The 72,089-nt window shown below is 42.0% G+C and overlaps 1 protein-coding gene across 1 annotated transcript; it reads right to left on the reverse strand.

Moving 5' to 3' along the window:
• Positions 1–17,089: 17,089 nt before the first annotated feature.
• On the reverse strand, positions 17,090–46,713 carry oxtra (oxytocin receptor a). Its single transcript, XM_061932372.1, has 2 exons — positions 45,789–46,713; positions 17,090–17,481 (listed from the first exon to the last, which is right to left on the reverse strand). Exons 1-2 carry the CDS (start codon positions 46,711–46,713, stop codon positions 17,228–17,230), a joined length of 1,179 nt encoding a protein of 392 aa, XP_061788356.1. The 3' UTR covers positions 17,090–17,227.
• Between the last annotated feature and the right edge of the window lie 25,376 nt (positions 46,714–72,089).

A 72,089-nucleotide genomic window follows, 5' to 3' on the forward strand; every position in this document is an offset into this window, starting at 1 on the left:
GTCTTGTCTCTCATAATGATTGTGATTGATAGGCAAAAAATAGTGCAGTTCCCGTTTAAGCTGCGTGACCATCGAGTGAATTAAGCCGCAAAGAAGAAAAACTAATATGACGTCATATGCAACCAGTGTTGGGTTAGTTACTGCAAAGCAGTAACTAGTTACAGTTACTAGTTACTTCATTTCAAAAGTAACTCAGTTACTAACTCAGTTACTTACACCAAACAGTAATGCGTTACTGTGAAAAGTAACTATTTAGTTACTTCTTTTTTTCTTCTTCTTTTTTTTGTTTTAGCTCCCATTAATGCCCTTTTAGCCTTCATTTCAGTACTGTTATTGCACTGGAGAATAATACAATCTGTTGATCAACTTGACATGCATTTGCATCACTGAACTCTGCTAAGCAATGTGCTCTACATACAACACACAAAGACAAAGATATGTTACAAAGGCCAATTTGTTTCTGGCCAGAACAAATTGACAAAACTATTTTAAATAGCTGCAACATAACATACATAAGTAACAAACAGCATAATAACAGCATAGTAAACCAAGAAAGGCACACACTACATACACAAAGCCTAACCAGGCATTTTCTTTACTGAGCAAAACTCTTTATTGTCGGCCATAAACACATCACCAAAACATTAGTAAAAAAAATGATATCTAGCAAAAGTGGTCATTTTCTGCAGTACAAACCAGACCAAAAGCTACTTTGTTATATCAACAGTAGCCACTCGCTCTTTCTCACATGCGCCAACACTTGCACATATGGCACTTAGCCAGTGATGCGTTTACAGCCACACAAAAAGTCGGACAACTCCAACACCACACATAAAGTGTAATTCCAGGTCGTTACACTATGATTTACCAATCAAATGTGTGCTTATTCTAGTGTCATTTATTAGGAATCTTAATTTATAAATATTAATCATTAAATGCTGTTAGTATATTAAATAAATACTAATAAAAATATATTTTTTACAAACAGGAAGTTGCAGGAATGTACACATGATCCCCTGCTTACATCTCATTGTGCAACATGTCAATGTTTTAATGGGAACTAAATGAAAGGGGTACAAACTATTTCCAAAGCAGGACATCGACCCAGACAAACAATACAAGTACACAGTTCATGAAAAACAATATTTGTTGTCATTGTAAGTGGGCCTAAACACTTGTATTAGAAATGGAAATGACTGCTGTCATTTGATTATAATAATAAGAGAATTCTGTCTGTCTATCTGTGTTGGCCCTGTGATGAGGGGGGGACTTGTCCAGGGTGTACCCAGCCTTCCGCCCGAATGCAGCTGAGATAGGCTCCTGCGACCCCGAAAGAGACAAGCGGTACAAAATGGATGGATGGATGGAGATTGAACTTGTTATTTAGTGAGGTTTGGGACAGGTGTGCTGCTGGTGTAGCCACAGTGTGCACGTCTAAAGTTGCTCACATGGGCTCCACTCAATGCTCAGGGAGTTTTTGCGTTTGCTCACACACATCAACAATTAGAGGGAACATTGATTGACAGAGTGTGTGTACCTTCAGCGGTGAATGATGAGAAGAGGCAGACTTAATCCTTAAATGGTGGAGGTGAAGTGGCATCAGAGTCTCTGTCTCTCTTTACTAGCTTCGTCGAAGCATGTTGCTTATGTAGCTTGTTTCAGCAGATTTGAATTGCTGTTTTGGGCAGTAGATGGGATCTTTGATCCAAAGCACAATTTACATTTAACTAAAATGTTCTTTTCTTTGTGCTCGACAAAAGAAAAGTAGTGAAAATATCTCCATGTTAGCAAACTCGACTTCTGGCTCCGCCATGATCAGACACGCCCCCCTCTCCTCCCCCCCACACTCACACCCACACTCACACACAGAGCGCACGTCTCTCTTCTCCGGCTTGTGACACAAGAAGAATCAGAACGATGACACAACAGCGCTCCGATAAAACACACTTTATACTACATAAAAAGTAACGTAAAATAACGCAGTAACGCATCATGTAGTAACGGTAACTGAGTTACTGAATATAAAAAAATAACGCGTTAGATTACTAGTTACCGCCGAAACTAACGGCGTTACAGTAACGCGTTACTTTGTAACGCGTTAGTCCCAACACTGTATGCAACCCAGCTATACTTGACTTTTGGAACTGTTTGCTGGACCCTTACGCTTTCAAATAGACTTTGAGACTCGTAAATGAACATTTGAATTGGACTGTGTCCCCTGGACCTGACCTTACAGAGATAGTGCACATGTATCGAGATGGACCAAGGACAACACTTCCAATTACACTACACACATGGGACAAACAAATGACAACAAATGATGCCTATATACATTTTGATATTTTTTTACTGTCGTGTTTTTCTATTCGCATATTATTTTGCCGTACGTGTAAACACATTTATTAGACTCAATCAGAAAGTACAGATGTGCACATATTGAGACACGCCTTGTTTCTTTTCAAAGTGACGACATCGCCGCCTACTGGCCCAGCATGCATATTGCAGCAGTACTTTTTGCAGGATCGTGTGAACAGGGCTGCCGCTCTCTATTGGCAGATCACACGCAATTTGTAGACCCTGCAATACGCGGGGGGGGGGGGGGCAATTTGCGTGAAGAAGAAAGAAAAGTTGCTTTTGCATGATATTGCGAAACAAAACACCAGATAATATGTACAATCCATCAAGTGATGCGGCTTCATAACTTACCAAAGTCGTACTAAAACAATTTGATTGAATTTTTAGCGCCGTGTGTAATGTTCCATATTTTCAATGGAATTTATAACATTTTGGTGTTGTTTACTTGAGTCATATTGCAGTCTACACGTATCTCTTATGTGTGACTGCCATCTACTGCTCACACTTATCATTTCACCATGTACCAAATAAAATAGCTTTGAGGTCGGTAAGCACGACCACAATTTTTCCGTACATTAGGCGCTCCGGGTTATAAGGCGCACTGTCGGGTTTGCCTGGTACTTGTTTTGGTTAGTTTTGTTCTATTAGTTCCACTACCTCAGTTCTGTTTTCAGCACCCCTGGGTTTTTGTTTTGGTTACCATGGGTGCTGATTTGTTTCACCTGCCTCTGATTAGTGTTCGGCACGCTCACCTTCTGCCGGGCACTAATCAGAGAGCTACTTATTCACATTGTGCACCACACTCGATATGGGTTCCTTGTTTGCTTTATGCAACTCCTCGTTTCTACACTGTAAAAAATTACTGTAAAAATACAAAACAAAATTACAGTTATATACTGTTCTTCTTAAATGCAGTTAAGTACTGTAAATTTTGTTGCATTTTACAAAAAATATCAACCAGCAGTAAGTTACTGTAAAACCTACAGTATAATTCAGTATTTTTCAGACTTGTTTCTTGGGTCCGCCCACAATTCGTCCAACCATCTTCATTTCACCTGGCCGCCGCAGCTAAATCCATCCTACTGCATGGTGTGTTTTTGATAACAAGGTAAGAGTCACTTGTACCTTGATGTGTCATTTTCTGTTTGAATTGCTTTATATATACAGGTAAAAGCCAGTAAATTAGAATATTTTGAAAAACTTGATTTATTTCAGTAATTGTATTCAAAAGGTGTAACTTGTACATTATATTTATTCATTGCACACAGACTGATGCATTTAAATGTTTATTTCATTTAATTTTGATGATTTGAAGTGGCAACAAATGAAAATCCAAAATTCCGTGTGTCACACAATTAGAATATTACTTAAGGCTAATACAAAAAAGGGATTTTTAGAAATGTTGGCCAACTGAAAAGTATGAAAATGAAAAATATGAGCATGTACAATACTCAATACTTGGTTGGAGCTCCTTTTGCCTCAATTACTGCGTTAATGCGGCGTGGCATGGAGTCGATGAGTTTCTGGCACTGCTCAGGTGTTATGAGAGCCCAGGTTGCTCTGATAGTGGCCTTCAACTCTTCTGCGTTTTTGGGTCTGGCATTCTGCATCTTCCTTTTCACAATACCCCACAGATTTTCTATGGGGCTAAGGTCAGGGGAGTTGGCGGGCCAATTTAGAACAGAAATACCATGGTCCGTAAACCAGGCACGGGTAGATTTTGCGCTGTGTGCAGGCGCCAAGTCCTGTTGGAATTTGAAATCTCCATCTCCATAGAGCAGGTCAGCAGCAGGAAGCATGAAGTGCTCTAAAACTTGCTGGTAGACGGCTGCGTTGACCCTGGATCTCAGGAAACAGAGTGGACCGACACCAGCAGATGACATGGCACCCCAAACCATCACTGATGGTGGAAACTTTACACTAGACTTCAGGCAACGTGGATCCTGTGCCTCTCCTGTCTTCCTCCAGACTCTGGGACCTCGATTTCCAAAGGAAATGCAAAATTTGTTTTCGTCAGAAAACATGACTTTGGACCACTCAGCAGCAGTCCAGCTCTTTTTTTCCTTAGCCCAGGTGAGACGCTTTTCGCGCTGTTTCTTGGTCAACAGTGGCTTGACACGAGGTATGCGGCAGTTGAAACCCATGTCTTTCAAGCGTCTCTTGGTGGTGGATCTTGAAGCACTGACTCCAGCAGCTGTCCACTCCTTCTGAATCTCCCCCACATTTTTGAATGGGTTTTTTTTCACAATCTTGACCAGGGCGCGGTGATCCCTATCGCTTGTACACTTTTTCTGACCACAGTTTTTCCTTCCCTTTGCCTCTCCATTAATGTGTTTGGACACAGAGCTCTGAGAACAGCCAGCCTCTTCAGCAATAACCTTTTGTGTCTTTCCCTCCTTGTGTAATGTGTCGATGGTTGCCTTTTGGACAGCTGTCAAATCTGAAGTCTTCCCCATGTTTGTGTAGGCTTCAGAACTGGACTGAGAGACCATTTAAAGCCCTTTGCAGGTGTTTTGAGTTAATCAGCTGATTAGTTTGTGGCACCAGGTGTCTTCAAAATTTAACCCTTACACAATATTCTAATTTTGTGACGGAATTTTGGATTTTCATTTGTTGCCACTTCAAATCATCAAAATTAAATGAAATAAACATTTGAATGCATCAGTCTGTGTGCAATGAATAAATATAATGTACAAGTTACACCTTTTGAATGCAATTACTGAAATAAATCAAGTTTTTCAAAATATTCTAATTTACTGGCTTTTACCTGTATATATATTTATAAAGTCTGAAATGACATAGCGTCACAGTCAGCATCACAGACACTATCATTGACCACATGTACCGCCGCATGCTAGCGAGCTAAGTTTTCTTCATTTTTGTCATAGTGATCTCAAAAAAGATGATAACTTGCAACAAATGTGCTACGACTTGCAGCAATGTATTTGCGTATGTTAGACACATGCGAAGTAATAGTTGTATGCCTAATGCATCGTTTAAGTGTGCTTTCCCTAAATGCACAAGAGTTTTTTCCAACTTCTCAGCCTTCAAAACTCACAGCCGTCGTCATAAATATGGCAAGAGTAGGACTGATCTGTATAGCGCAGAAGGTTTACCTTGTAATATTGTCTCATGTAGCGCGAAGTGCGATGATATACGGGGCCTTCTCCTGCATTTGAAAAGTCATATTACCGAAGGTAGGACAGTTACGTGCCCCTTCAGTCAATGTGAAAAAAAATTTACAGTCAAGTCTACTTTCACATCGCACGTGTCAAGGAAGCACTGCGGCTACACTGAACGAAGTTTGACTTGCTCAATAGCAAATCCAAGTCACAATGCTTTGCTCTGATTACGGGGTACTTGAATTAAAAAAAAATGTTTACAGCACTGAAAAAAGGTTGAGAACCACTGTCCTAAGGCAGTGGTTCTCAACCTTTTTTCAGTGATGTACCCCCTGTGAACATTTTTTTAATTCAAGTACCCCGTAATCCGAGCAAAGCATTTTTGGTTGAAAAAAAGAGATAAAGAAGTAAAATACAGCACTATGTCATCAGTTTCTGATTTATTAAATTGTTTAACAGCGCAAAATATTGCTCATTTGTAGTGGTCTTTCTTGAACTATTTGGAAAAAAAGATATAAAAATAACTAAAAACTTGTTGAAAAATAAACAAGTGATTCAATTATAAATAAAGATTCAACTTAAAGTGCCCTCTTTGGGGATTGTAATAGAGTTCCATCTGGATTCATGAACTTCATTCTCAACATTTCTTCACAAAAAAAGAAATCTTTAACATCAATATTTATGGAACATGTCCACATGTCTCAGCTGCATTACTGCTATGCTTTAACCAAGCCTCCGTTGTTTTCTACATGGATAGTTGATTGACAGTTGGTGCTGTGTGGCACCGCCAGGTAGGGTCAAACCAACTCTGGGTTTATGGTAAAAAATGGAATAGCCTACTTGATTAGATTTTCAGTTTATGAACTTACATTCATATTTTGTCGAAGTATTATTCAATAAATATATTTATAAAGGATTTTTGAATTGTTGCTATTTTTAGAATATTTTTAAAAGATCTAACGTACCCCTTGGCATACCTTCAAGTACCCCCAGGGGTACGCGTACCCCCATTTGAGAACCACTGCCTTAGGAGACTAGATGTAAACAGAGTAAAGATAGAGCGAGTGAGGTGGCCATTCCAAATACCTTTAAAATGCTACCCATATTGGATACTGTTTAGGAACATAAACTGCATTTCTTGACTGTACCAGTTGCTGGTGACAAAGTCACAATAAAACGTTGGATGATCAGCATGGAAGGTGATGTCATCTGCGAAGGCGTCCAACCTAGCTTCATCTCAGGGCTTGCTGCCCTTCTTGCCACCTACTATGTGTTCAACTTGGAATACCAAGGGGAAGGTGCTCGGACATTGGAATTTGTTCAAAGGTAAATCCTCTTGATACTGTTAAATACTGTTACGATATTTTGTCCCTTTTCTCACCTCTGTTCAGGAATTTGACTTGTCATTTCCCCAAGTTTGTGTCTTAAATCAATGACTCTTCTGTTCCTTTGTGAACCTTCTTATTAGGGACCGAAGCACCAGTTTGACTCTAGGATACAGAGAAGGTAGGTAATGTGCAGGTAAAGATATGTTGACTGGGTCAAAGAAGGAAGCACCTGTTTGACCCCAGGATGCAGAAAAAGTAGGTAATTTGCAGGTAAAGATATGTTGACTGGGTGATGGCAGGAAGCACCAGCGTGACCCGAGGATGCAGAGCAAGTAGGTAATGTGCGGGTGAAGATGTGTTGAATCGGTAAAGGCAGGAAGCACCAGCGTGACCCCACTATGTAGAGAAGGTAGGTAATGTGCGGGTGAAGGTATGTTGAATGGGTGAAAGAAGGAAACGCAGGTGTGGTCAAGGCAATACAGACAAGGTAGGTATTGAGCAGGTAACGGAGAAGGTAGGTAATGTGCGAGTGAAGGTATGTTGAATGGGTGAAAGAAGGAAGCGCAGGTGTGGTCGAGGCAATGCAGACAAGGTAGGTAATGTGCACGTGAAGATATGTTGTATGGTGAAAGAAAGAAGCACCAGTGTGACCCCAGGATGCAGGGAAGGTAGGTAATGTGCAGGTAAAGATATGTTGAATGGGTAAAGGCAGGAAACACCAGCTAGACTCCAGGATACAGAGAAGGTAGGTAATGTGCAGGTAAAGATATGTTGAATGGGTAAAGGCAGAAAGCACCAGCGTGACCACACTATGCAGAGAAGGTAGGTAATATGCAGGTAAAGATATGTTGAATGGGTAAAGGCAGGAAGCACCAGTGTGACCCCAGGATGCAGAGAAGATAGGTAATGAGCAGGTAACAATATGTTAAATGGGTGAAAGCAGGAAACATCAGCGTAAATACACGGTCCCGTAGATGGAGAGAAAACACATAAATAGAGAGAGGGATTGGGGAGGCTTTAGCTTTGTCTTCCTCTCTGAATTTGTGTTAATGGGTTTTAGAGCATTCACTCATCTACAGCTGTGGTTATGGTATAGGCTCACATATATCCTAAAATTGATATGAATATTTGTGCAGTGCATATTCATAAATTAACAATGTGAGGGGAGTTCTGTATCTACTGCAAGTAATCTTCAATCACAACAGAATATCTAATATGCCTTCTCTCTTTTTTAGGCGATTCATTGGCGTTAACCCTGAGAGGGGAACAAAGGCTAGCCAGGGAAAGGTGGTGTCCAAGAAGACCGGGAAGCTGGTCCAGAAAAAGGCAGCAACTGTAAATCCTCACGTAGCCACCCTTATAAAACATCTCACAGACTTTGAGTGGGGCTTTATGTAGTCGACAACTAAACACTGGACTCGTGTTCAGTTATTTGTTCCCAGTTTGAAATTAAGTTGACATGTTCTAAATGTTAAAATGCTTTCCTGAAAATAAGAAGAATGCACTAAATGTACATTGAATGTATTTGATGCACTTTAAAATAATTGGTTAATAAAAGCATAAACTTGCAAGGCCATTTCTCCAGTCATTTTAATGCCAGCAGATTGCAGGGGTTTTGATTTTGCAAAATTAAAAGTTCAAGTCATTAACTTCTAGTGGCCTTATACTGTAAAGCTCAGTCTATAGTGCTTATAATTATTTTACTGTGATTAACTGTTCATAGATATTACAGTAGATACACTAAAATAACAGTGTAATGCCGCTAAACAGATGACAATATTATGCTGTGAAGCGTATAATTGATACAGCACAGTACTGTGATACCTTTTACAGTAATAAACTGTAGTGATAAATCACAGTATGTGTGCTGTAGAAAAACAGTATATACTGGAACCATTAGCTGCCAGTAGGTTACTGTATTTAAACGGTGAAAATTCTTACAGTGTATGCTTGTTTATTCTTTTGATTCCTGTGCTAAGTTTTACCTTAGCTCCCCATGCAATCGGCACGCGTCTCTTTTGTTTGTTCCCTGTATTTTGTATGTGGTATGATTTATGAAAAATAAATCATATCCTACCTGCACGCTTTGTCCGGAAAACGACCCCTGCAGTAAGATGGGACCCAATCGTGACAGAAGTATACAGTTTTCTCGCAACGGACTTCGGGGAGTTTGATGAAGGAACGTGGAGGGTGCTAAGAGCGATGGAAGCGAAGACGCTCCGCTATTCGCCCAAGGAGGGGGAGACCATGATGTGGGGTCCCGGAGGTTCGCTGGTCCCCATCAACTCCCTTTGGCCCAGGGACATCGCCACACTGCCATACAGGACGCGTCAGCAAAGACGAAACCGTCCAAAAAGGCTTCCACTTGCTGTCAATCCCGCAATCTCCTCCTCCGGACCGAAGCAAGCCACAAGCAGCCCAGTCGTCCTTGCCGTCGATGTTTGGTAATCCAATCAATTATTTTGCCAAACATTTCACCGACTGGGCTGTGAGCAAAATAGAGACCCGCACCGATGACATAACTGCGCCGCTTTGTTATGACTTCACAGAGCAGGATTCCTTTTTTTCTAATTCATTCTGTCAGCCTCCCGCTAAGGACATACTGTCAACTCTAGCGGAATATCAAAACATTTTTTTACAGACTCGCTCGCCAGGTCCCTGCCCTCCAGGACTCAAGTTCCGCCCCAAATGACTCTGGCTCCGCCCCCAATGACTATTGCTCCGCCCACTGCATATACTTTTTCTTCCTGTTCTCCCACACAATCTCATGTGGGGAGGAGCAATAGACTCTATGGACAATTAAAAAGGGAAAAGTCCACCCACCTCCGAACTTCCCCCTCCCACCTTTAAAGACGGTTCCAGATCGCACAGGTGGCGTATGGTATCCGCTTCCTGAGGGCGGGGGGCTAGGGCTGATAGCTGTGCTAGTGGTGTGGCACAGCTGCGCCCAGCAAAGAGGCAACCTCCTGCTCGACCACCACCACCTGTCCTATGGCATGCCAAGCCGCAACCTTCAGCACCAAGGCCAGCACCTGCTCCAGCACCAAGGCTAGCACCTGGTCCAGCACCAGGGATAGCACCTGGTCCAGCACCAAGGCTAGCACCTGTTCCAGCACTAAATCTAGCTCCTGCTCCAGTATCAAGGCTAACACCTGCTCCAGCACCACGGCTAGCACCTGCTCCAGCACCACAACTGCTTCCGGTCCCTGCACCACGGCTGCTTCCGGTCCCTGCACCACGGCTGCCTCCGGTTCTTGTTCCAAAGCTGCCTCCGGTTCCTGTTCAGAGGCGCCAGCACCTGCTCCAAGGCTGGTTTCCGCGCCAGCACCTGCTCCTAGGCTGGTCCCCGTGCCAGCACCCATGTTGGTCCCCATGCCAGCACCCAGGCTGGCTCCTGCGGCAACACCACGGCTGGCAGCACCGCGGCTAGCAGCACCAAGACAGCCTCTATCGCCTGATGCTCAAGCTCCAGGGTGCCTCCGTCTTCCTCGTCTCCGGGGGGCCTTTCCACGGCGCCGCCTCCGTCCTCCTCGTCTACAGCGGGCCATCCCACGGCGCCGCCCTCATCTCCAGCTTTGTCGCCACTGCGACCTCCAGCTGGCCTGCCGCACAAGCGGCCATCAGGCGCCCGCACGCGGCTTCCTCAGTGGCCAATTATTAGACACCCTTGGGGCAGACAGCAGCGACGCCCAGCACTTGGGCGTAGGACTCAAAGGCTGCTGAGGTTCTGGTGCCACTCGCGTCCACCTTCTCAACGGCCATGGATGTGGCCGTTCCGTAGTCACCCGCCTGCTGCAGCGGCTTTCCACTCGCCGCCGCCACTTGACTTGTCCCCGGTGTCCCTCCGCCCTCCCGTGACTCTTGAACTTGGTCTTTTTTTGGTATTCTGGGGACATCTGTAATCTGTCCTTTGGGGGTTTACTGTCATGATTCGTTGCCCGGACCATGTTTTGGTTAGTTTTGTTCTATTAGTTCCACTACCTCAGTTCTGTTTCAGCACCCCTGGGTTTGTGTTTTGGTTACCATGGGTGCTGATTAGTTTCACCTGCCTCTGATTAGTGTTCGGCACGCTCACCTGCTGCCGGGCACTAATCAGAGAGCTACTTATTCACGGTGTGCGCCACACTCGGTCTGGCTTTTTTGTTTGCTTTATGCAACACGTTACGTTGGATGTTTACCTTGCTTCTCGTTTCTATGCTTGTTTATTCTTTTGATTCCTGTGCAAAGTTTTGCCTTAGCTCCCCGTGCAATCGGCATGCGTCTCTTTTGTTTGTTCCCTATATTTTGTATGTGGTATTATTTGTGAGAAATAAATCATATCCTACCTGCACGCTTCGTCCAGAGTTTTCCATCTGCATCCTGGTAGAACGACCCTCGCAGTAAGATGCGACACAATCGTGACACATATATTCAGAAGTAACATTTTCTAATTGTATAGCTGCTGAATGACTTAAGGGGCTGATTAAAACACATTCAATTGATGCGTTTTGGTGTCTGCTTGTGTTTTTATAACAATGTTAATTTTTTCATATAGGAAATATATTGCTATAATATACTGTAGCTCCGATATGAAACCACGTTTTGTAATATGCATTTACTTGTGCTTGAATCATTGTAGACACATAAATGCACTGTGGTGTTGTGATGGTCGACCGCCTGCAGAGCGCACCGTCAATGCGCTAAACATAGTTTATGTTGTCTATATTGCGATTCTATATTGAAAAGGTGTTCTGGTAGTGCAGCATTGCAAAACCCCATAGGTAGAGCATGATAATATGAATGTGAAGAGAAATTAGTGTTTCCATGGGCATATAATGCTGGTAGTATGTGCACAAACGTCATTTAATGCGGTCTGCACCACTTTAATACTTCAGTATTAATTGTACACACAACAAAGTCTTAGTAGATCAGGCCCTTACAATGCTACTTATAAGACCTGATTTGTCCAATTCACCATTTGTATGATGATTAAACGTGTACATCATGTACATAAGTGAGTGTATCAGGGTGTTTCATTTTCACACTAAGGTGCGTAAAAAAGTTCCCCACTAGAGGCTGCTGTTGCGCATCTTTGGAAAGAGTAATGAGAAAATTATGAAGTTCAATATTTGTGATTTATCGTGTGTTATTCCACTGAGGGAAGTTAAGGAGTACATTTGTGAAGTTGAGTTCATTTGAATAAAAGAGTTGAGTACGTTTTCTAGAAATAAAATACATTATGCTTGCTAAAAAGAGATGACTGCAATCTCATTAAGAACATGTATTTTACTTTTTGTCAAAAATTAATCAATATACGGAAAGTAGTTTATTACGATTGCATCCATCCATTTTCTACTGCGTGTACCTCTCGTGGTCGCAGAGGTGGGACCAAGTCATTGCTTTGCAAGTCACAAGTAAGTCTCAAGTCTTTGCCCTCAAGTCTCGAGTCAAGTCCCGAGTCAAGACAGGCAAGTCCGAGTCAAGTCCAAAGTCAAGACTGGAAAGTCTCAAGTCAAGTCCCAAGTCCTGCATTTTGAGTTTCGAGTCCTTTCAAGTCGTTTTAACCACAGACTAATGTATTTACACAGATTGTGTATGCTTTTAAAACGCTGTATTTATTTATTAAAACAAGTGCATTTGAAATTGCAGGGAAAAAGATAGTGGTGACATTGCACTTCAAAATAGCACTATTAACCAGTCATTTTAAACATGTAACTCATTCCTTTACAGAATAAACACATTTGAAAAAACAAGTGCAACTGTACTTATTTGCACAAAAGTGTTAACATTGTATTTCCATGGCATATTGCATTGTAACTAGTTCCACAGCAGTTTCTATCCTGTTCTGACCTTATCTCATTGATCTCATCTCATACTGTATGTGTGTTGATGTGTGCGTACACATGAAAAACATAACAAATATATGAACATAACAATGAACAGAGTTGTACTTTTTAGATATCAGGGCCCTATGCAATATGTACACATATTCTTAATATAGTATACATTTTAACTGACCTTTATTTGACTATGTTTGTCTTTTTGTAAGTGGCTAAAATACCCGGTGCTGCTGACCACCGTCTAACGTTACGTTACTGTGTGTGATACATTGACTAATGTAATGTTACTGTGTGTGATACATTGACTAACGCTACATTACTGTGTGTGATACATTGACTAACGTAACGTTATGTGTAGTTACCTCATGCAACCCTGCTTAAAAAAAAATCATTTGACAAAATGTATGAATAAGGTTGCGAACTGCAGTGGACGCAACAGATTGCCGTGTTTGCAATGACGTTATAACCATAGACATATTATAAGTACCGGTAGACGCAGCATTGGTTGCTGTGATGTGAGCAATTTGGCCACCATCTTGAGGTGGTGATGAGGAGCCGGCGAGCAGCCTAAACTGACAGTTGACAGGTAGAAAATAAAGATGCTGGTTTTCAGCGTTTTCCTGCTCAAATGAGCGGACTGTTGAAAATAGGAATCGGGGGATTACTTTTCACAAGTAAGATTTAACATTAACGTACTATTGGTTGTATTTTATGAAAATAATATTACCACAGAGTTGAGAAGGAGCAAAGATCTTCAATATTTGTATGTGAAAATCACAAAGAAATCTTCTGGGTGAGGACGACCCCCCTACAGGGGTTTGGTTTACAAACTTTCAGCCCCACCTAAAACAAAATTCACCAGCCGCCACTGATTATGATGCATTCTCATTTTAGGCAAAGTATAAGACAATACTTTCTTAACAGTATAATTGTAACCAGGAATAAGTCTTCAAGTAACAATATTCAAATACTAACATTGTTGGGTAAAACAGAATTTGGTTTTATTCTGAATCCAGTAAAACAGATTGGTGGTTTTAGCTGATATAAAGACTTTCAGGTGTTTTATATATGTTTAAGTATTTGGCAGACACTTTTATCCAAAGCGACTTACATAAAAAAAATACATATAAAATAATCACTGCAAACATTATCATTTAAGGGAAGAATGTAATAGAAAATATCAATACAAAGTGTCAAGACAGAATAAACTCTCTGCTGCTGAAGCAACATAGATACAGTCTATAGGTCCCTAAGATATATAGATATCTAATGTATTCATACATTGTTTATGTAGGATACACGCATGTATATATAACCTAATCATATTGTTTCTTCAATTTAAAAATAGCTTATCGTTTTTCCCCCCCTCTCTGGGATTATACCCAGTTTTGATCTCGGGACGTCTGGTCACTTATAGCGTATAACAATATTATATTACTGTTAAGCAAACTATGAATAATAAAACATGCCAAAACATGTGTCTGTTATCATAGCTACATATATGACAAAAAAGCGCGGGAAAATCAGTGGTATTCAGTGAGGTAAGATGAATTAAATGCGCTGACAGTTCATTGCTCCTGCCAAATGAATTGCACTGAGTGGAGAGGATCACCACTCCAAGATGGCGGCCCCGCGTCTCGTCTGCGCCAGTAGGCAGTAGCGCTCCATGCTGCGTCTACTTATAAGATGTCTATGGTTATAACGTTAGCAGTGAGTTTATAGCCTCACTGATTTAACTACACAGCAAATAAAAGTCACGTTACTTAGCCAATAAACGTTATCTTACATTCAAAACTTACCCTTCTTTGTGCAACTTCAAATGTCGAACGAAGTTGGAAGTTGTTGCGTCTCCGTCTGTAATATTCGAACTGCGTGATTTGCATATGGCAATTCGCTTTTTGTTGACCAAGTCGTAGTTTTTATACCCGAACGAAACCAACTTTGGCATAATTGTTTCTCACTGGCACGTTGATTGACAACTCTTGTTCATTGGTTGTACTGCAATTTGATTGGATGAATGCTGTGTGATGAAAACAACGTAGATCTAATTTGATTGGCTATTACTGAGAGCACACCAGCTGACAGGAACAACACGCTGACCGACACAGACGAAGAAAATTTAAAATACGGAGCGCTCCCAAATAACTTTTTAAGCTTTGGATTTTGGGGAAAGTGGCTCAAGTCCAAGTGAAGTCACAAGTCATTGATGTTAAAGTCTAAGTCAAGTTGCAAGTCTCTTCACATTTTGTCAAGTCGAGTCTAAAGTCATCAAATTCATGACTCGAGTCTGACTCGAGTCCAAGTCATGTGACTCGAGTCCACACCTCTGCGTGGTCGCGGGTCACATTCTGGTCACTGAATGTGACCAGAATCCTAATTTTTTGTGCCATTTGTTTACAACTGAATGGAATGCTAACGTGGGTGAGTCCGACTAGTTTGGACTGGTAGTAGTCGATCCACAGTGATCGTTCTGCCACACAATAGCTCAATGCTAACGAGGGGGAATTACACTTCAAAGACTGTCGTTGGCTTTGACAGTTAGGATTGCTTGTTTTGCATCAAAGCAGTTGTTTTTCACTACAATAGGGCAAAACCATCCATGCCCAGGCATTCCCTCCTGGTTTTGGAATAAATATTAGGGGTTTTGGGTTCCCTCCGGGTACTCCGGCTTCCTCCCACTTCCAAAGACATGCACTTGGGGATAGTGACAACACTAAATTGGCCCTAGTGTGTGAATGTGAGTGTGAATGTTGTCTGTCTATCTGTGTTAGCCCTGCGATGAGGTGGCGACTTGTCCAGGGTGTACACCGCCTTCCGCCCGATTGTAGCTGAGATAGGCTCCAGTGCCCCCCGCGACCCCAAAAGGGATAAGCGGTAGAAAATGGATGGATGGATGGGTTTGGCACCAGCCACTTGACAAGATCTGACCAATTGAAGTCGAAGACTGGAACTGACTAATCTAAGGCCATGTCTACACTATGAGCATGAACTGATGAAGCCTCCTGGGATGAGACATCTTCTAAGACAAAACAAACAGATCGATTGAATGACCTGAATGTATATCTATGTATACAGTATGTTAAAAAAAAAATAAAAAAAAATAAAAAATATTATATATATATATATATATATATATATATATATATATATATATATATATATATATATATATATATATAGTACAGGGCAAACGTTTGGACTGCCTTCAATGGGTTTTCTTTATTTTCATGACTATTATTAGTAAATTGTCACTGAAGGCATCAAAACTATAACACCTGTGAAGTGAAAACCATTTCAGGTGACTACCTCTTGAAGCTCATCAAGAGAATGCCAAGAGTGTGCAAATCAGTAATCAGAGCAAAGGGTGGCTTTTTTGAAGAAACTAGAATATAAAACATGTTTTCAGTTATTTCACCTAAGTACATAACTCCACATGTGTTCATTCATAGTGTTGATGCCTTCAGCGACAATCTACAATGTAAATAGTCATAAAAATAAAGAAAACACATTGAATGAGAAGGTGTGTCCAAACTTTTGGCATGTACTGTACATATATATATATATATATATCGGTATATATATATACACATAAATATATGTGTGTGTGTATATATATACTGAACATATATATACATATATATATATATATATATATATGTATGTGTGGGCAGCACGGTGGAAGAGGGGTTAGTGCGTCTGCCTCACAATACGAAGGTGCTGAGTAGTCTGGGGTTCAATCCCAGGCTCGGGATCTTTCTGTGTGGAGTTTGCATGTTCTCCCCGTGACTGCGTGGGTTCCCTCCGGGTACTCCGGCTTCCTCCCACCTCCAAAGACATGCACCTGGGGATAGGTTGATTGGCAACACTAAATTGGCCCTAGTGTGTGAATGCAAGTGTGAATGTTGTCTGTCTCTCTGTGTTGGCCCTGCGATGAGGTGGCGACTTGTCCAGGGTGTACCCCGCCTTCCGCCCGATTGTAGCTGAGATAGGCTCCAGCGCCACCCGCGACCCCGAAGGGAATAAGCGGTAGAAAATGGATGGATGGATGGATATATGTATGTATATTCTTAAAATAATCTTTTTCCCCCATCATCATTGCAGCGTCCCTTAGATTGCCTGTGTGGCTTATATCTAATAGCTATAGCAGTTATTTGTAGATTGGATGCTTCTGCTCAGCCTTATGTGGTCAAACAACCTGAGATGCACTTTATTGTCTTCATCATATTTTCCATTGCCAGTGACAGACTTCATATGTCTACATATATACAGTACAGTATATGTATGTTTACATGGTTGCAAGAAAGCACATTTAGAAGCGATGATCACACATAACCAATTATCTTACAACGGAATAAGCAATGTGATGAAATTACTAAATTTACCCAAGCATGTTTTATAATGCCAACGTGATGCATCCAATAATTACATCCAATAAGGATAAAAATGGGTGCAGCTGTACCTAATGTTGTGTCTGTATATACATTGTACATCCAAGATCAGGAAAAATCATCAATAGAAATGCTGGCTCGGTCCACAGTTACTTTGAAAATACCTTTTACTGTACATGCCATCATTGTGTCCAATGTGCAACCTGCAGAAGAAATCACGTGCTGGACGTCTGTGTGATGCTCCTCTGGCTGCTCGTGCTCTTGATGACAAAGGTAGACAAGTTGCTCTTGTGACTGGAGTCCAAGTCGTGCTCGCAGCGACACCGCGAGGACTTGAGGTAGCGCGGAGAGCAGCAGAGGAAGTTCTGCTTAAAGTCCTGAAAGAGGTGACCCGCGAAGCACATGTAGATCCAAGGGTTGCAGCAGCTGTTGAGGCTGGCCAGCAGCATGGAGATGATGAACGGCATGGCTGTGGGACGACACAGGCCGGATAAGTTTAACTAAAAGACGCGTTTACAAAAATTGGAGAAGAAAAATTGTCATAAAAAAATACAATTGGGAATAATGGAAGGTGATCTGTTCCAGGTTTAAACTGCGGCTATCATCAAGCACTTTGACTTTTCACATGACACCATTCGTGTATCAAGGACCAAATGGGTAAAAAATTAAACAAACAATTCATCCATCCATCCATTTTCTACCGCTTAATCCCTTCAGGGTCGCGGGGGGCGCTGGAGCCTATCTCAGCTACAATCGGGCGGAAGGCAGGGTACACCCTAGACAAGTCACATAATCATAATCACAGGGCCAACACAGATAGACAGACAACATTCACACTCACATTCACACACTAGGGCCAATTTAGTGTTGCCAATCAACCTATCCCCAGGTGCATGTTTTTGAATATTTGAATAATTTCTAAAATGTATCATTAGTCAATTCAATGGATAATAATGAAATCAATAATTAATTCAATTGTGAAATAATAACATTTTGAAATAATTAATGAAGTAATGCAAAGTGTAATTAATATTATTTAAATTATGACATTTTTAACTCATTTAATGACACATTTAATTACACATTTATGTATTTAATTCCAATTATAATGAATTAATGACAGAAAGTAAATACAATTCTTAAATACCTAAGTAAGTATTGTTTAAATGTATTTTTATTTAATTTTGTCCAGTTTGGCCCTACATATCCGTGATGGTCGTCCATCTTATGAAAGAAGTGCGGCAAAACAATGATAATGATAATAACAAATATAATAATAATAATGATGATAATGATGTATCTGTGTTCTGTCTGTGTATATGCAATGGTTGGAATTCAAAATATTTTAGTATAATGGCGCAACCCATAGAATGTACTTACATTTGTCTTAATCCATACTAGAACCATTTTTGGGGAAACCTGAACAATTCAGAGGTCATCCAGTATCCTGGAATTAGTTACATTCCTTATATTTAATACTGAGCAGTGACAACAATGCTTATTGTTCATAAATAGCCTTCTTGAAAAAAATGCAATGTATTTATTTTCCATATTTTTTTATTAAACAGTTCAAAGGTGAACCAGACTTTTGGCACTGGTCTACTTGATGTTATATTTAATACAGAGCAGGGATTCCAAAGCAAATTTACTGTGTATTAAAACACTTCTCACAAATTGTAATTTTTTATGTTTTATCTCAGTCACACAGGAACTTTTGTTTTAATTCAAACCGTTCAGAGGTCAACCATAACCAGTTTTATTAAACCTAATATATAATACAGAGCAATGTTTCAAATGCACAATAATGTATGAGCACACTTCTTTTTTAATAATTAACTTATTTTTATTTTGTCTATCTTCCTGTTTCTGTCATTTCTAGTTTGTCATTGGTTGAACAGTGTTGTGGGTGGGACCATTTATGCTAATATTTCCTCAGATAAAAACATAATAACAGCAAAGCATAATGACATGTTTATCAAATAAATTTAGTGGACACCATGTAAACAGTGTTGTTAAGTGATTTTTGGGCTTTATTAGGGTTGTCCCAATACCAATATTTTGGTACCGGTACCAAAATATTTTTTCTAAAAAAAGGGGACTACAAAAAATGGCATTATTGGCTTATTTTCACAAAAAATATTAAGGTACATTGAACATACGTTTCTTATTGCATTCAAAGAACAATTGTGTCCTTAAATAAAATAGTGAACATACAAGACAACTTGTCTTTTAGTAGTAAGTAAGCAAACAAAGGCTCCTAATTAGTCTGCTGATGTATGCAGTAATATATGGTGCCATTTCTCAGTCTATTATTTTGTCAAAATTATGAGGGACAAGCTGTAAAAATTGATTATTAATGTACTTGTTCATTTACTGTTAATATCTGCTTATTTTCTGTTTTAACATGTTCTATCTACACTTCTGTTAAAATGTAATAATCACTAATCACACTGTTGTTTGGATACTTTACATTAGTTTTAGATGATACCACAAATTTAGGTATCAATCCGATTCCAAGCAGTTACAGGATCATACATTGGTCATATTCAAAGTCTTCATGTGTCCAGGGACGTATTTACTGAGTTTATAAATATAACATGAATTTTAAAATAAGGAAAGAAGATTTTGGGACAATAAAAAATATCGATGTAATCATAGGAGTATCGACTAGATATGCTACTGTACATTACAGTGGATTTCAGGTGTAGATCCACTCATGGCATTTGTTTACATTGAGGATCGCTAGCTTTTGTTAGCGGTGACGCCGGTGAGCTATTGTATCCTCCGACGAAGCATGTTTAGCAATTCCTCGTCCGGCAGAGATGATACTTGTAAGAAACTTACTTTATTCGTCGCCATGGAGGCGAGGATTAGTGAATTAGAAGTAGGTCAAACACTGCAGACTGCGGATGGACTTTAGCCGCTAGCTAGCTAGCCATGTCTTAAAGCACCTCTTCCTGAGGGCGTTACAGTGGTATAATTTCACCTTTATTGTCAGTTTTTAGGCCAAACTGCGTCCATTCTCACTTTTCTGTCTACACACTGTGTCTGCTTGTAAGTACTCCATAATTATGCGCTGCCGAACATGCTCCTCTGCACTTAAACCCGTCATAACGTGACGGGCGCCATCATGCCCGCAAAAAAAAAGAATAAATAAATAAACTTGGAACCGGTACTTTTCAAACAGAGTATACTACCGTTTTTGATTAATTAGTACCGCGATACTATACTAGTACCGGTATACCGTACAACCCTAATGCCTATTGAACACTGAATGTAAGGCTGAAACGACGCGTCGACGTAGTCGACGTCATCGGTTACGTAAATACGTCGACGTCATTTTTGTGCGTCGACGCGTCGCATATTTACGTCACACCACTGTCATGGCGGAGCGCAGAGCAAACGATGCGAGCGAGGGGAAAAAAACACGCCAAAAGTCGTCAAAAGTGTGGGAGTATTTTAATAAACGGCCTAATAATGTTGTTTTATGCACACTGTGTCGAGCGGAAATGGCGTATCACAGCAGCACAACGGCTATGAATGAGCATCTAAAAAGAAAACATCCGACAGCGTTCTTCCCATCACCATCAACGAGTCAATCATCCGCGTGAGTATACGTTGTCATCATTACACAAAAAACATGAATGTGTCATTTGTATCTGCGTTGTAAATTCATAAACTAAAGCACCGTTTTGCTCTGAGAGGCGCGTTTGGCGTGCCTGTTCAGTGTTTACAAAGACGCGCTCCTCTTTAACGCTAACGTTAATAAGTTGTACAAATACCTTTTACAACATTAACAGTTACATATACTATCTTTAACGCTAACGTTAATAAGTTGTGCAAATACCTTTTACAACATTAACAGTTACATATACTATGTACAAACGAACAATTAACTTCACTTTAATCATACTATCATTGTTGTGTTATTAAACCAATTTAACAAGATAATGTGTGTAGTTTAATTAACCTTTTGTATTAAAGTAAGCTGTATTTGGGTATATTTAAAATGAAAATTAATTGTTGTCTCTTATGTTGCAGCAAACGACAAAGCAGTGTCCAGGATTTTTTTCCAAAGAGGCATGGGACTGAATGCACACCCCAAGTGGCCGCTGACCTGACTGATGGTGTCCTGGAAATGATGGTCATAGACATGAGGCCATTAAATATGGTAGAAGGGGAAGGGTTTCAAAAAATGATCAAACGGTTTCACTCTGGCTACACACTACCATCAAGAACCCACTTCACTAAGCTTATGGAGCAAAAATACACAAAGAAAATGAATGAAGTCAAAGCAATCCTGAAAAATGTGAAAGGAAAACTGACACTCACAACTGATGCATGGACAAGTATGGCCACTGAAGCTTACCTTGGTGTCACCATTCACTTTGTTAATGATGAGTGGGAGCTTACCTCAATTAACTTGACAACAATGCCCCTCAATGAAAAGCACACTGCAGAAAACATTGCCTCTTGGATTGAGGATGTTGTCAATAAGTTTGAAATAAACATAAAACTAGTACCGTATTTTCCGCACTATTAGCCGCACCTAAAAACCACAAATTTACTCAAAAGCTGACAGTGCAGCTTATAACCCGGTGCGCTTTATATATGGATTAATATTAAGATTCATTTTCATAAAGTTTAGGTCTCGCAACTACGGTAAACAGCCGCCATCTTTTTTCCCCGTAGAAGAGGAAGCGCTTCTTCTTCTACGCATACAACCGCCAAGGTAAACACCCGCCCCCATAGAAGAGGAAGCGCTTCTTCTTCTACTGTAAGCAACCACCCGTCCCCGTAGAAGAAGAAGAAGCGCGCGGATATTACGTTTCATTTCCTTTGTGTGTTTACATCTGTAAAGACCACAAAATGGCTCCTACTAAGCGACAGGTTTCCGGTTCATGAAAAGACGCAATCTCTCCATCCGCACACGGACTACTATTTCACAGCAACTGCCTAAAGACTTTCAAGAAAAGTTGGCTACTTTCCGTGCATATTGTAAAAACAAGATAGCTGAAAAAAAGATCCGGCCAGAGAACATTATCAACATGGACGAGGTTCCACTGACTTTTGATATTCCTGTGAACCGCACTGTGGATACACGTACGGTGAATATTCGCACCACAGGGAATGAGAAGTCATCCTTCACTGTGGTTCTAGCTTGCCATGCTAATGGCCAGAAACTTCCACCCATGGTGATATTCAAAAGGAAGACCTTGCCAAAAGAGACCTTTCCAGCCGGCGTCATCATAAAAGCTAACTCGAAGGGATGGATGGATGAAGAAAAGATGAGCGAGTGGTTAAGGGAAGTTTACGCGAAGAGGCCGGGTGGCTTTTTTCACGCAGCTCCGTCCATGTTGATATACGACTCCATGCGCGCCCACATCACGCTGGTTTTTAATATATTATTAAAGTTTGACTGACCTATCTGACTGTTTTTTTTACATTCCCTTTAGCGCAGTTAGATGCGGCTTATAACACGAGGCGGCTTATAGGTGGACAAAGTTTTGAAATATGCTGTTCATTGAAGGCGCGGCTTATAACCCAGGGCGGCTTATGGTGCGGAAAATACGGTACAAGTCATTGTACATGACAATGCTGCAAATGTTGTTGCAGCTTTAAGAGTTCTTGAGGAAAGACATGGTGTTTCATCCCTCAGATGTGTTGGCCATACTCTACAGCTTGTAGTTAACCATGCTCTAAAGGACAACCACATCAGCAGAGCTTTAGGAGCAGCAAGAAGTTTGGTCGAGCACTTCAGAAAAAGTGAGCTATCCAGTACAAAACTAAAGGTTAAGCAAAAACAAATGGGTTCTCCAGACCACAGCCTCATACAAGATGTGTCTGTGAGATGGAACAGTTCCTTTTACACGATTAGTCGCCTGCTTGAGCAGAGGTGGCCAATAACAGCAACTCTGTCAGATCCGGAGGTCACTCAAAGAGGGAAGCATTTTCTGGATCTTAAGGCTGACCAGTGGAGCTTGCTTGAAGAACTTGAACAAGTTCTGAAACCTTTTGAATGTGCAACTGTGTACCTGAGTGGAGAATCTTATGTAACAGTTTCCGCTGTCCCTCTGCTGGTCAAAGGGCTTCGGAAGGCTACACAAACTGCTTTTGAAAATGCATCAATCAAGTGTTCCCAGGTCACTGCTGCACGTGAGATAACATCCAGGTGGGAAGCCGAGACCACATTCAAAGATGATGGACCAAATGTGTGCATATTAGCAGCTGCACTTGACCCATGATTCAGGAAGCTGAAATTCCTGACTGCAGATGAGTGTTTAAAAGTTCAATACAAGCTGCATGCAATAGTTCTGGAGGAGAAAAGAAGGGAAAAGGAGACACACGCTCAACAGGGCACAGCAATGCAAGTGGAAAGACCAGATGCTGACAGGCGGCCTGTATCTTTACTAGACACACTTCTTGGCTCAGATTCAGATGAACTCAGCAACAATGAGGAAGACAACAATGACAGTAATGATGCTGAAATGGTCAGAAACGAGTTAGTGTCTTATTTTGGAGAATCCCCCATTTCCAAGGATGAAAACCCATTAAAATGGTGGAAAGAACATCAGGCAAGGTTTCCAAATCTGGCAATGCTGGCTCGGTCTTACCTCTCAGTTCCAGCCACATCGACCCCTTCTGAGCGCCTATTTTCAGCTGCTGGGAATATTGTAAACAAGAAAAGAACCAGCCTCACCCCAGAGCATGTAGACATGCTAACCTTTCTTCATTACAACTGTTAGTCACTCACTGGAATGAGTAGAATTGGTTATAGTGTACTGTGTTGGACTGGATGTTTATTTTGCACATTTTAAAAGCAATACTTGATGTTTACAGTGCTCCAGAATATTTAGATTGGCACAAATGTTTACAGTGTTACAGAATGTTTTGCCATGTTTTCAATGTTGACTGAGTGGCCATACTTTTTTTTTTTGTAAATAAAAGCCATGCCTTTTGAAAAAAACTGGCCTAAATTTATTTTTTTCATCTTAATTTTAAATAAAAAAAATAATCGGTAAAAGGAAAAATAATCTATAGATTAATCGAAAAAAATAATAATCTATAGATTAACCGATTAATCGAAAAAATAATCTATAGATTAATCGATAGAAAAATAATCGTTAGCTGCAGCTCTAACTGAATGCAGATCAATACCAGCCAGTTTGAGTCACCAGGCTCAGCAGGGGAATGTTTTTTACACCTTGTGTTTCTGAGAGCTTTCACTTTGTAGTCAAAGCGTCTAAATGTGAAATCCACGCCTAATGCGGCGAATTTGCCGTGCAATTACTGCCATTAAAAATAATGATAATGATTTTGAAGACGACGATGATGGTGATGATGATAATGATGATAATGAGGATGATGAAGCCGAGCCAAAGAGCAAATGAGATGTTGCGCCAGAAAAGGGCACAAGGAGGCCATTTTAACACTTGACAATTGGACGGGCTGGAGAAGGAAATTGCAAAATGGAAGTCAAGTGGAGCTGTGTGAAGCATCGCTGAAAAAGAACATCCGCTTTGCCTAAGCTTGCATTTGTCACACTCGGAGTGGACACACGTATTGGGATGCACGGTCGCACAGGAAGTGAAAATGTGGATATTTCTTAAAAGGTGGCTGATGGGGCAAACATGTTTGAATGTCCAAACTAAACTGCATGAGAACAATGCTGCAAGCTGGAACGAAACAACTTTAGCCATTAAGTTAACCAAGCTATCAACATGAGGGATATCATTTTGTAGAGATATGATCGAGCCCACAACATGTTTGGCATGAAAAGTAAATGTTTGCTTCATGCTTTTGGTAAAAACTTGACGAAGAAAATTGCTTGCTAATAATGTAATATTGTATGTCTTACGTATGGGTGTCCCAATACAACTGTTCACTACATCGATACCCATAATTGAGCGTATTGGGTATTAACCAATACCATGATTGATCCGATATCATATTAACACAAATCATGCATCCTTTTATTATTTTGAAGTGGAATGTTAGAAAAGGCTTGAATTAGTCAAACAGAAAACAATGGTAGGTATGAAAAACACTAACCTATGTATAGTAACAAACCTTGGATACTTTGTATTTGTAAGTAATTTGTATGTGTAAGTAATGTGTAGGTGTAAGTAATGTGTAGGTGTAAGTAAATTGTATGTGTAAGTAATGTGTATGTGTAAGTAACTTTTTATGTGTAAATAACTTTGTATGTGTAAGTAAACTGTATGTGTAAGTAATTTGTATGTGTAAGTAATTTGTATGTGTAAATAATTTCTATGTGTAAGTAACTTGTATGTGTAAGTAATTTGTATGTGTAAGTAGTTTTTACATGTAAGTAACTTGTATGCATATGTAATGTGTAGGTGTAAGTAACTTTGTATGTGTAAGTAATTTTTATGTGTAAATAACTTGTATGTGTAAGTAACTTTGTATGTGTAAGTAATTTGTATGTGTAAGTAACTTGTATGTGTAAATAACTTGTATGTGTAAGTAACTTTGTATGTGTAAGTAATTTGTATGTTTAAGTAACTTGTATGTGTAAGTAATGTGGAGGTGTAAGTAACGTGTAGGTGTAAGTAATGTGTACACTGTAAAAAAAAAAAATCCTATTTTTATGGTTAATTTACTCTAAATTTCTACTGTAATTTTTGTATTTTTTTTAAAATAGTTTATAAAACTGTAGAATTGAAGACATCATGTGTAAATAAACAATCTGCCTGTTATTTTGAGTAAAATGCCAGTAATGACAAACTATGTATATTTCAATTTTTTTTACAGAAAAATACCAAATTAATTATACATAGCATTTTCTGTTTTCTTAAATTACTTTCAAATTCATGTAAAATTACAGTAATCTTTCATTAAATATGTAGCTTGTTATATAAAAGTCTATGTCCATACTAACAATCTAACACAGGGGTGTCAAACTCAAATACAGAGTGGGCCAAAATTTAAAACTGAACAAAGTCGCGGGCCAAAGTTGAACAAATTAACCTTTTAATAGGGACCCAAACAAGTTTTGCATTGAATATTGAACAAGCAAGGCTTATATAACTTTATAGTGACATGCAAAATCGAGTTTCAAATAATAATAATAATAATTAAAAAATATCAATGGCATATCAAATACAATTTAAATAAAAATAGAATGCCTCTTTTTTATTTGCAGCCTTCTGAGGTAAATATCAACATTAACTTTTTACACAGGCTAATAAATTTGAAAATAAAATAACAATGACTAAAACAACCATTCAGGACTTTAAACTGCTCAGTTTGCAACACACTGATCTAATATGATGTGTCAAAGCCAGATACCTGGCATCGTTTCTTGGATGCTAGTTCATTAATGTCGGGGCTCAGGTTTTGAGCTGAGGCAACCTTCATTATCGAACGAAGGTGTTCATCAGTCATTGTATCTCGTCCACCCGGACCACAGTCTTAGGGGCGTGCCTTAAATGCACTGCCTTTAACATACTTTACGAGCTATCGTCACGTCCACTTTTCATCCATTCTAGCATCATTCAGACCCAGTCACAAGATATGTGCGGCTTCGGTACGCACACACGAGTGAATGCAACGCATACTTCATCAACAGCGATACAAGTTACACTGAGGGTGCCAGTATAAAAAACTTTAACACTGTTAGAAATATACGCCACACTGTGAATCCACACCAAACAAGAATGACAAACACATTTCGGGAGAACATCCGCACCGTAACACAACATAAACACAACATAAACACAACAGAACACATACCCAGAATCTTTTGCAGCACTAACTCTTCCGGGACGCTACAAAATACACCCCCGCTACCACCAAACCCCCCCCCCACACACACACACACACACACCTTGTAGCGTCCCAGAAGAGTTAGTGTTGCAAAGGGTTCTGGGTATTTGTTGTGTTGTTTTTATGTTGTGTTACGGTGCGGATGTTCTCCCGAAATGTGTTTGTCATTCTTGTTTGGTGTGGATTCACAGTGTGGCGTATATTTCTAACAGTGTTAAAGTTTTTTATTCGGCTACCCTCAGTGCAACCTGTATCGCTGTTGATGAAGTATGCTTTGCATTCAATTGAGTGTGCGTACAGAAGCCGCACATGTTATGTGACTGGGCCAGCACTCGTTGGACTGGCTGAAAAGCAGACCTGACGTTTTGAAGACTCCCGGGAGGGTTGGCAAGAATGAGAATTAGCGGTGAATGCGGTGTTACCGCGGCACCGCAACAATATAAAATCGGCGGGCCAGCTTTAGTGTTCATTTGATATCGTCTCAAGGGCCAAGTGAAATTACATGGCGGGCCAAATTTGACACCCATGTAGAATAAAGGTATCTTTCTGCAGAACTGTTAGCATCGTCACTTTATTAAAGGTGGTTGATCTTAACAATTCAGAAAAAATCTGTAAAATAATGGTATTTTTCTGTGGAACTGCCAGCTTTGTCACTTCATTAAAGGTGTTTGATCGTAATAATTTGGAAAAACTCTGTAGAATAAAGGTATTTTCCTGCAGAACTGTTTGCATTGTGACTTTTTTAAAGGTGGTTGATTTTAATAATTTAGTAAAAATCTGTAAAATTACGATATTTTTCCGCAAAACGTTTCATGAAAATTTCTGTAAATATAATGTTTTTGATCATTATTTGGTGTACAATGTTTTACTTTAATTTTATGGTTTTTGTTTGGCAGCTGTAGCTGCCAGTAGATGACCGTTTTTTTACAGAATTTTTTTTACAGTGTATGTGTAAGTAATGTGTAGGTGTAAGTAATTTGTAAGTAATGTGTATGTGTAAGTAACTTTGTATGTGTAAGTAACTTGTATGTGTAAGTAATTTGTATGTGTAAGTAATTTGTATGTGTTAAAATTTGTATGTGTAAGTAATTTGTATGTGTAAGTAACTAGTATGTGTAAGTAATTTTTACGTGTAAGTAACTTGTATGTTTAAGTAATTTGTATACGTAAGTAACTTGTATGCGTATGTAATGTGCAGGTGTAAGTAACTTGTATGCGTATGTAATGTGTAGGTGTAAGTAACTTTGTATGTGTAAGTAATTTTTATGTGTAAGTAACTTGTATGTGTAAGTAACTTTGTATGTGTAAGTAATTTGTATGTGTAAGTAACTTGTATGTGTAAGTAATGTGGAGGTGTAAGTAATGTGTAGGTGTAAGTAATGTGTATGTGTAAGTAATGTTTAGGTGTAAGTAATTAGGATGAGTAAGTAATGTGTACGTGTAAGTAACTTTGTATGTGTAAGTAACTTTGTATGTGTAAGTAACTTGTATGTGTAAGTAATTTGTATGTGTAAGTAATTTGTATGTGTAAATAATTTATATGTGTAAGTAACTTGTATGTGTAAGTAATTTTTACGTGCACGTAACTTGTATGTTTAAGTAATTTGTATACGCAAGTAACTTGTATGCATATGTAATGTGTAGGTGTAAGTAATTTTGTATGTGTAAGTAATTTGTATGTGTAAGTAACTTGTATGTGTAAGTAACTTTGTATGTGTAAGTAATTTGTATGTGTAAGTAACTTGTATGTGTAAGTAATGTGGAAGTGTAAGTAACTTTGTATGTGTAAGTAATTTGTATGTGTAAGTAACTTGTATGTGTAAATAATTTGTACATGTAAGTAACTTGTATGTGTAAGTAATTTTTACGTGTAAGTAACTTGTATGTGTAAGTAATTTGTATGTGTAAGTAACTTTTATGTGTAAGTAATCTGTATGTGTAAGTAACTTGTATGTGTAAGTAACTTGTACGTGTAAGTAACTTTGTATGTGTAAGTCATTTGTATGTGTCAGTAACTTGTATGTGTTGTAATTTGGATGTGTAAGTAACTTGTATGTGTAAATAACTTGTATGTGTAAGTAGTTTGCATGTGTAAGTAATGTGTATGTGTATGTATAAGTAACTTGTATGTGTAAGTAATTTGCATGTGTAAGTAATTTGTATGTATCTCCAAGTAACTTGTATGTGTAAGGAACTTATATCTGTAAGTATCCTGTATGTGTAAGTACCTTGTATGTGACATGCTCAGTGACCTCGTGGTTGAGTGTCCACCCTGAGATCGGTAGGTCATGAGTTCAAACACCGGCCGAGTCATACCAAAGACTATAAAAATGGGACCCATTACCTACCTGCTTGGCACTCAGCAGCAAGGGTTGGAACTGGGGGTTAAATCCTCCATCTCCCAGGGGGTGAGGGTGATGGGTCAAAGGCAGAGGATAATCTCATCACACCTAGAGTGTGTGTGACAATCATTGGTACTTTAACTTTAACTTTAAGTATGTCTGCAAGCCACAAGGGAACATATTAACCGGGCTCTCAATTGCAACCTGGCAATATCAAATAATTGTTTTAAATATTGTTTCTATACATGTATTTTTGTTTATGTGGCTTTAGGAAACACATGTATAGTACAGATGCATGCCAATAAATAACAATATGGTGTAACATTAATTTGATTTCAGGAGTTTAATTCAGACCACGAGTATGACTCAAAGCACATATTTGCTTATTAGAGCACAAAACAATAATTTGTAACATTAAACTTTTTGACCCTTGTGTTCACATGTTATGAACCACTGAATGTATTTATAAATACATATAAATATATATGTATTTATATTATTAATCTTGAAATATTTCTGGATATTTTGGTGTAGTGAATCTTTCACTTTTCAAATTGAACTACTAACAAAAATGAACTATTCTACTTGACTGAGGTGCACATGTATGAATTATTATGCAGAACAGACAGTTGTGTGCTAACAAAGTATGAGTAACAAACAAACAGAAACAGAGTCAGTGTTGGTCTGCTCTAGTTGACATTAGTGTGCGTCTAATGGATGCTGATCTCCACACACAGGCGGCTCTCTGGTCTATTTATCTACACAAACAGCAGCACGTGTGTCCGACACTTGTGTGCATTTTCTGAGCGTCGTTCACGTGGACAAACTCCTTCCTGCAATCGTGTAGAACAATAGTTAGGGATGTCCGATAATGGCTTTTTGCCGATATCCGATATTCCGATATTGTCCAACTCTTTAATTACCGATACCGATATCAACCTATATATACAGTCGTGCAATTAACACATTATAATGCCTAATTTGGACAACCAGGTATGGTGAAGATAAGGTACTTTTAAAAAGATATAATAAAATAAAATAAGATAAATAAATTAAAAACATTTTCTTGAATAAAAAAGAAAGTAAAACAATATAAAAACAGTTACATATAAACTAGTAATTAATGAAAATTTGTAAAATTAACTGATAAAGGTTAGTACTATTAGTGGACCAGCAGCACGCACAATCATGTGTGCTTACGGACTGTATCCCTTGCAGACTGTATTGATATATATTGATATATAATGTAGGAACCAGAATATTAATAACAGAAAGAAACAACCCTTTTGTGTGAATGAGTGTGAATGGGGGAGGACGGTTTTTTGGGTTGGTGCACTAATTGTAAGTGCATCTTGTGTTTTTATGTTGATTTAATAAAAAAACAAAACAAAAAAAACAAAACAAACGATACCGATAATAAAAAAACGATACCGATAATTTCCGATATTACCTTTTAACGCATTTATCGGCCAATAATATCGGCAGGCCGATATTACCATCTCTAACAATGGTCAAATAAAATTAAAAGGCTGCCTAAAGACGTGGCGACACAGTCAAGGATGGCAGTCGCTCGCTCGGAAGCTTTCTGTGAAGAAGAAGGATTTTCTACTTTAAAGCTTGTTTGTTTACCACCACTGTGTTCTTCCTTTTGTTTTAACTCCATTCTATAGGCTCTTTTAGGCGCAGGAAATGCAATTATTTCGAACACCATAAGCTTTTTGTGCTTTTAAAACCCTCCTTATGCCTTATTTTTATTTGACTTTATTAAAGTGATTTATTTAATGTTCAGCATAGCCAGACCGGAGCAGGAGGGGATAGAAAGAAGAAAAAAAAGGAAAACAGAGGGGGAAATTACAGGAGCAAGAAGGGGATAAGACAGACAACAACAAAAACAACAACAAAAATAGCAGGGGTGTATAATGTAGCCTGGAAGAGTCAGGGCTGCATGGGATTCTGGGTATTTGTTCTGTTGTATTTATGTTGTGTTAAGGTGCAGATGTTCTCCCGAAATGTGTTTGTCATTCTTGTTTGGTTTTGGTTCAAAGTGTGGCGCATTATTAGTAAGAGTGTTAAAGTTGTTTTATATGCCACCGTCAGTGTAACCTGTGTGGCTATTGACCAAGTATGCTTGCTGTCACTTACGTGTGCAAGCAGAAGATGCATATAACAAGATGCTGGGCTGGCACGCTGTTAATACAGACTGTAGATGGCGCTAAATGCTGTACCATCATGGCACGCCCTTGTTATTGTAGTGAGGGTGAAAATCGGAGAATATGAATCCCGGGAGCTTACTGCGAGAGGCACTGAAATCAGGAAGTCTCCCGGGAAAATCGGGGGGGGTCGGCAAGAATGCAGCTGAGCCGCATCAGAGTGATCAAAGAGCCGCATGCGGCTTCGGAGTCGCGGGTTGCCGACCCCTGCCCTAGGGGAACAATGTTCATATACGTTTGATGAAATGTGATTGTATGCAAACGTGTATGTATGCATACTGTATTTGCTTGTGTACGTGCAGTATATGTATATGTATATTTGTACAGTGAATGTGCGCGTGAATGTATGTACCGGGCTTCTTATTTAACTAGGAACTAAATATTAGAAACAGCACATCTCAGTGAGATGCCACATTTTATAAGTCAATCAAAAGTCAACATTATTATCTTTGACAGCATCTCTCTTTTATTGGACCTGATTTGATGTTTTTTTTTCAATTCATGATTGATGTCAGGTTTGTCACTGACAGTTTAGTTATGTTTGGAGTTCTTTCTCTGTCTGTCTTTATTTCCTGTAAGCGCTCTTATTTTGGTTCTATTTCCTGCTTGTCTCCCTGAGTGCTGTGTCCCCTCAGCTGTGGCTGATTGGCACCTGGCCACACCTGGTGTCTATCACCCAGCGACTATTTAGTCCTGCTTTGCCCTCCAGTCAGTGCCGGAGTATTGTCATTATGATTGTCAATGGCATTAAAACTTGTCGTTGTAGCTGTGTCTACTTCTGTTCGCTCTGCTCATGTCATGGTTCCTGTGTTTTTGTTTCTTGTCCACAGTTAGCCTTTGTGCTAGTTTTTGTTCATAGCCAAGTTTGTTCTCCGCCTTGTGTGCTCCTTTTTTTGGTACCCTTTTGTTTGTTCTTGTTTTAGTGTTAAATTAAATCATGTTTTCCTGCACCAAGCCTGCCGTCTCTGCATCTTGGGGTTCGTCACTTACACCCTGTGACAATTGAGTGGGATTAAAGTATCTACTTATTTAATCATTAACCTCATTAAATAGACTTCCAAACGAAACAAGACAAATGAGACAAAATAAGACAAACAAAACAAAACAAAACCGAATAAAAGGAGACACAACAAAACAAAATGAAACAAAAAGAAACAAAGGAAACGAAACTAAACAAAAATCCAAAACAAGACAAAACAAACCCAAAACCGGCCAAAAAACAAAACAACAACAAGGCAAAAAAAACAAAATGGAACAAAACAAAAAAAATTACACAAAGAAAACAAAAAACAAAACCAGACAAAACAAAACAAAACCAGAAAAATGGGACAGGGTATGTTTTGGTCATTGAAGGATTGAGAATCCTCATTTGTCAAAAATTATCAACTTTGTTGTCCGTTACCAAGTCTGACAATGACTAGAACACACTTGTGTTTGTTTCCTGGAAGAAGGAACATACATTTGTCGACATTGTGCTGCTATGGAAACGGAAGTAAATACGCTGAGGAAAGAAGTTCCGGTAATGCATAAAATGACCAAAATACAGTAAATGTTGTACATATTACATATTGTTATGAATGTGTCTGTTACTACACTTGCAGTGTGCATAAAACGTTGATGGAGGTTTTTGAAGTTATTTTAGAGGGCTTTGAAGGCTACAACGTTGACTCCCATTAGCCGCATTTTGCAAGCGTTTTTTTATAATCTTTAGGATCCTACAATAGGCAAAATTCCCCCCCAAAAATGCAGTCCCCCATTAAAATGCAAAACCGAAAATAAAGAAACAAAGCGTGTTTTTCGTCCTATTAGCTGACATTTACACTAAACCACGACGTCAGGTAAACACGGGCCTGCGGGTCATGAGTTTAAGACCCCTGACAGTTTCGGACACCCCTGTCCTAAAGCATCCCAATGTAAGTAGTCCGTGCTCCAGTGGGCGTGGCCTATATGCGTGTCGGATACAGATCGATAACCATGAGGACGTACAGTTCACAATGTCCGCTTCTGCAGCCTTATTGCTGTTAAATGTCAACGAGGCACTCCATCGCGACCCCTCGGGACACACATAAAACTTTGTGGGCGCGTGGTGGCGCACACTAATTTGATTAATGATTAGCCGTATGACACCTTACAGCGTGACAAGGGACACAATAGAGACTTGGGGAGCGCCTTGTGCATTTTAAAAGGGACAAGCTTTCCATTTGAAATATTTAATATATGCACATTTTTAATGTATGTAAGGTAGAATAGCTGTTTGATGGAGGCAGGATGCTTATGGTGGTGCTTCCAAACCACTCAACCAAGCACGCCTATAGGACTTTCATGTCAAGGCAGAATTTTGGATAATTGGATCTGGAAAAAACAGTAGCTTTAAATATCCATGCCCATCTCTCCAGCAATAACCTTTATGAACAGTTCCAGTTCGTTTTACGCTCTCACAACAGCACAGAAACAGCTCTTCTCAAAATCACAAATGACCTTGTATTGGCAGCTGACTCAGGACTCATATCCATTCTCATCCCCCTTGATCTGAGCGCCCTATTTGACACCATATGTCATTCCACCCGGGCAGCACGGTGGAAGAGGGGTTAGTGCGTCTGCCTCACTATACGAAGGTCCTGGGTTCGATCCTGCGCTCAGGATCTTTCTGTGTGGAGTTTGCATGTTCTTCCCGTGACTGTGTGGGTTCCCTCCGGGTACTCCGGCTTCCTCCCACCTCCAAAGACATGCACCTGGGGATAGGTTGATTGGCAAGACTAAATTGGACCTAGTGTGTGAATGTGAGTGTGAATGTTGTCTGTCTATCTGTGTTGGCCCTGCGATGAGGTGGCGAATGCAGCTGAGATAGGCTCCAGCACCCCCGCGACCCCGAAAGGGACACGCGGTAGAAAATGGATGGATGGATGGATGTCATTCCACCCTTCTTTACCGACTTGGTTTATCAGACACACTCCTAGCCTGGTTTCACTCCTATCTTTCTGAGTACGGTCATACTCAGTTCATCCAGTTAAAATAATTCTCATCTCATTCATTCCCCCTCTCTCCTGGTGTAAGCTAGGGCTCGGCCCTATACTTTTCATCATCTACCTACTGCTACTTGGTCAGATCTTCCGTAAACATAACATAAATGTGCACTCTCAGGGCATTCAATCGATCGCAACTGGACTGTTTGGTTTGTCTTAGAAGTTTGGCCTCTCATTCGAGTAGGCTTCATCAGTTCATGCCCATTGGTCAGATCTAGTTTTAGACTTAGATTGTTTCTAATACTTTGCGAAACAACCGGTAATAAATACAAGGGCAAAACCCAATACTCATTCTTTACACATGCAAAGCTTTTCTTTCCGTCACTCACACCAGGCATACAGCATGCCTTGCTGCGACGACTCTTACAGTCTTCCTGCTGATGGCACTCTACGCTGCAGTTGCCACTTCCTTCTGAGAAGAGTCCAATTCTAATGGATCCAGAACAAATATTGTTCCATTCATACTTGGGAATTTAGTTGTCATGCACCTTGTTAGAGAACATGAAGTTGTGCACAAACAGCAACATTGAACAGTTTTTGTCTTTGAAGAGTTTAGAGACGGTGAAATGAGGTTCACCTGCAAAAGATACTTTTGCATTTCAGCTTCATCCTGAAATTGTAGTTTTTAGCTGAAATTTATTTAGTTAGTCCCTCCAGGATTTTACGACGTTGCGATCGCAGCAATTTATGCAAATTCACCCAATCTCGCGGCTTTGCAACGTTGTTGAATTCCTGCAATTTCCTCGCATATTTTGGCCAATCAAATTTATCCCAACAGGACTCAAATGCAACACCTGTAAAACCCAGTGCTTCTCAAATAGTGGTGAGGTGTCACGGCGGTCGAAGAGGCAAGGTACTTCCAGTATTAGCGTATTTTTCATTCTTAAACGATACACAAGCCTCCAGCTAGGTGACAACACTGCTTGAACTAATGAACAGACTCAACCAGGAAATGTATGAGTACACACATGACCCTTCAGTTTAGCATTAATGAGGTTATAAATAAAATACATAAATCTTGTCAGGTTCTCAGGAAATTGCAGTGATTAACCTGCGACAAGACTTGGTCCTCTGGTCCAATACCAGCAATGTGTCCTCATCGTTGAGCTGACGGTCCCTTGGGAAATTGCCATTATTAAGGCATACGAAAAGAAAAGGCTTGCAAAGCAGAGGAGCTAGGCTGGAGCGTAAGGGTGCGTCCAGTGGAGGTGGGCTACAGAGGCTTTGTAGCCAGCTCCACCTCAAGGCTCCTAAAGGAGGTGTGTATCAGAGACCAGGCCGAACAGAAGGCAATCAAAGGACTTGTCATTGTCACCGAAAGGAGCAGCCACTGGCTGTGGCTAAAATTGACAGACACTGGCAAAAAATGACCGCATGGAGCCGCCAAACAACACATACCCAGGCTTGATCAACGTGTGGTGAGTCAGCCTTGGACAAGGGTGTATTATAATAAAAGGCCAAAACACCAACTGATGGTGTGTTTGGCGACCCCTAGTGGTCAGTGCCAATCACACCCAAGAATATTTCCAACCCGCTTTAAGAAGTATTGTGCTGATTTCATCAAGCATTGTGGGATTATCAAGCAATCCGTTCAGGGGGTGTGTGAACATACTTTTGTCTTCTCGCAAGGGCGTGATAGAAAATAATTGAGAACCACTGATCTACACGGAGGACAAGTAGTACACAGACTTTGATCCTGTACTTGAAGTATTAAACGTATATCAGGTGTTATGTATATATATTTGTCCATCCATCCATCCATCTTCTTCCGCTTATCCGAGGTCGGGTCGCGGGGGCAGCAGCCTAAGCAGGGAAGCCCAGACTTCCCTCTCCCCAGCCACTTCGTCCAGCTCTTCCTGTGGGACCCCGAGGCGTTCCCAGGCCAACCGGGAGACATAGTCTTCCCAACGTGTCCTGGGTCTTCCCTGGGGCCTCCTACCAGTCGGACGTGCCCTAAACACCTCCCTAGGGAGGCGTTCGGGTGGCATCCTGACCAGATGCCCGAACCACCTCATCTGGCTTCTCTTGATGTGGAGGAGCAGCGGCTTTATTTTGAGCTCCCCCCGGATGGCAGAGCTTCTCACCCTATCTCTAAGGGAGAGCCCTGCCACCCGGCGGAGGAAACTTATTTCGGCCGCTTGTACCCATGATCTTGTCCTTTCGGTCATAACCCAAAGCTCATGACCATAGGTGAGGATGGGAACGTAGATCGACCGGTAAATTGAGAGCTTTGCCTTCCGGCTCAGCTCCTTCTTCAACACCACGGATCGATACAGCGTCCGCATTACTGAAGACGCCGCACCGATCCGCCTGTCGATCTCACGATCCACTCTTCCCTCACTCGTGAACAAGACTCCGAGGTACTTGAACTCCTCCACTTGGGGCAAGATCTCCTCCCCAACCCGGAGATGGCACTCCACCCTTTTCCGGGCGAGAACCATGGACTCGGACTTGGAGGTGCTGATTCTCATCCCAGTCGCTTCACACTCGGCTGCGAACCGATCCAGTGAGAGCTGAAGATCCTGGCCAGATGAAGCCATCAGGACCACATCATCTGCAAAAAGCAGAGACCTAATCCTGCAGCCACCAAACCAGATCCCCTCAACGCCTTGACTGCGCCTATAAATTCTGTCCATAAAAGTTATGAACAGAATCGGTGACAAAGGGCAGCCTTGGCGGAGTCCAACCCTCACTGGAAACGTGTCCGACTTACTGCCGGCAATGCGGACCAAGCTCTGGCACTGAGCATACAGGGAGCGGACTGCCACAATCAGACAGTCCGATACCCCATACTCTCTGAGCACTCCCCACAGGACTTCCCGAGGGACACGGTCGAATGCCTTCTCCAAGTCCACAAAACACATGTAGACTGGTTGGGCAAACTCCCATGCACCCTCAAGGACCCTGCCGAGAGTATAGAGCTGGTCCACAGTTCCACGACCAGGACGAAAACCACACTGTTCCTCCTGAATCCGAGGTTCGACTATCCGGCGTAGCCTCCTCTCCAGTACACCTGAATAGACCTTACCGGGAAGGCTGAGGAGTGTGATCCCACGATAGTTAGAGCACACCCTCCAGTTCCCCTTTTTAAAGAGAGGAACCACCACCCCGGTCTGCCAATCCAGAGGTACCGCACCCGATGTCCACGCGATGCTGCAGAGTCTTGTCTACCAAGACAGCCCCACAGCATCCAGAGCCTTAAGGAACTCCGGGCGGATCTCATCTACCCCTGGGGCCTTGCCACCGAGGAGCTTTTTAACTACCTCAGCAACCTCAGCCCCAGAAATAGGAGAGCCCACCACAGACTCCCCAGGCACTGCTTCCTCATAAGAAGACGTGTTGGTGGGATTGAGGAGGTCTTCGAAGTATTCCCTCCACCGATCCACAACATCCGCAGTCGAGGTCAGCAGAACACCATCCCCGCCATACACAGTGTTGATAGTGCACTGCTTCCCCTTCCTGAGGCGGCAGATGGTGGTCCAGAATTGCTTCGAAGCCGTCCGGAAGTCGTTTTCCATGGCTTCCCCGAACTCCTCCCATGTCCGAGTTTTTGCCTCTGCGACCGCTGAAGCCGCACACCGCTTGGCCTGTCGGTACCTGTCCGCTGCCTCAGGAGTCCTATGAGCCAATATATATTTGTATTTACACAAAAATCCCCATACGAAGATGGATGAGCATGTTTTGTTCCAAATATGTTCCTGTGTTAAGCTAACATTACATGGCTTTATCCTGTCGTAAAAATGCATTCTGTGGTGGCAGAGCTTATTTTTCCCATGGTATGTGTGGTTCCCCCTATTGGTTGGGCTAAACATTATTGCATAAATGAAATATAGATATCTTTAAAGTTTAATACTCATTGGACCAGCACTTCTTTTATAGTGGGGATCTCATGATAAGGTGTCAGGGTGGGGCGTGAGAAAACACTACACAAGTTTTCAGCTAGGTGGCATGTAGGTGCCAGCAACTAATAGAGTGGTTTGTACAGATAAATATATAAATATTTTTAGGTTCTTAATTATATTTCAATTTAGTGGGACGTGAAAAAAGTTATGTCCCCAGAATAATAACTGAGAGGCACTGGTCTAACCAATCAAATGTCTCCCTGCATCTTCACTTCCTTGTTTACATTGACAGAGAGGCATTCGTTCACTCGTTCATTACCGGACTATAAGGCGCACTAAAAGCCTTTCATTTTCTCAAAACTCGACGATGCGCCTTATAACCCGGTGCGCCTAATGTACGGAATAATTTTGGTTGTGCTTACCGACCTTGAAGCTATTTTATTTGGTACAAGGTGAAATGATAAGTGCGACCAGTAGATGGCAGTCACACATAAGAGATATGTATAGACTACAATATAACTCAAGTTATGTTATATGTTCCATTGAAAATATAGAACATTATACACGGCGCTCAAAAATCTATAAAAATATTTTAGTACGACTTTGGTTAGCTATGAAGCTGCACCGCTTGTTGGATTGTACTCTGCTTCAACATACAAGTATTATTATGGTGTGTGTATAAGGTAAGACATATTATCCGGTGTCGTGAGTTTACATAATTCACCCAAGGAACTTTAGTTGTTAGAGCGTTTCGGTCGGACGTTTTTTCACGGGACACATTTCCGGCTTGCACTAGTGAGAGGATGAGAAGATGCTGCTCTCTTATAGATTTAAGTAAATTGTGAATGTCATTAAAACAGTTAGCTCCGTCTTTTGACACTTCTTCCACTCCACTCAGCCTTTGCACGCTACACCGCTACAACAAAGATGACGGAGAAAAGGCGCTGCCGTCAATTTATAAAAAAAATACTAATAATATGACCCCTTTAATGCGCCCTATATTATATAGTATGAAAATAGACCTGACTAAACCCGCTCATTGGCAGTGCGCCTTATAATCCGGTGCGCCTATGGTCTGGAAAATACTGTACTCATCATTCACTTGTTTACCAACAACAATCACCACTATAGATTGCTCTCAATAGTTACTCAATATTCTCACTGAAAGTGTGGATAAACTATGTGCTATATGTTTGAACATAAACAAAAGTATACAATCGACTTTTATCTTTGAAAATATGCACCAGGGGGACGGCGTGGCGCAGTTGGGAGTGGCCGTGCCAGCAACCTGAGGGTTCCTGGTTCAATCCCCACCTTCTACCAACCTCGTCACGTCCGTTGTGTCCTTGAGCAAGACACTTCACCATTGCTCCTGATGGGTCGTGGTTAGGGCCTTGCATGGCAGCTCCCGCCATCATTGTGTGAATGTGTGTGTGAATGGGTGAATGTGGAAATAGTGTCAAAGCGCTTTGAGTACCTTGAAGGTAGAAAAGCGCTATACCATTTACCAAGCCTTATTCAATGCAAGCTAATACATCGTACCTATCATACCAAGGTCCGGCTGGCTAAGATTTATGACCAGCTCAAGAACCAATCTGGCCTTCTCCTGCTTATAGCCCAGGGTGATGGACTGGATCGGCAGATGCAGCGAAGTTGCCCCAAATAAGCCAGTGTCGGAGAAGCAAGGCGCTCGGCCCAGCCACTTTCGGATGTAGGAGTTGGCTAGTCTGTCCAACCCGTTGCTGTTGAGGATGGAATCTCGCACATCTTCAGTGGCCACACAACCCTTTGGTACAGTGTGAAGTTGTAGCACCACAACTTGTACTTTCCGGGGAGCTGGCTCTTGTTGATACTCGCTAGGCCTTCTGAGAGTTGTTTCCGTGCTGCCTTGCCTGCGTGCTTGTCCGACAGGTTCGCATTGTACTGCCTCTCTAGGCTTTGGATGGACTGGTTGACCAGAGGTTGCTCACCTCCTGCAACAAAGATGGTATTGCCGTTCCTGGTGCCTTTGCGCAAGGAGAGGCTTCGGGACTTGGAGGGTTTTATCTTCATCCGTGCCCATGTCACTAGCTCATCCAGCCTCTTCAGACACCTTCTCGTGCATGGGGCTGTTTGCAGCACCACAGTGACATCGTCCATGTAGCTTCGGAGTGGTGGAAGCCTCTGCCCTGTCTGCAGCCTCATTCCTTCTACAGTCTGACGGGCTCCGCGGAGGATGATTTCAAAAGCTGCGACAAAGAGGACTGGGGAGACGGAACACCCCATGGCGATGCCTACTTCCTGACCACGGTAGTGGTGGGCCATAGGTCCCCCGATATAGTGCCAGTCGATCTCGATGAAGGACCACTTTTTAAACAAGGCTGGGGTACAGACGCTGGACTCCTGAACGGCTGAACGGCAGGCCATGAGCACTGGGGGCAGGTGATCATCCCAGTCTCTCTGGTGTTGTGTTCCATTGTGCAATGGAATCTTTCCACCGAGCCATCACTCTCCGGCCATAAAGGGGTGGTGCCGAGACGCTCACACGTGACTCAAAAGGCCTCCCCGGTCGCTGTGCAGCGTCTCTGGGACTCTAAAATGACTGAAAATACCATCTGTGAGGGCTGTGACCACTGTCTCTATTTCCTGATCAGGAAGGGGGTAGGCTTCCGGCCACCACGTAAAATAGTCAATGATGGAGAGAACATAACGATTCCCTCAGTCAGAGTGTGGCAACGGCCCCACAATGTCTATGGGAGGCCCCAGCAAGGTCTGCTGCAGAGGGGCACATGAACGGTCAGGTGGGCTCTTCCTTGCTGCACAAGGGTCAGAGCAGTGGCAGAAGTTATCGTCATCTCTTCGGCAATGCCCCCAGTAAAAGCTTGGAGAAGGCGGTTTTTGCCACGCCAAAGTGCCTGGGACCAGCCGTTCTATGCATGCCGTTGAGCCCAGTCTCTTGCAGATTCTTGGGAATGACCAACTGCGACCTCTCTTCTCCTGTTGCTGGCTTCTTCCATGCCTGGCTGTTGTCAACGGAGCAGCTTGGAGGGGATCATATACCCCTGTTTATGCAGGCCCAAAGTCGTTTCACGACGACTGGGGAAAACAAGGGCATTCTCTGACAAAGTGGCCTGGTTGGCCACATCCCCAGCCAACCCTTGCCCTGGTGCGGGGCTGTTGCAGCTACTGCAGCGACACTGACCTAATTAGTTCTGTGAGTTCAGCCACCCAAGAGGGCTTAAATCTGTATATATCTGCTTATGGGCTTACTGATGCTGTCCTCATCGAAGGGGAGGCGACGTTCCCCTCTTTGGTGCTGATACACTTCACACTCCCTGTAAATAGCCAATTCCAATGCCTCCTGCAGGGTGTGAGGGTACAGCAACTGTACTTGGACTCTAGACTCTTGGGGGTGAAAAGCTCTGATGAACTGGTCTCGCGCCCCTTGCACATCTGGTGACGTGAGAGTATGCTCGCATGGACAATTTCTCAATATCATTTGCCAGCCGGTCACGCCAACATCGCCGTCTCTCTTCACTTCCTCCTTCACATGCAGCATGCTTCGCCGGCTCGTGATGCACGCTGCAGACGGTGCTATCAATACACGGCAACAGACTCACTGTCGAAGTCACTTCTGACACCAGATATGAAGAAGTTGGGAGTTTCTTTGAGCAATTCAGCCTTTTTATTTTCGTTTACAAATAGCGCTGTCTAACTTGCAATTAGAGGCACAACACACACACTAGCGGATCCTCCAACTCTTCTTCGCTCACACACAGCGTTCTATACTGCAGGCAAGCATGCCACTGTCCTCTGCAGCCCACATCAGGCAACTACAGTTCACTACACATTACTCCCATCGCTACAATAAAGTCCCAAAATAAATGGTTCATAAAGGTAATAAAGTCAGAAAAAAACAAAAAAATATCACTTTCATCATCTTGTGGAATATAATCGGACAATCCTTGAGTCTGCACCGATCACTTTGTAAAATGTTTGTTTGAGTATATGATTTGTTTGAGAAACTTTCTTTGATGTAATCCAGTTTATTCTTTACTATATTAGTAGGGTTTGATAGCAGAATTAAGAAAAGGACAAACGATTGCATTATTTTTTTTCTTTTGTTTGTGCTATGCCTAAATAAAACTATGTAGACCTGGTTGTGCAAATAAACTAACGTCATGTTATGTCCTTGTAATAAATATTGTGATTGTTGGTCTAATCCACCATATTTTCTTTCTCAATTTTCATAACATAAATAAAAGCTTAGTTGTTGTGCAGGAGACCCAAGTGCTTTATTTGACACGGATGACCACGTCTTTGGTGATATTTGTTTGCATCAAGAAAATATCCTGAATAGTAATAATAGACTAGATCAGGGGTCGGCAACCTTTACCAGTCAAAGAGCCATTTTGACCAGTTTCACAAATTAAAGAAAACAATGGGAGCCACAAAAATCTTTTGAAATTTAAAATGAAATAACACTGCATACAAAGTTTTTTTTTTGCTTTCTGCTTTGTATAAACCAAGGGTCTCAGACACGCGGCCCACACCTTAATATGAAAATTGAATGTTAGTGCGGGCCGCCAGTTTTATATGAATGGCGCTTGACAGCGTCATACTTGTCAACCCTCCCGATTTTTCCGGCAGACTACGAATTTCAAGGCAACTGTTCTCTCGAACGTGCCGTGATGGAACAGCATTTAGCGCCCACTACAACCAGCGTGCCGGCCCAGCCACACGTTATATGAGGATTCTGTTTCCTCACGTAAGTGACAGCAAGGCATACTTGCTCAACAACCACACAGGTTACACTGACGGTGGCGGTATAAAAAACGTTAACACTCTTACTAATAATGCGCCACACTGTGAACCCACACCAAACAAGAATGACAAACACATTTTGGGAGAACATCTGCACCGTAACAAAACATAAACACGACAGAACAAATACCCAGAATCCCATGCAGCCCTAACTCTTCCGGGCTACATTATACACCCCCGCTACCAAACCCCGCCCACCTCAACTGACGCACAAAATTGATGTGTGAGGGAGCAGGGTTGGGGTGGGGGCGGGGTTTGGTGGTAGCAGGGGTGTATAATGTAGCCCGGAAGAGTCAGGGCTGCATGGGATTCTGGGTATTTGTTCTGTTGTGTTTATGTTGTGTTAAGGTGCAGATGTTCTCCCGAAATGTGTTTGTCATTCTTGTTTGGTGTGGGTTCACAGTGTGGCGCATTATTAGTAAGAGTGTTAACGTTTGTTATACCGCCACCGTCAGTGTAACCTGTGTGGTTGTTGAGCAAGTATGCCTTGCTGTCACTTACGTGAGGAAACAGAATCCTCATATAACGTGTGGCTGGGCCGGCACGCTGGTTGTAGTGGGCGCTAAATGCTGTTCCATCACGGCACGTTCGAGAGAACAGTTGCCTTGAAATTCGTAGTCTGCCGGAAAAATCGGGAGGGTTGACAAGTATGACGCTGTCAAGCGCCATTCATATAAGAATTAATCTCTCGTAGGCTCAACAGCATAAACTATATCTTGATATTGCTAGAAAAGATTCATGTTGAACAACAAGGACATTTATAACTAGTGATACAAAATATACTTCACATCATAAAAACAACTGCAGACATGAATTGTAGATGAGACTAATATCCGTAGCAGGAAATCAACTGCAAACAAATGTATCCTTTTTGTCATTAACATCACGATCACAGCAGCACGACACTTGTTATGTCAATCAAATACGTTACTTACCGATAAATCCAACGTTGCCTTTCACAGATTAATGCACACTAAAAAATGCAGGGTTATATTGATAACCCAATTTATGAATTGTGAGTGTTGGGTTACATTTTGGGGTTATTTCTATGAAGAGCAATCATTTTTTTGGGTTATAAGGGTATTATTTTAACTAAATTTCTGGGTTTTCAAATATATGAACCATTTTTGGGTTGTTTTTCAACGAGTAACGTATTTTTGGGTAGACAGCTTTTTTTTAATTTTTATTAAAAAGGCACTTTTTCTTGAAGGGAATTTTATTAAGGATTAATCTCATTACCATTATTTACAATCATACATCTTATGTACATGAAAATATTTGAGCATGCTGTATAGAACTACCATGACCATACACTGCAATTATTGTGAAAATGTTTTTTTTTACTCATATCTCGCTTTTGAGTATATTTTAATGGAATAAAATAATTTTGATCAGTAGTTGGGAAGCAGTAAGACAAACCAGCAGTAAAATGTATAATTTTTAACCAACTATTGGGTCATGGCACGCTAAATTGCGCAACACAATAGTTGGTTTTGGAATAACCCAACATAGTAGTGAGGATAACTCAGCTTTTGTGTTAAATAAAGTCAACCCAATAGTTGGGTTATGTATCAACCAACATTGAGTTACCATAACTCAACTTTTGGGTTAAATAATTCAAAGCAAAAGTTGGGTTGGAAAAATAACCCAAAATGTTGAGTTAAAATAACCCAAATAAGGGGTTTGTCCTTTTCTGAACCAGCAGTTAGGTTAAAATTGGGTTATTTTTCAACCCAATATTTTTTAGTGTGTACTTAATTTGTGGACCCCAATCTTTATAAGGTATGTCTGGTTTGTGTGCTATTGTGTGCTTAGATGTCCTAGTAGCCTATAGCCTACCATGTTTACCTTTTGTAAATGACTTGACTAAAGTAATAGAAAAGACCAACCTTGTGAGCTTATTTGAGGACATTTAGATGTTAACTAGCTGTCCAAGTAAACATGCTGCAGGACTGCTTGTGTCAAAGGCACTTATATCAGAAATTTTAGATGCTAGACAATATATTCAGATACTTTTGTTTGCCAATATCGGACAGATATCCAATACCAATACTGAATTGGGAAATCCTATTGATCTTGAGAAAAGTCAGTGGGAATATGATACATTTGGGAAGCCACCCTTTAGCGGGCCAAATCAAACGACTCGATGAGTCAAATTTGGCCCTCGCACCCTACTTTGGGCACCTCTGGGATTGTGGATGATCTCTGCTGTACAGAACATTCTATTCACGATTGTTTTACCTGTTTCACAGAAATATTACTAGTTACTTCACGTAGACATTTTAAATTTTCCTGAGGGAACTCTCCTGAAGGAATCAATAAAGTACTATCTATCTATCTATCTATCTATCTATGTATCTATCTATATTATATTTTAATGAAAGCAAATGTTTTTCATCGACAATTAAGAATGTTCCATAAAACAGATAATTTAACTTGCATACAATAAAACAATACGGTGGAAAATACTTCCAGAATGCTTTATTTTATCTGAATATTCAAAGTATAGGGATTTGTCTTATTTATTTATTTGTATTTTAGTATTTACGCCAAAACCTTTGTAAACGTCCATCTTGTTAGTTGGCTGTAAGTAATTTACATGCTTTGTAGTAAATACAAATAAAAACTAAACTTCTTCAAATGAATTGAAATTCTAAATTAGGAAATTTGCACCGAGTTCATGTCAAATATCAAAGAAACGGACTTTCTCTTGATTGCAAAGTTTTGGGTGTGATGACATGTACCTAATGAAGTTACTTTTTCTCACCTTCACGCGGGGCCGCCGGGTCCCAGGCGGACCACATCTGCACGGAGAAGAAGGGGGTCCAGCAGACGATGTAGGCCAGCACGATGACGAACGTCATCTTGACGGTGGTCATCTTGGCCTTGGAGATGAGTTTGACGCTGCTGACGCGCGCCAACGTGCTGCCACTTTTCCCACCTTTGGGCGCCAGGCTGATGCACTGCTCCCTCCTGGTCTTCAGCTTGAAGTTCTGCCAGATCTTGAAGCTGATCAGGCCGTAGCACACGCTGAGGACCGCCACCGGGATGATGTAGACGGTCAGGCTGATCCACGTGATGTACGCCTTGGCGCCCCATGGCACCACGAAGTCCCCCCAGCAGTCGTACACCCCGGAGCCGGCCGAGCCCACCTCCGTCAGGGAGAAGATGAACATCTGCGGCACGCTGAGGAGCATGCTGAGGCTCCAGGAGAACACCACGTAGAAGCGGTCCTTCCTGCGGTGCAAGGAGCGCAGAGGCTGGCAGATGGCGAGACACCTGTCCACGGACATGAGCACCAGCATGTAGGTGGAGGCGAACATGCCCACCACCTGCAGGTACTTGACCAGCCTGCACAGCAGGTCCGGGCCGTAGAAGCGGAAGGTGATGTCCCAGATGAGTTGGGGCAGCACCTGGAAGACGGCCACCACCAGGTCGGCGATGCTTAGGTGCTTCATGAAGTAGTACATGCGGGACTGGGAGTGCTTGACGCTGTGGATGGCCACCAGGACGCACAGGTTGCCCGTCAGCGCCAGGAGGAGCACCAGGGCCAGCACGGTCACTTCCACCTTGGCCACCTCCTCGTTCCTCTTCAGGGGGTTCGTCTGGTTCGGCCCGCTGAGGACGCTCAGGTTGGACCAGGAGTCGTTGATCACCTGCCACAAGTCGCTTTGGTTTAAAAGGCTCGCCATGTATGCGTCGGGGGCGCGCGCGCCGCGGGCGAGAGCTCCTCCAAACATTCTGAGCGGGGTGTTCAAGATGCCTTCATCCTCAAAAAAAATGACATTAAATAAAAAAATGAAGAGTGATATATATCCAGTTTGTCAGCAAAAGTCCATATATAACTAAGAAAAACAGCAAGCAAAAACATCCAAATCCAAGTGAAAGTTGAAGGAAAAAGGAGCTCCTTCGTCCTCCCCTGCTAAGAATGGCAATGGGCAGCAAGACACAGCACACCAGCATAAAAGCTGCTGTTTTATCTACATATCAGTCAGGACGACACCCTCACCGCCACTAGGAGGCGCTGTACACCCTCCTAGTCTTTTTTTTTTGTGGCATGCATTGGTCTGACTTGCTGTGGAATGACAGCCGGAGGCAAGTGAGACAGAGAAGAGGCTGCAAAGATAGTGGAAACAACTGACAGATGCCCCGTCAATTCATTTGTGGTAAAAAGAATAAAATAAAAACAAAAAATACAAATGTACAAATATACAAAGAGGTGATACAATATGAAACATGTTGATGACTTTTTGATGCTTTTATGCAGAAGATGTTAAATCAAGAGTGCTTGAAGGCAGCACATGCAAAACTGCATTAAAAGTTTGGCAGATTTTACATAACAATGTTAAAATTTTGATAAGGGTTTTCTAAAATCTTGACTTTCACAAAGTATCATCAGGTGAGGTCACGCCAGAGACTTCAGCTTAGTCACCACTAAAAACATCCATCCATCCATTTTCTTCCGCTTATCCAAGGTCGGGTCGCGGGGGCAGCAGCTTAAGCAAAGAAGCCCAGACTTCCCTCTCCCCAGCCACTTTGTCTAGCTCCTCCCAGGGGATCCCGAGGCGTTCCCAGGCCAGCCGGGAGACATAGTCTTCCCAACGTGTCCTGGGTCTTCCCCGTGGCCTCCTGCCGGTCGTACGTACCCTAAACACCTCCCGAGGGAGGCGTTCGGGTGGCATCCTGACCAGATGCCCGAACCACCTCATCTGGCTCCTCTCGATGTGGAGGAGGGCTTTACTTTGAGCTCCCGGATGACAGAGCTTCTCACCCTATCTCTAAGGGAGAGCCCCGCCATCCTGCAGAGGAAACTCATTTCGGCCGCTTTCACCCATGATCTTGTCCTTTCGGTCATAACACAAAACTAATGACCATAGGTGAAGATGGGAACGTAGATCGACCGGTAAATTGAGAGCTTTGCCTTTCGGCTCAGCTCCTTCTTCACCACAACGGATCGATACAGAGTCCGCATTACTGAAGACGCTGCACCGATCCGCCTGCCGATCTCACGATCCACTCTTCCCTCACTCGTGAACAAGACTCTGAGGTATTTGAACTCCTCCACTTGGGGCAAGATCTCTGCTTTTTGCAGATGATGTGGTCCTGATGGCTTCATCTGGCCAGGATCTTCAGCTCTCACTGGATCGGTTCGCAGCCGAGTGTGAAGCGACTGGGATGAAAATGAGCACTAAAAACAGTGGTGGCCAAAGTCTGGCATTAAAATGAGCCCGCAGCAAAACATTATTATTTTTTGTTATTTTTTTAAGTTATGCACTAATTCTAATATTTTAATTTGACAACTGCAACAGAACGCTGAGATGTTTGCTGGTCCTTTAAATACAATATGATCCGATCAGGGTTATGCTGCCAATACCGATCATGCATGTGTGGTATCAGCCAATACATGTAGTAATGTTACATTGTTCTATGTATTTATGGTGAGTACACCATATTTAATTATTTAAACTACTTCTTTAATCTATTTTATTACATAGAACTGTTTGGTCAAAACAAAGGCAATACTACGCAAGAACTAAGCAAAAACTACAATCTCTTACTTTTTTAAATCCCTTGGGTTTTGCCCTCAAAGTCCTGCTGTTGCAAGGGAATTATTCCCTGAATTTGTTAACATTAACAAAAACAACAAACAATGATTTTAAGAAATTAAAATATCCACTTTACAGCAGGATGTCAAAGTCAAGGCCCGCGGGCCAAATCCAGCCCGCGAATGAATTATCTATGGCCCCCAGGATGATATTTGATTAGTATTAGAACCGGCCCGCAGCCCACAGCCACCTTTTGCACGCACTAATACTCCATCAGTTTTCAAAATGGGGTCCCAGGGATACCATCAAGTCATAAAATTGGGGTCCCACAGTACATTTTTGGGGTCCCACTTTTTTGTAAGCGTTTTGAAAACAAATGATAAATGTATGCATTATCCTGTTATATCTCACATTCTATATTGTGTTTTGGAAAAAAGGTTGTCATAAACGTTACTTAATTCATTAAAAAAATAATTCAAAAGAAAACCATTTTTTTATCATTTGTAAATGTATTCAGTTACAAACATTCATTCACTTTCTTCTTTCCTTCGTGGATCTAAGCTTTACTTATTTAAAAAATTATTTTTATTGAAATATTTTCAGAATGTGTTTATTCTATTTTTGGCCAAAGTAAGACAAAGAAAATAATCTGAAGTTGTCTTTAATTTTTAGTTTTAATGCCATGATTTTAATAGTCCGGCACGCATGTGCACAGATTTTCCTCCATGCGGCCCCTGAGCTAAAATTAGTTTGACACCCCTGCCTACAGAGTATCAATCATATAAACTACTACTCTTGGTATTAACACTGCCAATTTATGGATCACTCCGCCCTCTTATTAAACCACTTATTAATTTAGTTTACTTTCTGCTGTAAGGTGCTTCCATCTACACTTCTTAAACTTTACCAATCACTTATTTCTTGGTGTTATTTAAAGCTATCTTTGCAGTTAATTTAGCAATTACCATGTCTGTTTCTGGCCTGCTCTTGGCTTGTAACATGTTTAGCCCAGTGCTCCAGCGATAATGAACTTGAAAATGATACTTTCAATAATAAGAAATGCTGTTTATTTGCCATAATGGAGGTGATTATTTTTAGTTTCGAGGAGCTAATCACTACTTACGCCACAATGAGTATGGAGAAACATTATTAGCTGCTTGCCACTTGTTAGCCGGGGGCCTAAAAATTGTGTCAGCCAGAGGGAATGGGCGTTTGTGATCGGCATTAATCGGCAGTAGCGATCACATACTTTTTCACAAAAAATGACACATCCCTACGATGACATGCAGTCCTGGGCAATTATTTTGACTCAGGGGGCCAAATTATTAAAAAAAAGTGTCATATATATATATATATATATATATATATATATATATATATATGTAAGCTGTTAAAATCTGCTGTACAGTATGTGTGCTTGGGTCCTATTGCACTACCATGAGCTAATGGAACGAAATGTTGTTCTTATCTGTACTGTAAAGTTCAAATTTGAATGACAATAAAAAGGAAGTCTAAGTCTAAGTCTAAGTCTATTTTTAGGAACACTGACACAAAACCTCACAATAATGTCTGATTGAAAGCTAAAAACATTATGACAGACCACCTTAAAAGACGGAATGGAATTTTGCATTTTTTTACTGAATGAGACACCCAGAAGGTACATGAAAATAAAGAATGTGGCATTTACAATATTAACTATGAAGGATAAAACACTGAATATTGACAACATATGAACGTCACACCCCCTCTCAATCGACATATTTTACAATCAAGCGAAACGCAACAAAAATGCAACAAACACAGCGAAATATGAACGCGAAGGGTAAAAGAACCTCACCTACAATCTGATACATCTTTGTTGTGAAAATCTCCCTCCGCGTCTGTCACTGACACCTGCATTTCAGGCTGGCCGCTCTGGAAACACTCTGTGGAAACGCTCCCCACCCACACTGCTTGGTGCCTCGTCTGAGCTGCTGTGACTTAGATTACCATAGTAACTAATTAGATTACCATAGTAACTAATTAGATTACCATAGTAACTAGCATATCATGCAAATGCACAGATTCTAACCCTTGAAATACTTTGTATAGTTCAAGACTTACGTTCATTTAAAAACATCACTGCACATCATAATGGCAGCTACAGTTTCCATCTTAAAGATCTAAAAAATATATTTGGGCGGGCCAGATTGAAAAGCTTAGCGGGCCGCATGTGGCCAGGTCTGACCTACTATGATAGTGGCAAAGATGAAAAGTGTGATTGTGAGGAGGCGTGGCCGGCCGACCTGCAGCGAGGCGGGGCGCGCCGGAGCCGACTCCGAGATGGCGGCGAGGAGGCGTGGCCGGCAGACCTGCAGCGAGGCGGGGCGCGCCGGGGCCGACTCCGAGATGGCGGCGAGGAGGCGTGGCCGGCAGGCCTGCAGCGAGACGGGGCACGCCAGGTCCGACTCCGAGAAGGCGGCAAGGAGGCGTGGCCAGGGGACCGGCAGCAAGGCGGGGCGCGCCGGGACCGGCTCCGAAATGGACATCAGGTGCGTGGATCGCCCAGCTGGGCGCAATTCTGTGATCCCCTGTCACTGTGTAAATGGGCAGCAGCAGAGGAGGACGGGGCAGAAGGAGGCGGAGAACCAGCGGATGAAGAGCGAAAGCGACCGAGAGCGAGAGGCAGACGACGACGTGGAGCTGAAAAGCGAACGGCAGAGCGAGCAGTTGGAGGCGGAGCTGAAAAGCGACCCGGCGAAAGACGAAGCTTTATTGAAATAATAAAACAAAGTCACGAAGCTGCTTGCCGTCATGTCTGTCTTCGATGGTCAGAGGAACCCGGAGGAAAGAGTCCTCTTACATTGATAATAACCATAGAACAGTACATTCAACATATTGCAACTTAAAAAGGTGTGGCTGCACATTTCTTTTTCACTGTAGGCCTTCCCCTGTCAGTAGCCGTCATAGCGAGTCGAGTACGGGTATCCGTTTGTACGCCGGATACCCGACTCATTAAAACAAATGCTGTTAAGAGAGTTAAATAAGTACATGTTTTGTACTTATACTAAAATTAGACAAAAGGTCACCACATTGTGCTTTTTTTCCAGCGACATACATTTCAGACCCCATCAGAAGGCCTCAGGTTCAGTTACAGTACGTGAGTCAACATGCCCCCCTAACTCCAGCAAACCCTCTTTGTGGCTTAGAGTCTGGAAAATGGTGGATTGATTGGAGATGAAGAGGAGTTAACGTGAAGGCTGATGGTTATTTAGTGCTACCTTGAAAGTGAAAAGGCAAATGGAAAAAGAACAGTAATGATTGATCGTATTTAATGAGTTACATACTTCTGGTCAGCCACACGGGATATATTACACTGCTATATATTGAATATTTGTCCTACCAGCTGTAAATGACATTAGTGGCTCAAAATGCTCGGGAAGACATGCTAGCATATATGTATTAGATAAGTTGTATAAGCTTTAATAATAATTAGAAGAATACTACTACCGTATTTACCGGACCATAAGGCGCACTGCCGATGAATGGTCTATTAAAGCGCACCGGATTATAGGGCGCATTAAAGGAGTCATATTATTATTATTTTTTTCTAAATTGAAAACACTTCCTTGTGGTCTACATAACATGTAATGGTGGTTCTTTGGTCAAAATGTTGCATAGATTATGTTTTACAGATCATCTTCAAGCTGCTTTCTGACAGTCGCTTCAGGAGGCGCTGTTTTGTGGGCGGTCTTATTTACGTGGCTCACCTTTGACAGCGTCTTCTGCCTGTCATCTTTGTTGTAGCGGTGTAGCGTGCAAGGACGGGGGTGGAAGAAGTGTCAAAAGATGGAGCTAACTGTTTTAATGACATTCAGACTTTACTTAAATCAATAACGGAGCAGCATCTCCTCATCTGACGGAAATGTGTCCCGTGAAAAACCGTCCGACCGGAACTCTCTAATTACTAAAGTTCCTTGAGTGAATTATGTAAACTCACTCTAGCGGTATGTTTTAGCGCTTTCATGGTGAGTTTACTGACAGATATGAGTAAGAACTTTACACTACTTTATATTAGAAATGGCAACAGCGGAGGATGAATGTCCCATAACAAGAAGATAGAGAGAAAGAAGAAGCTCATCGACTACGGTATTGTCACGGACTACAAAGGTGGACGCGCTCAAATTTTCAGGATTTATGCAGATCCCAAATACAGATCAGCAGGTACCAGAAGGTAAAAAAAGTTGCTTCTGCATAATATTGCGAATCAAAACGCCAGATAATATGTCTTACCTTATACACACACCATAATAATACTCGTATGTTGAAGTACAGTACAATCCATCAAGCGGTGCGGCTTCATAGCTTACCAAAATCGTACTAAAACATTTTGATAGATTTTTGGGCGCCATGTGTAATGTTCTATATTTTCAATGAAACATATACAATGTTAATGTTGTTTACTTGCGTCATATTGCAGTCTACACGTATCTCTTGTGTGTGACTTCCAATATATTGCAGTCTACAGGTATCTCTTATGTTTGACTGCCATCTACTGGTCACACTTATCATTTCATCATGTACCAAATAAAACAGTTTTGAGGTCGGTAAGCAAGACCAGAATTAGTCCGTACATTAGGCGCACCGGGTTATAAGGCGCACCGTCGAGTTTTGAGAAAAAAAATAATTTTAAGTGCGCTTTATACTCCGGAAAATACGGTACTATTAATAATAATATTAATACATTTCACTTCTAAGGCGCCTTTCTAGGCACTCAAGGACACTGTACAAAAACAAAACAATAAAATAAATAGGATAAAAACCAAAACAACAAAGATAGATACAATTTACAGTGAATAAGCAGTCAGGAATAGGTGTGATTTGAGTTTTGATTTGAAGAGGGAAATCCATATTGGGAAGGTCTGGTGGTGGGGAGTGCCAAAGATGAGGGCCTAAGCGGCTAAAGACTCGGGCCCCCATAAGTCTATATAAGGAAACAGTGAGATGAACGGATGACGAGGATCTTAGGGAATGTAAGGGCGTGGCGGCATGGAGCAGGTCAGAAAGATATGACGGGGAAAGGTTATGGATAGCTTTCAAAGTGAGGAGAATTATTTTATATTGGATACGGTGTTTGATGGGTAGCCAGTGGAATTGTTGCAGAACAGGGGTGTTGTGCTGGATTTAAGGGGTTCTGGTGATTATCCGGGCAGAAGAGTTCTGGAGAAGCTGAAGTTTGTAGAGTGACTTGTGAGGGAGACCAAACAGGAGAGAGTTGCAGTAGTCCAGGCGAGAGGTGACAAGGGTATGCACCAGTATAGCAGCAGTTTGTGGGGTAAGGGATGGGCGGAGGCGATTAATATTGCAGAGATAAAAATAAACAGACCAGGTAGTTGTTTATGTGGGCTTGAAAAGAGAGTGTGCTGTTGAGGATGACACCCAGACTCTTAACTTGGCAGGAGGGTGAGACGGAGGAATTGTTGGTTTTGGCTAGAATGGATTTAGTACCTACAAGTAAGATTTTGGTTTTATTACTCTTGAGTTTGGAGGAAATTGGATGATAACCACTGCTTGAGTTCTTTGAGGCAGTCTGTAAGGGAGGAAGGAGGAAGAGAGGCAGTGGGTTCATTAGAGCGGTAGAACTGGGTGTCATCCGCATAACAGAGAAAATCTATTTAAAATTTACCGAAAATATTGTAGACAATGAAAAAGCAGGGGACCTAGGACAGAGCCCCGGGGCACACCAGAGGAAACAGGAGACAATGGGATTTGGATGAACGGAGTTGAACAAACTGAATCCGGTCGGAGAGATATGATCCTAATCAGTGAAGGGTTGTGTTGTGATGCCAATACTGTGCAATCAACTGAGCAGGACAGTGTGTGAAATGGTATCAAAGGCTGCAGTGAGATCTTGAAATAATATTATTTAGAGAAGACCAGAATCAGCTCCCAGGAGGAGATCGTTTGTGATTTTTACAAGTGTTGTTTCAGTGCTGTGCACAAATAGTTAATGATTTACCAACGATCTGTTGCTAAGTCCTGCCATGTGTCCCTGCTATGACATTTTGCTTGATGGCGCCCATGTTTTTCAACCAAACTTGTTCAAATTTTACACACACCTGCTTGTATGTCCCCCAAAGGTGTGAGCGAAATTTCGTCATGGTTCAACTCGACAACCTAAAGTTACAGCAGGTGGTTTGTAGAGCGCATTAAGCTGTGAGAAATTTCAAGTGTTTGGTAACAATGCCACCACTGAGAAAGTACATTTAATGGAGAGTAACTTGTAGCTTAGCGTGCTACATCCCTGTTAACATTTGACCCCAGGCCTAATATAAAAGCACAGGCGACACAGTAAGGGTGCATGTTTTGGCACATTTTCTGTCTTGATCCCACATGACAATTTTGACTTTGTTTGCTATTTTCTGTGTTTTGTATCATTTCCTGTTATAGTGCTATTTTGGTTGTACTTTTTGGATTTCTTGTTTTTCTGCATCTTCACTTTCAGTTTGGTTTGCTGCCCGCACACCTCTTTTTGATTACTTAATTTAGCCTTTTTATTTTCACCTGTTGCTCCTTGGTCTTCTGTGCACTTCCACGCTGCAGTAGATTTCTTCTGCTTTGTGTAATGCAGGTGTCAAAATCATACCTTTTGCAGTGACTGGTATTATCTTGCTTTCTATTACTCTTTGCGCTCTTCCTAGTCACGTGACCGCCACATTCCAATCAGCTTTGGTTATATGCCGGTAGCAAGAAGTGACTGGCATGCTCTTGCTTGCTATTTACTCTTTGAGCGCTGTGCGTGCTTCCTAGTCACGTGACCGCCGCGGTCCAATTAGCTGTGCTTATAAGCCGGTAGCAGGAAGTGGCCAGTAGACAGAACTTGAGACAGACCGATTGTATTTCTGCTCGAGGTAGGTTTTAATTCTCGTTTTCACCTGAAATAATGCACTGACTGCTTTGTATAGGTCATATTTATGCTGCTAATAGTTATTTTAACATTATATTGCATATTGTGATTCTGACATGTTTATTGATTTATATTGTACAATATTGAGGAAAGAACTAGAACATATTCTGAATACTTTATAATACAATTAGTGTTATTTAAAGAAGATATTTTGTGTACACATGGATTTATAAGAATGGTCCTGGCTCTTACACAGGCCAGGCTTCTCTTTTTGATGGCGAGCTAAGGAAACAAAACATCTAGTCCAAGGATCGTTCTTGGACGATTCCAGCCAGGAACCCCACCACCTGTTCTGTCTGGGAGGGTCGGAGGCTCTCGAGCCGACCCTTTACATTTTCATCTTTAAACTGCAGAACATGGACTGTACTGCCATCCTTTTTTTCAAGAACTCTATTAAGTCTGAACTGAGACTTTTTACAAGATCCAGAGACACTAATTAATTGAATTTGAATTGTATATATGTATATAGTACTTGTGTTTGTTTCTTCAAATTAGCTTTCATGTTGAATGGCCATTCAACTAATTGTTGTGTATATATCTGCTGTCCATCACTAATTCTCTAATACACGGTGTTAACCAAACTGCAATTCAAGCTCTGCCTCTCTCTCCGAGTCGAAACCCTAGTCTTTTGTTCCTAGCCCATAAAACCCCATATATATTGCATTGATTTGTAGCACGTATAGGTTACAAAATTAGTGGCGAGCTGGCCAGGAGAGAGATCAGCTTAAATTGTGTGTTTGTGTGTGTGTGGACAGAGTATAACTTTATAACTGTATAACATGGCATAAATATACATAATGCAGTATTGATTGAGTGTGATACAAAGGCTGAAGAAAATGAAGAGGTCGTGGACTTTTTGTCTAAATACGGTTCGATTGGTCAGTGTGAGATTATTGATGATTGGGAATCTGAGTTTAGGCATAAGTGGGTTATTGAGTATAATTCTACTGATGCTATTAACGCGCTGCGTCACATTCTGCCTTACACGTTTGTGAGTCAAAATGGTAAAATTTCTGAAATATCCAAATTGTCCGCTGTTTGCGCTAATCGCATAGAGAAACAGAAAACAAACGCATATTTATCTGATTTAAAAGAGTTAGCTAAGCTAACTGGTAAGGAGGTCCTTAACAATATGATGTCCCTGCTTGGTCACTCTGTCCAAACTAAAACTCTGCCAACTTCTGCTGCCCAAGCAACACAGTCAACTCCCACTGCCACTACTGAGAGTCAGGAATTGCTCTCTGATCGTACTGAACATAAACCCCAATCCCAAACCAGAACCTCTCTACCAAATATTGCTGCACCTACCTTGAACCCGCCAGAAATCCAACGTTATGTGGTTTTGTCACATCAAACTTCTCTCTCATCCGAACCCATTGCAAGTCCTTCGCACAATCTGCATTTCGATTTTGGTGACTCACCCATCCCAGAGGAATGGAAAGACAGGATTGTAACCAAACTGGAAGGAATACCGGAGGTCTTCTCTTGTCACGATCTGGATTTTGGCAGAACTGGACAAGTCAAACACCACATCAAACTGAATGACGAGACACCATTCAAGCAGCGCACAAGGCCAATACAGCCACAGGACATAGAGGCAGTTTGACAACATCTGTGAGATCTTCTGAAAGCAGGAGTAATCAGAGACTCCGATTCTCCCTTTGCCTCGCCTATTGTAGTCGTGCGCAAGAAAAATGGTGATGTCCGTCTGTGTATTGACTACAGGAAGCTACACCTCCAAACAATTAAAGACGCCTATGCCCTCCCCACCCTGGAGAAATAATTTTCAGCGTTGACTGGCTCAAGATGGTTTAGCGTGTTAGATCTCAAGTCTGGTTATTACCAGATTGAGATGAATGAAGCGGATAAAGCAAAAACGGCCTTTGTTACCCCGTTAGGATTCTGGGAGTTTAATCGCATGCCGCAAGGCGTTACCAATGCTCCCTCAATTTTTCAGCGCCTCATGGAAAAGTGCATGACAGATCTTCCCTTGAAAGAAGTTCTTGTGTTCCTCGACGATTTGATTGTCTTTTCACAAACCCTGGAGGAGCATGAAGAGCGCCTGCTAAGAGTCTTCAACCAATTGAAGGAATATGGCCTCATGTTATCCCTGGAGAAGTGCAAGTTCTTCCAAACCTCTGTACGGTACCTGGGTCATGTGGTGTCTGAGGAGGGAGTGAAGACTGATCCAGAGAAGATTTCTGCCTTAAAGACCTGGCCAATTCCACGCACCCTGAGAGAGCTAAAATCATTTTTAGGATTTGCCGGTTACTACCTAAGGTTCATCCGGGGATATTCCGCTGTAGCCAAGCCACTGAATGACTTGACAAGGAGCTATACCCCACCCCGTAGGACTGGACAGAGAGGGTCCAATTGCAAGTCAGACGGCTCGACACATACACCTTTTGGAGGAAGGTGGTCGTCAGAATGTCAGAGTGCCTTTGAAACCCCGATTGAGCACCTAACTACTGCACCTGTTCTGGGGTTTGCAGACTCGAAGAAGCCATACATCTTACATACAGATGCGAGTGCCATAGATCTCGGTGCAGCTCTTTATCAAAAGCAAGATGGTCATTTGAGGGCCATCGCATATGCTAGTCGTGGTTTGTCCACAAGTGAGTCGCGATATCCTGCTCATAAACTGGAATTTCTAGCATTGAAATGGAGCATTACAGCAAAATTTCATGATTATCTGTATGGCGTTAACTTTGTTGTGGTTACAGACAATAACCCATTGACATACATCCTGACATCCACCATACTTGATGCTGCCAGTCACCGTTGGCTTGCTGCACTTTCAACATACACTTTCACGCTTCAGTATCGGGCTGGCAAGCAAAACCTCGACGCTGATGCGCTGTCACGCCGTTCCCATGATTCATCTCTTGATACTTCTTCTGATCTAGAGACACCAATTAATGGAATTGGAATTGTATATATGTATATAGTACTTGTGTTTGTTTCTTCAAATTTGCTTTCATGTTGAATGGCCATTCAACTAATTGTTGTATATATATCTGCTGTCCATCACTAATTCTCTAATACACGGTGTTAACCAAACTGCAATTCAAGCTCTGCCTCTCTCTCCGAGTCGAAACCCTAGTCTTTTGTTCCTAGCCCATAAAACCCCATGTATATTGCATTGATTTGTAGCACGTATAGGTTACACTTGCCTTGTTTTGTCAATAATAAAAAGGGATTTTCCCTTGCTCTGCAACCTGGGGTCCAATTCAACAACACCAACGGAAGAACGTAACATTTTCAACTGCAGTGCATCATGCTGTCATGAAAATAGTATTGTGTCAAGTTGTGCATTTTTACTAAGTTACTGTCCACCATTGGCCACATTTACTAGGCTGTTCTCCAGCAATAGTCCCAGTCTTAGTAAAAACCTGGCCAACATTTGGTGAATCTTCATCTTCTCTTATCCATGACGTCACGCTCTGGCTACACAAACCTGGTAAAATGAGTCTTGCCCTTTACATGTGTGTTGCCTTTTAGACATATGTTCTTGTTAAGATTGTGTGCTTAAAGGTCAGCCATAGGTAATTGTGTCAACTGTAACACTGTTGTTAGTGTTAGTGTTGTTTGTCCACACACAAACTGGATAAAAGGTGGGCCCATAAAACAACCCTGCACTTTTCATCATATTGTATTAAACATTACATTTCAGAGGGGTCCATTTTCAGCAAATACATTGGACCTATCAGGAAATGTCTTTTTTTCAAGTGCTTCAACAACACATTTCCAATCAAAGAGGTCAGGTCCTTGCAGGACCCCAAATTAGCAGAAAATAGGACTTTTTAGAGCAGGCCTGGGCAATTATTTTGCCTCGGGGGGCCAAATTTAGAGAAAAAATGTGTTTGCCGGCCGGTATATCTATTTTTAGGAACACTAACACAAAACCTCACAATAATGTCTGAATGCTAAAAACGTTACGACAGATCGCCTTAAAAAACGGAATGAATTTTTTAATTTTTTTTACTGAATGAGACACCATGGAATGTAAATGAAAATAAAGTATGTGGGATTTACAATATTAACTCTGAACGATAAAACACTGAATATTGACAACATACGAACGTCACACCCCCTGTCGATCAAGATATTTTACAATCAAGCAAAATGCAACAAGAATGCAACAAACACAGCGAAACATGAACACGAAGGGTAAAACAAAAAAACACCTACTATCTGATACATCACTTAGCTTTGTTGTAAAAATCTCCTTCAGAGTCTGTCCCTGCATTTCAGGCTGACACTGTGGAAACGTTGCTTGGTGCCTCTTCTGCGCTGCTGTGACTTAGATTATCGTAGTAACTAATTAGATTACCATAGTAACTAGTATATCATGCAAAAGCGCATATTCCAACCATTGAAATACTTTGTATAGTTCAAGACTTACGGTAATTTGAAAAGATCACTGCACATCATAATGGCAGCTACAGTTTCCATCTTCAAGATCTAAAAAAAATTATTTGGGAATGTCCGGCGGGCCGGATTGAAAAGCGTTAATTTTCCCAGGTCTGTTTTAGAGGGATCCATTTCAGCACATTTTGTCTGGCTCGGTTGCAAAATCAGTTTATTTCCTAAGTTGCTTCCATAGCATCTTTCTAGTCTGGGATGCAGAAAAAAAAAACATCCCTGCCCCTAATTTGAGTCCTGGCAGGACCCGAAAATAGCCACAAACCTCACTTTTCAGAGGGGTTAATTTTCAGCAAAATACATCGGGCCCTGAGGGGTGCAGTACACACATTTTTAAAGGTTGCTCCAACGGCCCTAATCCTGTCCAAGAGATCCTGGCCCTCATTGGGAGTCTGAGCAGGACCTGAATACAAAAACAAAACAAAGATAATGGCACTTTTCAGAAGGGTCCAATTATTTTCTTCAGGTCTGTTGCGAAATTTCTTTGAGTTTGTAACATCAGTAGGACCCAAAAATGGCCTTCAAGGGTACTTTTTAGAGCCTTCCAATTTCAACAAATTGCTCTACTGAAATATTTTTTTTTCCGGGGTTGCTTCAACAGAATGTTTACGATCCCGGAGGTCTTTGGGGGTCCCAGCAGACCCCAAATTGTAAGATAATGGGACTTTTCAGACGAGTCAATTTTCAGCAATTAACATTGGAGACCTGTCACACATTTTTTTTCCAAGTGGCTTCAACAGCACCTCATGGGATCCAAAATATGGCAGATAATGGCTGTCTTCAGAAGTGTCAATTTTCAGCAAATATTGAAAATTGTCGCAAAATGTAATTTTCTTCAGGTTGCTTTTTGGACTTGGGGGTCGGATCACCTTCCTTACCCTCACTGGTCCCGGCAGTACCGGACAAGAGCCTTATACATCACATTTCAGAGTTCAATTTTCAGCAAATACATCGCGCCTATAGGGAAATTACATTTTTTTCAGGGTCTTAAAAAAACATTTCAATCAATCAAAGTTTATTTATATAGCCCGTAACCACAAGTGTCTCAAATGGCTGCACAAGCCACAACGACACCCTCCACTCAGATTCCGCATCAGGGCAAGAAAAAACTCAACCCAGTGGGCCAATGACAATTTCCAGGCCAAGAGGTCATTGGGGATCTTTGCAGGACACCAAATTGGAAGAACATGTTACTTTTCAGAATGGTCTATTTTCAGAAAATTACCATCACAATTTTTGGAAAACCTCCACATTTGGAGATCCCATCAGGACTCAAAAAAGATAATAGCAATCGTCAGAGGGGTCAATTTCGCAACTAATTTCATCAGGGCCTGTTGCGAAATCAATTTTTCTTCCGGTTGCTTCAACCCAAAAACAACCTTAAACAGTACATTTCAGAGGGGTCCATTTTCAGCAAATCCAGGCGCTGTTATGACGGCTTTTTTCCGAAGGGTCAGTCAGTATCTTGGGCCTGATCAAAGACGATACTTACGATACCTTAAACGGCACCAAAACAATCGTACACATAACCTGAAAGATCATGTGACCTGCAAAGATTGCATCACACACCCATGTGAGCTGCGCTGCGGGAAGGAGACGATGAAGGCACGAGGCGAGGGAGGAAGCTTTCTCGCTGCCGTGGAGAAAATGAAGTCAATGTGATATATGTCCATCTTCTTTGTGGTCGAGATTAACTCTCATGGAAAAAGAAGGAAATGTAGAAAAGATTACAGATGATGAGGGAAGGCGGGAACGATAATCTTTCAACTGTGATGGAACAGGAGACTGTCTTCATTTGACACACTGACAGGTTCACTTCATGCAGAGACCGTTTTTTATTTACTATAAACAATAGTAAATTAATTGATCTGTGTTTCTAGAGAAGAAAAAGGCAAAAACAGCCCAAAATGTGAAAAATGCCGAATATTGTCAAAAATACCTAATTCCCAGAAAGAGCCAAAATTACCAAAATGTCAAGGGAAGAGGGGAAGAAAAAGGCAAACAGCCCAAAATGTCATTGGAAAAACTGTTCATTGACGTTTTTTATGATGTTTCATTTGTACCTGCTGATGGCTGCTGGTCACACATTGCTGTGGGATGGCATTGTATTCCTCCTGTACACAGGCTATCCACGGGATCTTAAAAGTCTTAAAAAGCATTAAATCCAACAATTTGAATTTAAGGCCTAAAAACTCAAAGAAGATCTTAAATATGACTTTGAAAGGTCTTAAAAATCTATTAACGTTACTTATTTAAAACATGCATAAACTTCAGTCTTGCTTTTAAATGTTTCTATACTATAACTTAACTACAAAACGGAACTAAAGTAGGCTACCTGTGCTGCCCGGTCAGAATTTAGCGAGCACCACCAGCTAGTGTGTTGTTAAAGTTTAGCATAGCAGCAGAGAAAACTTAACAAAAGCCCACAGCAAAGCCAAATGACTTGCATAAGATGGGTGTCTCCAGAATGTTCAATCGAATGCATTGTTGAAGGCGGTGAATGGAAACGTATAGTGTTATATTTGTAGTGTTAAGTTAAAGTACCAATGATTGTCACACACACACTAGGTGTGGTGAAATTTGTCCTTTGCATTTGACCCATCCCCTTGATCACCCCCTGGGATGTGAGAGGAGCAATGGGCAGCAGCGGTGCCGCGCCCGGGAATCATTTTTGGTGATTTAACCCCCAATTCCAACCCTTGATGCTGAGTGCCAAGCAGGGAGGTAATGGGTCCCATTTTTAGAGTCTTTGGTATGACTCGGCCGGGGTTTGAACCCACAACCTACCGATCTCAGGGCGGACACTCTAACCATTAGGCCATTGTGTTACGGTGTGGTACGGTTATGTTATATATAAGTGTTTTCACAGATGTCACAATTTGGGTTAGGGCTAGAGATGTCCAATAATGGCTTTTTTGCTGATATCAGATATTCCGATATTGTCCAACTCTTAATTATCGATTCCGATATCAACCGATACCGATATATACAGTCGTGGAATTAACACATTATTATGCCTAATTTTGTTGTGATGCCCCGCCGGATGCATTAAACAATGTAACAAGGTTTTCCCAAAATAAATCAACTCAAGTTATGAAAAAAAATGCCAACATGGCACTGCCATATTAATTATTGAAGTCACAAAGTGCATTATTTTTTTTAACATGCCTCAAAACAGCAGCTTGGAATTTGGGACATGCTCTCCTTGAGAGAGCATGAGGAGGTCGAGGTGGGCGGGGTTAGGGGGAAGGGGTTGAGGTAGGGGGAGGCGGAGGGGTAGCGGGGGTGTATATTGCAGTGACGTGCAGTCAGTAGAGGCAGGTGAGGCGGGGCCTCACCTGCCATCATGGAAAGAAAAAAAATGTAAAAAGAAAAAAAAAAAATGTAATTGTTATATGTATCCAGTGATTATACTAAAGTTATTTTCCATTTAACTTCACCAGTTTTAGATTATTTTTATTCTAAATCGCTGAATTTTCACATTTGCCGTTCAAATACTGAGAAGAGACGGTGCGGTGATCAGCAGCCAGTTGAGGCACGTCACTGCGTGCCTCAACATGGATTGCGGACTCGGCTAACTGCTGGCCTGCTGTGCAGTGAGACCGTATTGCTATATGAATTATATCAACTAACTAAACTATGGCATAGTTTAGTTAGCTGAGGTATATAATGTACAGTGTATTTTGTCAACAACTGTATGTGTGTAACGTATTTTTTGTGCTGAGCATTCATAAAACGGCTGCAAAAGACGTACTGGCTGAGGCTCGCAGTAATCCGACCTCCTGGTGGTAGAGGGTGGTAGTGATCCCAGAGATCATTCCTCGGCCGCAGAAGAAGTGAGAACAAGCAACAGTTAGCAAGTCAAGTGCAGCGGTCGTTTATTATTTCCTCTCGCCTGAACTTTTATTAAAAACATGGAGGATTACATATGTAAAATAAAACAGTTTTCTAAACTGGACTTTAAATCGAAGCAGGAGGTAATAATCAAAGGTAGACCAACGCCGGAGCTAAAAGGTTTGCTTCAGACTTCGGGACAGAAGACCCGTACTTTTCAAACGGTGTGGTACACGCGCAAAGGCTGGCTGTGTGGATGTCCAGCAAGAAAGGTAAGACCATAATAATGTTTTTTTTAATTAAATGTGCTTTTTTGTGTGCTACAGTTTGTATGTGTAAAGAATGCTGGTATGAGCTTTTAAACATAACCCGTTAACTGCTGCCAATCAAATGGTGAATAAGGTACTCTTTAGGGTTCATATGTTTGTAAATCTGACTGTGATGAAGTCAGTGCCTCACCAGCCAACAACCTCACCGCACGTCACTGGTATATTGTAGCGTCCCGGAAGAGTTAGTGCTGCAAGGGGTTCTGGGTATTTGTTCTGTTGTGTTTATGTTGTGTTACGGTGCAGATGTTCTCCCGAAATGTGTTTGTCATTCTCGTTTGGTGTGGGTTCACAGTGTGATGCATATTTGTAACAGTGTTAAAGTTGTTTTTACGGCCACCCTCAGTGTGACCTGTATGGCTGTTGACCAAGTATGCTTGCATTCACTTGTGTGTGTGAAAAGCCGTAGGTATTGTGTGATTGGACCGGCACACAAAGGCAGTGCCTTTAAGGTTTATTGGCGCTCTGTACTTCTCCCTACGTCCGTGTACCACTCCGTACAGCAGCGTTTTAAAAAGTCATACATTTTACTTTTTGAACCCGATACCGATAATTTCCGATATTACATTTTAAAGCATTTTTCGTCCGATAATATCAGCAGCCCGATATTATCGGACATCTCTAGTTAGGACCCAAATTTGGAGCCATTGAGGAGGTTAAGCTTTTAAAAACATTGTGGTGAAAATAAATATAGAATGATCATGTAAAAGTTAAAAATCAGGAATAGGTCCATTTGCAGATACTAAAAGGCCACAAATACTTGCACAACTATACAAGATTCAACTTAATATAGAGGTTTCTGGTGTATTTAGTCAGTTTTTGGAGGTTAATTGAACATTTTGAAATTACAGAAATTATTCCAATAGTTAGAATCTGCACTTTTGGGTGACACACGAAGCTCGGCTTCATGCAAACGAGGTACGAACAGAGTAGGGGCAGAGTGGGCGGGGCTTGTATACGGCGCAGCGAGTGTCAGTCCCGACAGCAACATTCTGCAGAACAGTGATATTATATAGAATATGTGGACGTTGTTTACCATTTGTGTTTATGTTGCAGCTTCGCTGCGCTTGCTCGATTATACAAGATATCGATCAAGAAGGTGATCTGCAGTAGAGTAGCAACGTTCATATATTCTCAATATTCAGTGTTTAATTGTTCATAGTTAATATTGTAAATCCCACATTATGTATTTTTATGCACATTCTGAGTGTCTTTTTAGTAAAACAAACCAACAAGACCATCTCAAAAACGGAATTAACTTTAGTCTTTTTGCTAAATTGTATGATAGTCAGAATGTACATTAAAACATAGAATGTGGGATTTACAATATAAGGATGAATAATAAAACACTGAATATTTAAGATATAGGAACGCTGCTCCTCTACTTCCCAGACCACCTCCTTGATCGACATAAGTTATAATCGAGCAAGAGCAACAAAGATGAGTTTGAATTTATATCGAGCATGCACGACATGATACATCACAATTTCCAGTTTCACTTTTCAACTTGTTCAAAAAGCAGTAGGAAGAAGCAGAGCTAATTCAATCCTACCCCTTTTCCTTTACGCAGCAAGTTCTACAATTTCTACCCAGTTCACTTTCTGTTCTCAAGTTATTCACAATATACTCTATAAATAATACCATTAAAGAAATATAGTAATAATAATAATTAGTGAGGTAAGTTGTATTTCATATGGTGAGATAAATAAGATTATCAATAAGTTCAGAATGTTTATCATGGTTCTTCTTCTTTGTACTTTGTAAACACTTTTGAGTTTGAACAGTTTCTTAAATTAGCATGCTTTGAGTTCTTTACTTAATCCATTCCATAGTTTAATTCCACATACTGATATACTAAAGGTTTTAGTTGTTGTACGTGCATACAAGTTTTAAATTATGTTTTTCTCTAAGGTTATATTTCTCCTCTTTTGTTGAGAAGAATTGTTGTATATTCTTGGGTAGCAGGTTATAGTTTGTTTTGTGCATAATTTTAGCTGTTTGCAAATTCATTACATCATGGAATTTCAGTATTTTTAATTCAATAAATAAAGGGTTTGAATGTTCTCTATTTCCAACATTATGTATTACTCTAACTGATATTTTTTGTAACACAGTTAGTGACTGTAGTGTACTTTTGTAGTTATTTCCCCATATTTCTGCACAGTAACTCAGATATGGTAAGACTAGCGAGCAGTAAAGAATATGGAGTGATTTTTGTTCCAATACATTTTTTGCTTTATTATTATTTATGTATTTTTTGCCACCTCATGTTGTGTATTTTTTTTGTGAGATTTCCAGTTAATTTTTTATCATCAATCATTATATATAGACATTTGATGTCATTTACTCTTTCAATTACTATTCTGTCTCTTTGTATTCTCTTCTACTTTTACTGAATAGCATTATTTTACTTTTACTGATGTTTAAGCGAGTCTGTTTTGTCAAACCATCTCCTTAATTTATTAATTTATTTTGTTATTATTTGTATTAGCTTCTGTGTGTTCTCTACTGAACAAAACGCTGATGTATCGTCCGCGAATAATACTAACTTAATGTCTTTTGTAACTTTACCAATATCATTTATATAAATATTGAACATTTTTGGTCTTGGTATTGATCTCTGGGGTACGCCACAGGATATATTTAGTGTTGTAGACGTGTGTTCGCCTAGCTTCACGTATTGTTTCCTGTTGGTTAAATAACTTCTAATCCAGTTTAAGACCAACCCTCGGATGCCATACCGTTCTAATTTTTTGATTAAAATATTGTGATTAACTGTGTCAAATGCTTTAGTTAGATCCATCAACACTGCTGCTGCACACTGTTTACCATCTATTGCATTGGTAATTTCCTCTGTTATTTTGATTAAAACCATCGATGTTGAAACATTAGCTCTGTATCCATATTGGTTCTCAGTGAGTATTCTAATTTAGTTTATGAAACTCTTTAATCTGTTATTGAACAGTTTTTCAATTATTTTAGAAAATTGTGGAAATAAAGAAACAGGTCTATAATTTGTAAACTGGTGCTTGTCTCCAGTTTTATAAATCGGTACAAATTTAGTATTTGCATTTTGTTTGGGAATTTACCAGTTTGAAATGATAGATTATTAATGTACTATAATGGTCCTGAGATCTCTTCAATAATCTTTTTTATTGTTTCCATATCAATTCCATTACAATCGATTGACGTGTTGAATTTGCATTTTTTCACGATTCTAACTTTTTCCTTTTGTGTCACTTTTGTGAGGAACATTGAATTGGGATTTCTATCTATGGTGTCATTGAAGTCCTCAGTTGAAACTTGGTCTGGAAAGTTTTCCTCCAATTTTGGTCCAATATTTGCTCTCATATTGTTTTTGTTTCTGCCTAATAATTGACTGCAATAGTATTTTCTACATGTTCGTAGTATAGTAGTTAGCTTGTGTTTATACTTTTTGTACCTATTTTCTGCCTCCTTAGTTCTTTGTGTTATACATTTTCTATATAATATATTGTTATCATTACAAGCATTTTAAAATTATTTTGTCATCCACAGTTGATTTTTATTTATCTGCTTTCTAATGAGTTGTTTCCATGGACAATGTTTGTCATAAAGTATTATGATGCTTCATCAACATCATTTTCCCTGTACACATTGTCCCAATTTTACTTTTCTAGCTCAGTTTTGAAAGCAACCATACTCTTCTTTGTGCATAGTCTTCAAAATGTATTTTCGTCATCCATGTTCTTCTTCTTGTAGTTTCCATCATATATTGTGAAAACTGACAGATGATCACTAACGTTGGTTATAAGTAGACCACTTGTAGTGTTGTTATCAAAATCATTAGTACAAATATTATCAATAAGTGTGGCACAGTATCCTTTGAATCTGCTTGGCTTTGTGATTATAGGATATAAACACATGGTGGGACCGAGACACATGGTGGGAGTTGGAGTTGGAGTTGGGAGCTGGAGAGAGAGAGAGACACACGCCTGAAACAGACTGCTGAAAAGCGATCCAGACTGTTGTGTCAAAATAAAAAGACTATATTCCAACTATCTATCGGACTCAGGAGAACCCTCACGGCAGAGAGACGTTTACAGTGGCGCCCAACATACCTGAGTGATGAAGATGGAAGCCGACCCCCTGGCTGCAGTAGTGCGGGCTCTCGCAGAGGTGACAGCGGCCAGTCAACACCAGATAGAGGCACTCCAACTCTAGCTGGCCCAGCAGACCCAAATTGTACAGGCGATGGCGGAGACCGAAGACCCCCAGGCGTTCATTGACATTTTTGAGGCCACGGCGGCAGCATGCAGGTGGCCTGAAGAAGAATGGGGGGTGCGTCTACTGCCGCTGCTGGCGGGGGAGGCGCAGCGGGCGGCGCTTAGCCTACCGAAGGCCTCCCGCGTGCACTTCCCGGACCTGTGGAGGGCGGTGCTGGACCGGACCGGTTGCACCGCCGAGGACCACCGACTCCGGTTCCGGGCGCTGCGTCTGAAGATGGAGGACCGCCTGTTCGTGCTCAGGCAGCAGCTCTGGGACACGGCGACACGTTGGCTGCAGCCAACAGACGGCGACAACCGGGTGATGGAACTGGTCATCCTCGAACAATTCCTGGAGGCCAACCCGGCGCGGACATCAGCCTGGGTCCGTTACCACCGCCCACGTGACCTGGCAGCTGCGGTGACACTGCTGGAGGGAGGAGAGGACTGCGGAAACACCGCGCAGACCAAGCACGCGGCAAGAGGAGGCAACGCCGCCGGTTCCGCGGCACCGCGCAACTGACTCTTTTTCTTTTTTGTCCACACAGAACCCAACGCGCCCAGCACCGGCGCCGCGCAGGTCGCGTACGTGGCAAGAGGGGGCGCAACTGACTCTTTTTCTTGTGTTTCCTTGCAGGTCCCGGCTGCTGCGGATACAGTGCTTCCCGTGCAGACGGCCTCTCAAAGGCCTGGGCAGGCGTGCTGGAGGCGTGGGCAGCCCGGTCATGTGCGTCAGGGACCTCCACGCGTGGAGGTGAGGCAGGTGATCCGGGTTGTCGGCCCTCCGGCGCCCACCCCCGGCCCGGGTGAGACGTACTGAATTCCGGTAAGGATATAAGGGAGTACACACCGAGCGATGGTGGATTCGGTCTGTGAGCAGTCCATGATCCACCAGAACCTGGTTCGACCCGGGGCTTTGAGGCAGATGTGTTCATGGGGATGTGCACGAATACCTTGTGGTGCCGGTGGAAATTCAATACGGCGAACAAAAGCACAGTGTCAAGGTTGCTGTAAGTGCGCACCTTACGCACCCCTTAATCCTGGGTACCAATTGGGCGGGGTTTAACAATTTAGTGACGCAGTGTGTAGGGGTGCGTTCACGACCAGTGGGAAAGGGGAATATCTGCGCGGTTCTCAGCGGCAACGCGGGTTCATCCAAAACTGCCGAAGAGGAACCGGCAGGGGCTTCGCAGGAAGCCCCCCCCGGTCCCCCACTGGCACCCCACGGAGGATTCCCCCTCGAGCAGTCTCGGGATGACACTGCGCTCGGCCTGGGACCAAGTGATTTCCATCGATGGTCAGCTGGTGCGCCTGGGAACAGTGCGGGTATTCCCTCACTTTTCAGTCATTAGGGATCGATTATACAGAGTGAGTCGTGACACTTAAACAGGAGAGGAGATCACCCAATTGTTGGTGCGAAACGCCGTCGGGAAATAGTTTTCCAGGCCGCGCACTTTCACCCCATGGCCGGACACATGGGGTATGATAAGACACTCCATCGGGTAATGGTCCGTTTCTATTGGCCAGGCATCCGGGCAGACGTGCACCGCTAGTGTGCGGCCTGCCAGCTGGTCAATCCAGCGGCCACTCCTAGGGCGCCTTTGCGCCCATTACCACTCATGGAGCGGATTGGCATGGACCTTGTTGGACCATTTCACCCGAGCACACGGGGATATCGTTTTGCGCTATTCCTGATGGATTACGCAACTCGTTATCCCGAAGCAGTGCCGCTGTGCTCCATCTCTGCAAAGAGTGTAGCGCAAGCGCTGTTTCAGGTCATCTCCCAAGTCGGAATCCCGAAAGAGATTCTGACTGACCAGGGCACGTCCTTTAGGTCACGCACGACAAAGGAGCTCTACGGATTATTGGGGATCAAATCCATGAGCACCAGCGTCTACCACCCTCAGGCCGACGGGTTGGTGGAACGGCTGAAATCATTGAAATCCATGATCTGTAAATTCGTGCATGAGGACAAACCAAATTGGCATGTATGGTTGGATCCCCTGCTGTTTGCAATGCGGGGGATTCTCCAGGCCTCCTTTGAATTATTATACGGCAGGAAGCCGCACAGGGTTTTTGACCTCATTAAGGAAAGCTGGGAGGAAGGTCCAAGCCCCAGCAAAAATGAAATACAATACGTTATGGACCTGAGAGCAAAACTCCACACGGTGGGGCACTTGTCACGTGAGAATTTGCTCCAGGCCCAGGAACGTCAGCAGCGCTTGTATAACAGCGGGACGCAGCTAAGAAAATTTTCACCGAGAAAGAAAGTGCTTGTATCACTCCAAACATCCAGCTCTAAATTACTCGCCAAGTGGCAAGGACCCTTTGTGGTCACACGGCGAGTGAGTGATGTGGACTATGAGGTCCGGCGTTCGGACCGGGGAGTATACACCCAAATTTACCACCTCAACCTCTGGAAAGCATGGAAAGAGGCGGAGCCTGTTTCCATGGTGATGGCGGTCGAGGAGAAGGAGGAGCTCGGGCCGGAGATCCCTCGCTCCGCCCAGCCCTTCCTTCTCCTCTGTGACAATCACCTCACGTTAGCACAGAGAGCGGATGTTGCCAGACTGCAGCACCGCTTTTCTGATGTGTTCTCCCCCCGACCCGGCCGCACGAACCTCATCCAATATCATATTGAGACCAGCCCGGGTGTGGCGGTGCGGTCTCGGCCCTATAGGCTGCCCGAACACAAACGCAAAGTGGTTCAGGAAGAATTAAAATCTATGCTGGAGTTAGGGGTAATAGAAGAGTCACACAGTGCGTGGTGCAGCCCCATCGTTCTGGTAGGGAAGAAGGATGGGTCTGTACGGTTCTGTGTGGATTACCGCAAGGTAAATGAGGTGTCACGTTTTGACACCTACCCAATTCCCCGGGTCCACGAGCTCCTGGATCGGTTGGGCACTGCTCGTTTTTTCACGACACTGGATTTGACCATGGGCTACTGACAGATTCCTTTGTTGCTAGAGTCCAAGGAAAAAACGGCATTTTCTACTCCGGAAGTATTGTACCAATTCGTGACACTTCCGTTCGGCTTGTTCGGTGCGCCCGCCACGTTCCAGTGCCTCATGGACCGGGTGCTGCGCCCTCACGCTGCATACGCGGCCGCCTATCTGTATGACGTCATAATCCAGAGTGGCGGCTGGGAAGAACACATGCAGCGGGTGGGGGCGGTGCTCGAGTCCCTGAGGCAGGCAGGGCGAAGTGTGCGGTTGGCCGGAGGGAAGTACAGTATTTGGGGTACCACTTGGGTGGAGGGCAGGTGCGCCCGCAAGTAGATAAAACAACGGCAATTGCGGCCTGCCCTACCCCAAGACAAAAAAAGAGGTGAGGCAGTTTTTGGGACTGGCAGGTTACTACCGGAGGTTTATCCCCCGGTTCGCGGACCTGACCAGCCCACTAACTGACCTCACCTGAAAGGGTGCTCCAGATCTGGTCCAGTGGAAGGAGCAGTGCCAGCAGGCGTTTGAGAGGGTAAAGAAAGCCCACTGCGAGGAGCCGGTCCTGCACATGCCTGATTATTCTCTCCCGTTCTGTCTGCAGGCTGACGCGTCGGGCAGAGGGCTGGGAACTGCGGGCCTGCCGCGGAACGGGGTGTACAAGGACCGGCCTTGAAGACAGGTGAGTAGATGGCCCAGGTGGTCCTTGTTATCTAATCACCTGTCGCCCTTATTAGCAGCAGCCGGTCCGAGACACGTGGTGGGAGTTGGAGTTGGAGTTGGGAGCTGGAGAGAGAGAGAGACACAC

The sequence above is a fragment of the Nerophis lumbriciformis genome, linkage group LG38, assembly GCF_033978685.3.
Source record: "Nerophis lumbriciformis linkage group LG38, RoL_Nlum_v2.1, whole genome shotgun sequence".
Lineage (NCBI taxonomy): Eukaryota > Metazoa > Chordata > Actinopteri > Syngnathiformes > Syngnathidae > Nerophis > Nerophis lumbriciformis.

Bases quoted from the DNA above. Each gene is read 5' to 3' on its own strand.
- oxtra (XM_061932372.1), bottom strand. From the start codon at position 46,713: ATGGCGAGCCTTTTAAACCAAAGCGACTTGTGGCAGGTGATCAACGAC. The intron at 17,482-45,788 runs GTGAGAAAAAGT...GTCGTCCCACAG, and splicing joins CCCGGCGGCCCCGCGTGAAG to CCATGCCGTTCATCATCTCC.